The 72,089-nt window shown below is 34.1% G+C and overlaps 7 protein-coding genes across 7 annotated transcripts in view; 3 read left to right on the top strand and 4 right to left on the bottom strand.

The window, feature by feature from the left end:
• The first annotated feature begins 7,899 nt into the window (after positions 1 to 7,899).
• Positions 7,900 to 9,456, top strand: LOC133338564 (peritrophin-48-like). Its single transcript, XM_061546733.1, has 3 exons — positions 7,900 to 7,903; positions 8,055 to 8,761; positions 8,836 to 9,456. Exons 1-3 carry the CDS (start codon positions 7,900 to 7,902, stop codon positions 9,454 to 9,456), a joined length of 1,332 nt encoding a protein of 443 aa, XP_061402717.1.
• Positions 9,457 to 20,294: 10,838 nt separating this feature from the next.
• LOC133338565 (peritrophin-48-like) lies at positions 20,295 to 24,480 on the top strand. Its single transcript, XM_061546735.1, has 3 exons — positions 20,295 to 20,298; positions 23,003 to 23,577; positions 23,662 to 24,480. Exons 1-3 carry the CDS (start codon positions 20,295 to 20,297, stop codon positions 24,478 to 24,480), a joined length of 1,398 nt encoding a protein of 465 aa, XP_061402719.1.
• A 3,825-nt stretch (positions 24,481 to 28,305) lies between these two features.
• LOC133338566 (peritrophin-48-like) lies at positions 28,306 to 29,401 on the bottom strand. The gene is made up of 2 exons (XM_061546736.1): positions 29,392 to 29,401; positions 28,306 to 29,324 (listed from the first exon to the last, which is right to left on the bottom strand). Exons 1-2 carry the CDS (start codon positions 29,399 to 29,401, stop codon positions 28,306 to 28,308), a joined length of 1,029 nt encoding a protein of 342 aa, XP_061402720.1.
• Positions 29,402 to 34,015: 4,614 nt separating this feature from the next.
• Positions 34,016 to 35,087, bottom strand: LOC133338567 (peritrophin-44). The gene is made up of 2 exons (XM_061546737.1): positions 35,081 to 35,087; positions 34,016 to 35,010 (listed from the first exon to the last, which is right to left on the bottom strand). Exons 1-2 carry the CDS (start codon positions 35,085 to 35,087, stop codon positions 34,016 to 34,018), a joined length of 1,002 nt encoding a protein of 333 aa, XP_061402721.1.
• Positions 35,088 to 42,710: 7,623 nt separating this feature from the next.
• Positions 42,711 to 46,970, top strand: LOC133338568 (peritrophin-44-like). Its single transcript, XM_061546738.1, has 2 exons — positions 42,711 to 42,717; positions 45,961 to 46,970. The coding sequence occupies exons 1-2, from the start codon at positions 42,711 to 42,713 to the stop codon at positions 46,968 to 46,970; spliced, it is 1,017 nt and encodes a 338-aa protein (XP_061402722.1).
• A 1,652-nt stretch (positions 46,971 to 48,622) lies between these two features.
• Positions 48,623 to 51,086, bottom strand: LOC133338569 (transcription termination factor 3, mitochondrial-like). Its single transcript, XM_061546739.1, has 3 exons — positions 50,979 to 51,086; positions 48,964 to 49,741; positions 48,623 to 48,900 (listed from the first exon to the last, which is right to left on the bottom strand). The coding sequence occupies exons 1-3, from the start codon at positions 51,084 to 51,086 to the stop codon at positions 48,623 to 48,625; spliced, it is 1,164 nt and encodes a 387-aa protein (XP_061402723.1).
• Positions 51,087 to 55,304: 4,218 nt separating this feature from the next.
• LOC133338570 (BCL2/adenovirus E1B 19 kDa protein-interacting protein 3-like) overlaps positions 55,305 to 72,089 on the bottom strand; it is a 33,590-nt gene continuing 16,805 nt past the window's right edge. Inside the window, exons 2-6 of the mRNA XM_061546740.1 lie at positions 60,871 to 61,057; positions 55,861 to 55,945; positions 55,710 to 55,780; positions 55,463 to 55,624; positions 55,305 to 55,383 (exon numbers count right to left, since the gene is read on the bottom strand). Of these exons, the coding sequence (XP_061402724.1) occupies positions 55,332 to 55,383; positions 55,463 to 55,624; positions 55,710 to 55,780; positions 55,861 to 55,945; positions 60,871 to 61,057 (557 nt within the window). The 3' untranslated portion in view covers positions 55,305 to 55,331. The remainder of the gene's footprint in view (positions 55,384 to 55,462; positions 55,625 to 55,709; positions 55,781 to 55,860; positions 55,946 to 60,870; positions 61,058 to 72,089) is intronic.

Genomic DNA, 72,089 nt, shown 5'->3' on the forward strand with positions numbered 1-72,089 from the left:
ATATTCTCAAAAGGAACCATGGGTCTATGCACAAAGACATAATACCCTGTACCACATTGAGGTGAAGGGTATAATAATATCCACTTCCATTTACAATGATGTCTCAATGGCCCCATTGGTATTTTAAGATTACATAAATAATTACATATATTAATATTTGTATTATTTATTTTTCAAGTTCCCCATAATCTATACCCCTCCTCCAAAATGTACAACCTCTTTAAAAAAACATAACATATGTAATAAACAATGTTTTGAATTATTAATATATATTTTTCGATTAATTTGTCAACATTATTGATAAGATAGGGGGTCACACGGTACACTCTCTCTCTCTCCCACTCTCACTCTCTAATTGCACAATTATCACACACACACATAAGCAACAACAAAACAATAATAGATCTGCATAAATTCTATCACTTTTTTTTTTGATTTTAGCACTCACACATAACTCTCTTTGTTTTTCAATTTCTTTCGTTTTTTTCAAATTTCGTCAAATGTTCAAAAATCCACTCAAAACTTTATTTTATTTTTCTTTTCTTATTTTCGTTTTCGCTTAGATTCCCTTTGTCGTTCTAATTATGCGACGTATTTCGCCGTCGAGCACCGACATGAGTACACACCAATAACCACGAAAAAATACAACTAAATTTGAATTTCACATATTTTCAAGTTCCAGCCGATTCCTGGAGCTATGACCACCTGAGTACATTTTTTTGTTTTTCTTTTTCTGCTTCTAATAAAGGCTACCGAGTAGTAGTCGTAGTATTAATAAATTATTATTTGTGTGACACTGTTTGTTCGTTTCTTTTCTTGTTGTCATTTGGCTATGATCGAAAACCCTTATTGAAATCGGAAATCGAAAACGATGAAAAAAAAAACAAACAAATCAATAATGATTTTGAACATTGAAAATAGGGGCGTAGCTTTGTGGAGGAGGGGTCGGAACCTTTATATGGGGTTTGTGTCAAAATATGAATGCCAAATTACAGGTAATTCGGATGGCAAATACCTTAGAAAAGGCCTTAGAAAAATATTTTTAAAACAGTCCACGCCTTCTATTTTAACCAGTAAGGAAAGTAGTAAAGTCGGACCATTTACTTAAAATCGGACGAAAGTATATATAGGAACTATATGTAAATCTGAACCAATTTCAAGAAAACTTGACACCCATCATTCTGGAGCCAATTCAGCACCCTATGCCAAATTTCGTGCAGATCGAAAGATATAGAGGGACTTTGGTGCCCCATTTACCTTAAATCGGACGAAACTATATATGGGAGCTATATCTCAATCTGAACCGATTTTCTCGAAACTTGGCACATATCATTCTGCGCCTAATTCAGTACTCTATGCCAAATTTCGTTCAAATCGAATGATATATAGGGACTTTGGTGCACCATTTACCTTAAATCGGACAAAACTATATATGGGAGCTATATTTAAATCTGATCCGATTTTCACGAAACTTGGCACACATCATTCTGGACCCAATTCAATACCCTATGCCAAATTTCGTGCAAATCGAAAGATATATAGGGAATTTGGAGACCCATTTACCTTAAATCGGACGAAACTATATATGGGAGCTATATCTAAATCTAGACCGATTTCCACGAAACTCAGCACACATCATTCTGCGCCTAATTCAGTACTCTGTGCGAAATTTCATGCAAATCGAATGATATAGAGGGACTTTGGTGCCCCATTTACCTTAAATCGGACAAAACTATATATGGGAGCTATATGTAAATCTGATCCGATTTTCACGAAACTTGGCACACATCATTCTGGACCCAATTCAATACCCTATGCCAAATTTCGTGCAAATCGAAAGATATATAGGGACTTTGGTGCCCCATTTACCTTAAATCGGACGAATATATATATGGGAGCCATATCTAAATCTAGACCGATTTCCACGAAACTCAGCACACATCATTCTGCGCCTAATTCAGTACTCTGTGCGAAATTTCATGCAAATCGAATGATATATAGGAACTTTGGTGCCCCATTTACCTTAAATCGGACGAAAATATATATGCGAGCTATATCTATATCTGAACCGATTTTCACAAAACTTAGCACACATCATTTTAAACTTAATTTAGTACGCTGTGCCAAATTTCATGCAAATCGAATGGTATATAGGAACTTTGGTGCACCATTTACTTTAAATCGGACGAAAATATATATGCGAGCTATATCTAAATCTGAACCGATTTTCACGAAACTTGGCACACATCATTCTGAACCTAATTCAGTACTCTATGCCAAATTTCTTCTAAATCGAATGATATATAGGGACTTTGGTGCACCACTTACCTTAAATCGGATGAAAATATATATGGGAGCTATATCTCAATCTGAACCGATTTTCTCGAAACTTGGCACATATCATTCTGCGCCTAATTCAGTACTCTATGCCAAATTTCGTTCAAATCGAATGATATATAGGGACTTTGGTGCACCATTTACCTTAAATCGGACAAAACTATATATGGGAGCTATAACTAAATCTGATCCGATTTTCACGAAACTTGGCACACATCATTCTGGACCCAATTCAATACCCTATGCCAAATTTCGGGCAAATCGAAAGATATATAGGGAATTTGGAGACCCATTTACCTTAAATCGGACGAAACTATATATGGGAGCTATATCTAAATCTAGACCGATTTCCACGAAACTCAGCACACATCATTCTGCGCCTAATTCAGTACTCTATGCCGAATTTCATGCAAATCGAAAGGTATATAGGGACTTTGGTGCACCATTTACCTTAAATCGGACGAAACTATATATGGGAGCTCTATCTCAATCTGAACCGATTTTCTCGAAACTTGGCACATATCATTCTGCGCCAATTCAGTACTCTATGCCAAATTTCGTTCAAATCGAATGATATATAGGGACTTTGGTGCACCACTTACCTTAAATCGGACGAAAATATATATGCGAGCTATATCTAAATCTGAACCGATTTTCTCGAAACTTCGCATACATCTTTCTAGACCTAATTCCGTACTCTATCCCAAATTTCATGCAAATCGAATGATATATAGGAACATTGATGCACCATTTACCTTAAATCGGACGAAAATATATATGGGAGCTATATCTAAATCTGAACCGATTTTCTCGAAACTTAGCACACATCATTTTAAACTTAATTTAGTACGCTGTGCCAAATTTCATGCAAATCGAATGGTATATAGGAACTTTGGTGCACCATTTACTTTAAATCAGACGAAAATATATATGGCAGCTATATCTAAATCTGAACCAATTTTCACGAAACTTAGCACACATCATTCTGGACCTAATTCAGTACTCTATGCCAAATTTCGTGCAAATCGAATGATATATAGGGACTTTGGTGACCCATTTACCTTAAATCGGACGAAAATATATATGGGAGCTATATCTAAATCTGAACCGATTTTTTCTAATTTCAATAGGGTTTGTCCTTGGGCCAAATACCTGTACCACAGTGTTGTGAAGGGTATCAAAAATATTCAGAAGCCAATTACAAGGCGTGGATTTAAAAAAAAAATAATTCTCTTATACCTTTACCAGGCCAATTATCTCAAATAATTCCATCTGTACATTAGTGTGGATAATTGTTGTCAGCATTCATACGCCACATGGTCCAGAAAATATTTTTATTTATTTACTGGTCTAAATTTTTCGATTTATAAACTTTTTTTTTGAATTCCCTCAAAATTTAACAAAGCGGTCAATTTAACCACACCTCTGGCCAATTAAATATTTATCTGTGTGTGTGTGTTTTCAATTACTTTTGGCCCATTAACACAAGTAATAGTAGTTCATGTGAAATTTATTAATGATATCAGTAGCTGATTAATCAAATTTTGAAGACAAATTGTTTTTGTCTTTTTTTTTTTTTTTTTTTTTATTCCACTGACCACAGTTTTTTTTCGACGTTTATCGACAAAATATTTTTTCTTATCTCAAGTTACGAGAAATTTCAAATCGAAGTCAAAGAACAATGTGACAATTTTCGAATTTGTGTTCAACACCATTGTTTGTTTGTTTTCGCTAATAAATTTCAATTTGACAGTTTGGGATTTTTTTCGGCAAAGCTTTTTTTGCTGCTGCAAAAGGCGATTGTAACGAATCTGAATCATGTGTTTATTTTTAACAAAAATATTGAATGAATTCCAGAAATAGCTAAACCGTTATTTTTTCAATGAATTATTGGGTGTCTGATCACCATGTTCGTCATTCATTCAGTTATTACCTGCATTGAAAGAAAATCCCCCTTGTAATACTCCCGTAGATAATGGAAATCTTCAAAAAAAATTTCTTCGAGGTGTTACGTCTTTTATAATTTTATAATGTTAATAAAAATAATAAAAATAATAATTTTTATAACATTGTTGTTTATGTTTGCATTCCAATGTTGAGTCATCATTATAAAATCGGTCCCATAATAGGTGCGGGAGAATCGAAAACAATTCCATGGAAATAAATTTTCCACCCTTGGGGTTTATTGGATATATTTTTTTATTTATTTTGAGATAAATTTTTGAAAAAAAAAACAATTTGCTTTGATTTTTAGTGTAGATAATAAAAAATACTCATGTTAGATAATTTATCTATGCCGCTAGATAAACGATTTAACAGGTGTGAGATATTTGTTTGTCCATAATAAAGTATTAAGTCAGAAAATGACTTAATACTTTATTATAGGCAAACAAATATTCGATTGTTTGTGATTTTTTCTCAACGTAGATAATTTATCTAATTTTTAAGATAACATACAAAAATATTTGCATGTCTTTTATTTATTGCAGATAAACTGTCTACATTATTTATTGTTATTTCAGCGTGTGATTTTTATACTTTAAGATAATTTATCTACATTCTGTGTGATTTTTTCAAGTTAGATAATTTATCTAATTTTTTTGATAACAGAAAAATATTTACATGCCATTTATTTATTGCATATAATCTGTCTACATTTTTTTTTTTTTTTTTTGTTTTTTTTTAGCATGTGATTTTTACACCTTAGATAATTTATCTACATTCATACATGCAATTTAAGATTTTCAGATAACCTAAAAAATTGTATCTACGATATTTATATATTTATTATTTAATTTTTTTATGTTATTATGTTGTTTTAATACCTTAGATAATTTATCTATGTCATTTGGTTAACATAAATGAAATTTTAAATGATGTAGACAATTTATCTAGATTATTTGGTTGACATTTTTGATTTATCTACTTTATAAATTATGAAGATAATTTATTTATCTATGTCATTTGGTTAACATAAATGTAACTTTAGATGATGTAGATAATTTATCTAGATTATTTGGATCGAATTTGTAATTTATCTATATTATAAATGATGTAGGTAATATATTTTGCTGTGTTTTTAAACACAGACAAATTATCTACATTATAAATGATGCATAGATGAATTTGTCTACATTATTTTTATTACCCAAATAATTTATCTACATTCGGTAAGCATTGTGAATACATTATCTATAGATATTATATAATCTAGCTAATTTATCTATATTATTTAGAGGGTCTGAATATCTACTTTATTTATATAACATAGATAGATTATTTATGTCATTTAAATAACGTAGAAACTTTATCCGCGTAGGAACTATATCTACGTTATCTATTTTATGAATTCTGATCGTAAAAAACGTAGATAAAGTATCAAAGTTATTTGGACAACGCAGATAAATTATCTACGTTATTTAGATAACGCAGATAATTCATCTACGTTATTTAGATAACTTAGATACGTTATCTATATTATTTGGATTATATTTTGGATAGATAAATCATCTATGTTATTTAAATAACATAGATAAGATTATCTACATTATAAATGCTGCATAGATAAATTTATCTACTTTATTTTTATTACCCAAATAATTTATCTACATTCTGTAAGAATTGTGAATACAATATTTAGAGATATTATATATTATATTTCTATATGTTTTTGGGATGACGTAGATAATTTATCCACAATATTTAGATAACGTAGATATATTTATACTTTATCTACAATATTTACATAACATAGATACGTTATCTACGTTATTTAGACAACGTAGATAATTTATCTACGTAATTTAGACAACGTAGATAATTTATCTACGTTATTTAGACACCGTAGATAATTTATCTACGTTATCTAGACAACTTAGATAATTTATCTACGTTATTTAGACAACGTAGATAATTTATCTACGTTATGTAGATTAAGTAGATATTAGATAACGTAGATAATTTATCTAATGTTATTTAGATAACTTAGATACGTTATCTATATTATTTGGATTATATTTTGGATTATAAATACTTTCTATATGTTTTTGGGATGACGTAGATAATTTATCCACAATATTTAGATAACGTAGATAATTTATCCACAATATTTAGATAACGTAGATACATTTATACTTTATCTACAATATTTACATAACATAGATACGTTATCTACGTTATTTAGACAACGTAGATAATTTATCTACGTTATTTAGACAACGTAGATAATTTATCTACGTTATTTAGACAACGTAGATAATTTATCTACGTTATTTAGATACCGTAGATACTTCATCTACATTATTTAGATAACAACTTTACATACATACGTTATCTACGTTATTTAGATACGTTATCTACGTTATTTAGATAACATAGACACGTTATCTACATTATTTGGATATCGTAGATACTTTCTCTATGTTATTGGGATGACGTAGATAATTTATCTACAATATTTAGCTAGCGTAGATACATTATCTATGCTATCTACATTAATTTAATAACTTAGATACGTTATCTACATTATTTAGATAACATAGATACATTATCTATGCTATTTAGCTAACGTAGATACATTATCTACGCTATTTAGATAACATAAATTATTTATCTACATTTTTTATGGTGTAAATTATCTTTTTTTAATTATTTATCTAACTTAGATAATTTATCTACGTTGTTTTCATAACGTAGATACTTTGCCTACACTATTATGGCAACGTAGATACTTTTTTTACGGTATTTAGGTAACTTAGATAATATAGTTACATGGCGTGGAGAACATAGATAATTTAGAAAATGTAGATACATTATCTTTGTAATAAAATATCATAGATGATTTATTTACATTATTTAGATAACCTACATTCATAGCTACTTTATCGAGAGGCTTTAATAATTTATCTACACCAGTTAGGGGACATAGATAATTTATCTACGTTACTAAAAATAACAGATTCCCAACTACTGAACTTTCCCACCCATGCCCCAACCTTTCAATATATTTCCAATACGTAATTAACTTAAATTTCGGGTACAATGTCCACGCGCCACAACAAACTAGATAATTTATCTAATTAGCAAAACATCGATCATACTGCGGATTTTCGGGTCTAAGTGAGGCATTAAAATTCCAATATATTCCATTTTTAGAAGAAATTTCTTGGAAATTTAATTTTAGAATCAATTTATTACTAAAAAAATAGTCTATTTTTGAACTGGTATTAGTCAGGCCGCGCTCTGATCCCATCCACTGAATCCATTAGGCAATTTTCTAAAACTGTGCACCCTGCAATGGCACGAACAGATCAATCATTATGTTCAATTGATAAAATATCGGGGAAAAAATAGACAACTGTCTGATTTATCTATGTCCGAATTTTTCATTTGTTGTTTTGGACAAGTCACTTCAAGATATGATCCCGCACCATCTGAAGTACTATAAAATACCAAAATTTCGCAACAATTACAAACAGTTCACATTTTATTTCGATAGAAAGAACATAGTTAATTTGTCACACCGAAGAAGTCAAGTCCTAGAAAAAAAAGAGTTACGAAATTATGGGTAAGTTCCATATCTGGGCAATTTTATCTAAATTTGTTTCAAATAATGTTAGATGATTTATCTATTCTATAACAGCACCTCAAAGTTATCTACAAAATATCAGCTTCTATTTTCTTATTTTTCTTTTTCTTCTCCCGCCCCACCTCCTCAGGTACCCACATCCTTACCACCCTCGCCCTGGTGGCCTCTTTGGCCCTTGCCACCCATGGCTTCTCCAACAAATTCAATATGAATCACCTGTGTGCTCTGGTCAATGATGGCCTCATGATTTCCTCTCTGGATGCCTGTGATGCCTATTACGAATGTCAGGGCGGCAAAGCTGCCCGTCGTATCTGTCCAACGAATTCCATCTTTAGCAAGGAACATCAAAGCTGTATGCCCCAGGATCAGGTACAATGTGCCATCTCCAGCAGTGTACCCTGTTCGGGTTATACGGTGGGATCGTGGGCACCCGTTGCCGGTTCATGTACCGATTTCTATTATTGCAGTCAAACCGGGCCGATGCGTGCCTCCTGTCCCTATGGTGAATATTTTAATCCTGTGAAACAGGCTTGCGTCTATCCTGGGGAATATCCATGTTCGGGTTCATCGACGGGTATGGGAGTGGATACCGATATCAGTATTGAGGATGGTAGTGGTGAGGCTGCAGATGGTAGCTCAATTTCGATTACCATTACCCTGCCGCTGAATTTGTGTAACTTCATACCGAATGGTATTTTCTTTGGTAGCCCCTCGGCCTGTAGCGGATGGAATAAGTGTGTGGATAATGTCCTGCAAAGCGGTATCTGTGCCAATGGCATGGAATACAATGTCCTGACAATGATGTGTGAATATCCCCAAGTGGTGACATGTTCTCAGGTGGGTACAGGGTAAGGCCTATACAAAAAAATATAAATAATAAAAATTTCGATCTCCTTCCTCTCCCCTTTTAGGTTACCAATGATCCCTTCCTCGTGCCCAATACCTGCAGCACCAAAAACACCAAAAAGGCCGGTTTCAGCTGTGACACCTATATGGTCTGTGATGGCAGCTATTATCAAATAGCACAATGTCCCACTGGTGAATTCTATGATACCGTCAGCCAACAGTGTGTCGATCGCGCCGAGGCCCGCAATAATTGTGATCGTTGTGAGGGTAGCACCAGCAGCTTCGTGAATATGTATTCCGCCAACAACTGCACCGGTTATTTGTATTGTGTCAACGGTGTTGAGGTAGCTTCGGGTTATTGTGCCAATGGCAGCTATTTTGATGAGAGAGTTGGTGCCTGTGTTATGGGTGCAAGTGATCCAATGTTGGGCTGTTGCAATCCCCAATATTATTCAAGTGGATCGGATAGTACAACCACTGCCAATGATACTGATGGTAGTGACAACACGGACGCCACCACGGAGGCTGCTGAAAAGACCACCGTTGCTGAGGCGGCTGGTGCTACAACCGTTGCGGCCAGTAATGCAGATGGTAGTTCGGATGCCAGTTCGAGTGCAACTTCGGGTACAGGTACTGATGCCGGTACCGGTTCCAGCTCTGCTGCAGCTCCATCACCCGCAGCTTAAATGGAATTTTTAAAAACAGCTCAGTTGGAGCTTTGAACGAAATTTTTGAAAAATAAAAAATGAAGGCAATAATCGAGGTTTTTTCAATATTCCAAAAAAATATCGTAATTTCAAAAAAAAATCGGGACTTAAAAGAAATTTCGAATAGGTCGTTGAAAATTTTTGATAGGAGGATTTTCTATGCGAAGCGAACCCAAAATACAAAATTTCAGCCAAATCGGTTGAAAAACGTGTCCCAAATCTGCAAAAAATCGAATTTTGGAGGGTACCGTTATATGTGAGCTATACCAAAAGGTGTACCGATATTTATAATTTTTTGTAGGGAGGTATACAACACCAAGCGAACTCAAAATACAAAATTTCAGCCAATTCGGTGGAAAAGCGTATGCTAAATCCTTAAAATACCTAAAATCAAGGGGGTACCGCTATACCTAAAAGTGGACCAGTATAGATAATGTTTGATAGGTCGGTTTTCTACCCGAAGAGAACCCAAAATACAAAATTTCAGCCAAATCGGTAGAACTACGTGTCCCAATTTCCCAAAGTATCGAATTTTTGGAGAGTACCGTTATATGGGAGCTTTACCTAAAAATTGACCAATATTGATAATTTTTTTGGCAGGGAGGTTTTCTACACGACGATAAAACTAAATGCAGCCAATTCGGTGGAAAAACGTGTCCTAAATCCGTAAAGTACTGAAAATCGAGTGGTACCGCTATATGGGTGCTATACCAAAAAGTGGGCCGATATTAATAATTTTTGGTAGGGAGCTTTTCTATTTGAAGCGAATCCAAAATACAAAATTTTAGCTAATTTGGTTGAAAATCTGATCCTAAATCTTAAAATCGATGGGTACCGCTATATGGCAGCTAAGCCTAAAAGTCGACCAATATTAATAATTTTTGGTAGGGAGGTGTCCTATCCAAAGCGAACGCCAAATATCAAATTACAGCCAATTCGGTGGAAAAGCATGTCCCAAATCCTTAAAGTATCGAAAATTCGAGGGTACTGCTATATGGGGGCTATACTTGATAGTAGACTGATATTGATAATTTTTGGTAGGGAGGTTTTCTACCCAAAGAGAACCCAAAATACCAAATTACAACAAATTCGGTGGAAAATCGTGTCCTACATCCTTCAAATACTAAAAATCGAGGGGTACCGCTATATGGCAGCCAAGCCTAAAAGTCGACCAATATTAATAATTTTTGGTAGGGAGGTTTTCTATGCAAAGCGAACTCCAAATATCAAATCACAGCCAATTCGGGTAGAAAACATGCTGAAAATCCCCAAGATGCCGAAAATATGGCGGAACCCTTATATGGAAGCTATACCTAAAACAGGACCAATAATAATAATTTTTGGTAGGGAGGTTTTCTATCCGAAGCGAACGCCAAATACCAAATTACGGCCAATTCGGTGGAAAAACAAGTTCCAAATCCTTAAAATATCGAAAATTCGATGGTGCCGCTATATGGGGGCTATACTTAAAAGTGTACCGATATGAATAATTTTTGGTAGGGAGGTTTTCTATCCAAAGCGAACTCCAAATATCAAATCACAGGCAATTCAACTAGAAAACGTGTTGAAAATCTCCAATATACCGAAAATATGGCGGAACCTTTATATGGAGGATATTCCTAAAGGTGGACCGATATTGATAATTTTTGGTAGGGAGTTTTTCTATCCCAAGCGAATACCAAATATCAAATTACAGCCAATTCGGTGGAAAAGCATGTCCCAAATCCTTAAAGTATCGAAAATTCGAGGGTACTGCTATATGGAGGCTATACCTGAAAGTGGACTGATATTGATGATATTTATACAAAATTTCAGCCAATTCGGTGGAAAATCGTGTCCAAAATCCTTAAAATACTGAAAATCGAGGTGTACCGCTATATGGGTGTTATTCCTAAAAGTGGGCCGATATTAATAATTTTTGGTAGGGAGGTTTTCTATCCAAAGCGAACACCAAATATCAAATCACAGCCAATTCGTGTAGAAAACATGTTGAAAATCCCCAAGATGCCGATAATATGGCGGAACCTTTATATGGAAGCTGTACCTAAAGGTGGACCGATATTGATAATTTTTGGTAGGGAGGTTTCCTATCCGAAGCGAATACCAAATTTCATATTATAGCCAAATTGGTAGAAAACCATGTCCTAAATCCTTAAAATATCGAAAATTCGAGGGTACCGCTATATGGGGCCTATACCTAAAAGTAGACTGATATTGATAATTTTTGGTAGGGAGGTTTTCTACCCAAAGCGAACCCAAAATACAAAATTTCAACCAAGTCGGTGGAAAAACGTGTCCAAAATTCTCAAAATACTGAAAATCGAGGGGTATCGCTATATGGGAGCTATACCTAAAGGTGGGCCAATATTGATAATTTTTGGTAGGGAGATTTTATATCCAATGCGAACGCCAAATATCAAATGACAGCTAATTCGCCTGGAAAAACATGGTGATAATCCTCAAATGCCGAAAATATGGCGGAACCTTTATATGGAAGCTGTACCTAAAGGTGGACCGATATTGATCATTTCTGGTAGGGAGTTTTTCTATCCAAAGCGAACGCTAAATATCAAATTATAGGCAATTCGGCTGGAAAAACATGTCATAAATTCTTAAAATATCGAAAATTCGAGGGTGCCGCTATATGGGGGCTATACTTGAAAGTAGACTGATATTGATAATTTTTGGTAGGGAGGTTTTCTACCCAAAGAGAACCCAAAATACCAAATTACAACCAAATCGGTGGAAAATCGTGTCCTACATCCTTCAAATACTAAAAATCGAGAGGTATCGCTATATTGGAGCTATACCTAAAGGTGGCCCGATAGTAATAACTTTTGGTAGGCAGGTTTTCTACACGAAGAGAACCCCAAATACAAAATTTCAGCCTATTTCGGCAGAAAAGTGTGTTCAAAATTCTTAAAATGCCGAAAATATTGCAGGACCTTTATATGGAGGTTATTCCTAAAGGAGAACCGATATTGATAATTTTTGGTAGGGAGGTTTTCTACACGAAGAGAACCCCAAATACAAAATTTCAGCCAACATTTAATAATTGTGGAGGCTCTAAGACATTGGTTTCATTCAAAACTGATAATCCAAATTGAAAATAAAAGTGAACTGACTAATATGGAGTTCAACAGTTAGTTCTTTTTTTGCTAATCTAATTTATGAATTATCTATAAAAAATATAGAGATAATAAATATTTCTGAGAATATCACGTTTTTATTCAAAAACAACTAAAAATAAAATTTTTTTCTCAATACTCATTTTTTTATTTCCGATTATTATTGCTCAACTGTCGCCTCCTAGTTTTTTTATTTAATTTTTATTGTAATTTTAATAAAACTAACTGGAGAAGTTCCATGGAACTCAATTATGCATGCAGATAATAAGACGGGGAAGTAAATATTTGAAAGAGTTAAATAGGGAAAATTTAATTAAAAAAAATAAAAAAAATATTTCTTGGTATTTATTTAAACGTGTTAATAAATAATCTTCATTTTTTTTTTTTTTGAATTAAAGGAAAGGAAATTGGATAAAAAATATTCAAGGTTATATAAAAATTAATAGCATTACACCACAATATTGCTTTCGGGGTATGATAATCAATCGAATCGTGGCGCCGAAGTGTTGTGAAATATCTCCTATCAATCTTTAATATGTGCTAAAGTTTCGGTAGATTTTCATTGTAGTTCGATATTGTTTGAGTTGATGAGTTACTACCTTGTTGGTTAGTGTTAGTGCGAGTAGGTGCACTGTCCCATGCGGATATTCCATGTCGTAGATAGGATTCGACTGACGAAAAATATGCTTACCTCAACACTTTATATGGTGCACAAACACTTAGGTGCTACAAGGCGTAGGACGATTTGCGTAGTTTTTTTTTCTTATATTACCAATCAGTGGTCTCCATTTCATATGACAGTCTAATAACATTCGTTTTGCATGCGAAAAGGTAATGCTGTCATTAAGAGTTTTAATCATATCATTAACATATATTATGAACAGAATCGATCGAAGCTTGGAGCCCTGAGGTACTCCGTATTCAAATTGGTGCTCCTTGCTAGTGCAATTATCAATTTTGACTTCTGCAGTTTAAATACTGTTTAAATAGAGTTGGGCAATATAGTTCACTTAGCGGATCGATCTTTCTCGTTCCTTTTTTAAAAAGGAACTAGCTCCTTAATGTAGTTCCTTTGCTCCATATAGTTCCGACTCCTACATAGTTCCTTTGAATCTCTCTCTTTCATCGTTCTTTTTGTTTTTTTTTTTCGTTTTTTCCATATAGTACATTTGCTCCATATAATTCCCTTGCTCCATACAGTTCCTTTGCTCCAAAAAGTTCCTTTGCTCCATATAGTTCCGACTCCTACATAGTTCTTTTGAATCTCTACCTTTCATTGTTCTTTTTTCCATATATAGTTCTTTTGCTCCATATAGTTCATATATTAAATACAGTTCCTTTGAGATCAGAAAAAAAGAGATCAAAAACAAAAAGAACGAGAAAAAAAGGAAAAAAAAATAACGAGATAAAAAAGGAACGAGGTCAGAAAAAGGAACTATATTAATTACAGAGCTGGAACTAGTTCCGATCGTTCCTTTCTCGGAATAGTTCGAATGAAATAGTTCGTTCCGGAACTAGATTTTAAACATTGACCTCTTATCCCATTTCATTCTAGTATGCATAGCAGTTTCGAATGTGATAATGTGTCAAAAGCTTTGCTGAAATCGATGAACATTACTAAGCATTTTTTCGGATAGGCTTTGGTTTATAACATTTGTGATGTCGATCTTGTGCGCTGGTCTTTTAATTTGAAAGACCCTGTTCCGAACTGTTGTCGTCTACTTGATCTTTCCATCGAATTCGTGGCCTTCCCTTTCTGCGACAACCATCAGCTGGTTCGTTTTTATATGACTTCTGGGCTGGGTCATCTTCATCCATTCTCACAACATGACCTAGCCAACGTAGTCGCTGCAACTCGATACGTCTGATTATGTCGATGTCATGGTTCATTCGATGGCGATATTCACAGTCGACGCAAATCGGCCCATAGATCTTTCGGAGAATTTTTCCCTCAAACACTTCAAGATCTGTCTCATCTGCTTGCGCAAGTAGCCATGCTTCAGATCCATACAAAAGCACGGGTATGCAGCAGAGTCTTGTAGATTTTTGCTTTGCTAGGCCATTTTATTCAATCAAATCTTAAATTACACATCAGGGTAAATATTTTAAACCTAATATCAATCTATAAATAAACATGCTTATGTCTGTACTAGACTACTTTGAATCTTAACATAATAGTGCAACAGCATGCTGTGTAGCCTCGTGTAGAGTATGAGTTTGGTCAGGCGAGGGGGGGCCTGGGTGCTTTTGAGTTGCTTACTCAAACCATAGTAGCATCTGTTGGCCACCACTATTCTTCTCCGGATTTCAAAACTGATGTCATTAGTTTTATTTATGGCGGAATCATGGTATATCAAATCTTTGATTAGTTAGTCCGAGCCTACTGTACGTCTTTTGCGTTAATACCATGGGCTTGCTCTTCTCGGCTTCTCAATTTGTTCATCTTTTCTTTTTTTTGGCTTCGCCATTTTATTTAATCAAAACTTAAATTACATATCAGGGTAAATAGCTTAAACCCGACATCATTCTATAAAAAACATGCTTATGTCTTTACTAGCCTACTTTGAATCTTAACATAATAGTGCAACAACATGCTGTGTACACGGCATCTATTCTTAAATATAAGTGTCTTAGACAATCAATTTGCTCAAAGGTGATTGTTACCGCTCGCAATATTCGACCCATTATATCGATGTCATCGGTGGCGTAGGTGAGTAACATATGATATTTGGTGTACAGAGTGCCATTTCTGTTCACATTTGCATCTCGTATGACCTTTTTCAGCAGGATGTTAAACAGGTCACACGACAAACTGTCACCTTCTCCGAATCCTCGTTCGGTATTGAAGGGCTTCAAGAGGTCTCTTCCGACATTAATTGCTGACCTTGTGCCAGTTAAAGTTATCCTGCATAGCCGTATTAATTTTGCAGGAATCCTGAAGGCAGACATTTAAATACTTCTAAGCTAATTGGGCTGCCGAATGCGACTTTATAGTCGACGAATAGATGGTATGTGTCGATGTGTTTTTCGTTGGCCTTTTCCAGGATTTGGCGCAGTGTGAAAATCTGGTCAATGGTGGATATGCCAGGTCTGAAGCCGTATTGGTATCATCCAATGATGTCATTGACCCTTGACTTCAGTCATTCACACAGCACGCTGGATAGCACTTTATAGGTGATAGGAGAACTTAATGTCACAGGCCTTGTGTGAGCTTCATACCAAGCAATCCCTGCGTAATTTTTCTAATTTTTTTCTAGTTTGGCCGGACCCATTTTGTCTATTTTGGACCCACATGTTGCAATCAATCAAGTGTCAGTTTTCCATTTTGAAGGTAGACACGCCTGCCTTCTTCTGCCAAGCTCTTGTGAGATTACAGAAGCTAAGCTATGACCATCTTGTCCTGTTGTTTTGTTGTTACTTTTGCCATGCGCTATATTTTCGACTGACTTATTTAGGCATTATTCAAAAATTTACTTATCATATTTCTATTTTTTAATTTTGTTTTTCTAAATTTATCTCCCCATGTCCAATACTTTGTTGCGACTATCAGCATTAAGACCATGTGAATTTTAATTAACCCCCAGACTTTAGAAATTTGACACATGTCGGACAATAAGTTTATGAATTATGGCATTTCGTGTTGCCATAAAACGTGACAAGGCGTTGCAAAAAACGCCTATAATGCCCTTTTCCCGGTGCCAGAAAAAATTCTTTCGCAGGGTATCTATGTCGCTACAACACAAAGACGTTCAAGGACATATGAATATACACGAGTATATAAATTCGTTCTCTCTCTACACCATTCTAATGGGTCCTATTTTCAATCGAGGTACTCCTCATTAATGTATTTGTCCAATTCTCTGATGCCTGCCACTATGTTGCTGTCAGAGTCCATAATCTGATCAGTTTCCGACTGACAATTTTTTTTTGGCAGTTGTCGGGCACTGTGGTCTTTACAGCTCGTGGTTCTCTTCATCTCTCGGCAAATTTATCGAAGATGTTCGAGTCCTTAAGTTCGTTAATACGTTATTATATATTATATCCGTTTTGAATCACCTTCATTTAAATCTCTGATCCAGAATTGTACTCTCTGCATAAAGAGGATTTCTTTCTAATTTTCCAAAACTGACTTGGAACTCTCTTCCCATTGCTGTCATCATTGCCGATACCTTTTCGTAGGTGGAGGAACTTCTTGGAATGAAGCTCGTTAAAATGTTGCACATAACCATCACATTTGAGAGAGTTACTTTTCATAAATGGTCTTCAAAATAGCAGATGTTTTTTTAAGAATGTCCCACTCATCGATAAGTAATAATAAAACTGGTCGGATCAGAGATATAGTTGAAATTAATGCGGCTTTAAGTAATAACATGACCTCTACCATTTCATATGCGGAATTCCACCTCTTTCGGACCGATTGCTTCAACTTTTATTTGGGAAATTGCTTCAAATTTAATTCGGAAGCGTGAGCGGGAACAAATCGAGATGTATAGAATACAGAACGAAGTTGGGAAATTTTACTAACGAGTTAAATACCAAAGCGAAGGCTATGGTGCAGGCACACCCTCCTGTAGAGATGCAGAAGGAAACCTGGTGACAGCAGGTACCAGCCGAACTATTTAAGACCAGTGGTCAGATGAAGGTCAGGAGCATGCATCATCTGATTAGTAGAATTTGGCTAGAGGAATGCATGCCCAATGATCGGAACCTCAGCAACGCGTCTTGTGCACAAAAAAACTGGGACAAGACGACATATTTCATCCATTCGTCGACTACAGATCCGCATTCGACAGCCCAATCCACTCAGAGGTATTTAAAGCCATGTCTGCGTTCGGCATTCCTGTAAAATTAATACGACTATGCAGGATAACTCTATAGTCAGCAGTTAAAGTCGGAAAGGATTTATTGGAGCCCTTTAATACCGAACGACGATTCGGACAAGTTGATAGTTTGTCGTGTGACCTGTTTATCATCCCGCTGGAAAAGGTCATACGACAGGCAAAGGTGAACAGAAATGTCACGCTGTACACCAAATAGCACATGTTACTCGCCTACGCCATCGAGGACATCGGCATAATTGGTAGTAGATTGCGAGCGGTATTACCAACCTTTGATCGAATTGAGAAGGATTCCGCCCAAAGTGGGTCTGGCAGTTAATTGGCGAGAAGACCAAGCTGAGGTATCCATGCGCAGGACGTTCAGTAGGACCAGTGTGGAACTTGAAAACTACAGCTTCGATGTAATATCAGCTTTGAGATTCGGAGAAAGATTGTGTTGCCCAGCATATGCTACTATGATCTAAGTAAGCAATTCAAGAACAGGGCCACCTCTCGCCAGACCAAACTCACACTCTACAAGACGCTACACAGCATGCTGTTGCACTATTATGTTAAGATTCTAGGTAGGCTAGTACATACAGAACCATGTTTATTTTTGACCTAACCAAAAAAGCAATAAAAAAAAACTACAAGGCTCTGACACTGCCCGTGCTGTTGTATGGATCTGAAGCATAGGTACTTGCCAAAGCTGATGAGCCAGCTCTTGGAGTGTTTGAGAGAATTTTTTCTCCGAAAGATCTATGGACCGATCTGCGTTGACGGTGATTATCGGCGTCGAATAAACCATGAGTTGTACCAGTTATTCTCGGACATCAATATTGTTAGACGTATTGAGCTGCAGCGACTACGTTGGCTAGGTCATGTTGTGCGAATGGATTTGGATGCCCCGCGCTCAAAAGACATATAAAAACGAACCAACTGATGGTTCGTTCACGCAGATAGGGGAAGACCACGAATTCGATGGAAATATCAAGTGGAAGAAAACATTTCGAAACATGGTCTTTGCAATTTGGAAGAGCTGCGCGTGCAAGATTGACGTGAGCCCCCACTGCTGTTGTATGGATCAAAAGCATGGCTACTTGCGCAAGAAGATGAGGCGGTGATTATCGGCGTCGAATGAACCATGAGTTGTACCAGCTATACACGGACATCGACATAGTCGACTGCGGTGGTTAGGTCATGTTGTGCGAATGGATTAGGATGCCCGCGCTCAAAAGGCATATAAAAACGAACCAACTGATGGTTCAGGCAGAAGGGGAAGGCCACAAATTCGGTGGAAATATCAAGTGGAAGAAAACATTTCGAAACATGGTCTTTGCAATTTGGAAGAGCTGCGCGCGCAATATTGACGTGACTCCCCTTTGCTGTTGTATAGATCAGAAGCATGGCAACTTGCGCAAACAGATGAGGCAGCTCTTGGAGTGTTTGAGAGAAAAAAAAAATTCTCAGAAAAAATTACGGGCCGATCTGCGTCGTCGAAGGAACCATGAGTTTTATCATCTATTCTCGGAAATCGAAGTTTTCTCAGTTGTAATAATTAGTATTAAAATAGTCTGTAACATTGGAGTGAAGTTAGCTGCAGAAGAAATATGGAAATAGAATAGGAAAATGAACTAAAAAAATAGTCAGAGCCAAATTTATTTAAAAAAAAATCGGAAAAGTAAATTATTTTTTCAAATATTGTAAAGAAGTTAATCTCACGATTTGAATATTTTCAGATTTTTCTTAGTTGTAATAATTAGTATTTAAATAGTATGTAATATTGGAGTGAAGTTAGCTGCAGATAAACAACGAAAATCGAACTACAAAAAAGGTCCGAACAAAAAAATTGTAAAGATGATTTTAGAATTTAAATAGGAGTCCTCAAAATAATAGGAAAGGGACAGAATGTCATGGAGGTCCCTGAGCCCAGCTTAATGATTTAAGTTTTGCTATGAACAGGAAAGCCAGGAGAAGAACCTACGTACCCACCATTATGCGACACGTTTCGCCGTTGGTTAAGCGGCTCATCAGGCACATTGGGCTATGTGGCTTTACATACACATGTTTTTGCGCAACCGTTTTGGAAGTGTGTTGATGGCTCAGAACGTTAAGTGGTCTGGCAACATTTGTGTTGCTCCGAGGACCGAAGTTCGAGCCCTAGCCGTGCTCAGCTGAAATTAATTTTTGTTATTTGAATTTTGCCTTGTAAGGGCAGTGATCATTTGAAAGTAATCTTTCGATTCGAGCTTAATGATCTAAGTTTTGCAATGAAAAGGAAAGCGAGGAGAAGAACCTACGTACCCACCATTATGCGACGCGTTTCGCCGTTGGTTAAGCGGCTCATCAGGCACTATTGGGCTATGTGGCTTTACAAAGGTCGTATGTTGATCTATTTTATTTTTAATGTTTTCTTATTGAATCTCTAATCCTGTGAATGGAGTATCCCGTCAATAGAAAAAGAAATACACGTGAAAATTCCTCCCACAAATTATGCTTATTCACATATATATATATTTATATATATATATATATATTGCGAGGGACTAGCATTGATTGTTCATTCTAATATTTCTTCTTAATCTTATCGACGACCGAAAAAAAAACAAATTTTAAATAAAGACGATAAAAAAATGCCGATTTCATTAATTCCTATCACTTTTTTGACTGACAGTCTAACTGACAGACAGAGTGCGTAGTTAGATATTAGACTGACTTAGTTAATTTAATCAAAAACGATATCGATTGTCCCACAGCTATAGGTCATCGTATAAAAGGCAATTTCAATTCGAACACTTAGAACAGTATCAACGAAACTTATTAACGGTTAATACGACAAACAAATTAAAGCAGAAACGATCAATTCGTCATCATGGGTGAGTTTAAGTGGTGCTCTGGAGTTATAAATTAAATTAGAAATTGAAGAATAACGAAAGAAAAAAGTTCGAATAGAGTGGATACGCAAATAGACACTTGAAAGTTCGGAATGTGAATAAATTATATTGACACTTAAAAGTTCGGGATATGAATTAGTTCCAGTGTTTATATAAAAAATCAAGAAATGAGAAAAAATCTGAAAGTGCATTGAAATATTAAAATAAAAATGGATCTACTCTATCAAAACAAATATTCTGCGCCCAAAAAAAATCGCTACGGTTAAGATTATGGGAAAAGTAATTTCCACTCTCGAAGAACTTATAATTAAAAAAAAAACATCTGGACATTCTAAATGGCAAAATATGGCTAAGAGACCCAACAAAAAAATATTTCAAAGTGGCCACAAACATTGAGCGGAATTTTTATAGTCTATGTGAACTGCAAAAATTCAAATCAATAACACTGAACCTACCTTAGATATTGCCTGTAGTTAGAAGCCCACCCTCCAATAATCTACCAAAATCATTATAAGCTGAAATAGTTGCCACGCAGTCTACTTCGTTTATCATCTCTTTTTTTCTAACCTTCAATTATAGTATGCGGGATGTATTGAGTTGTTATCGATTCAAAGTACTCTTACGTCATACTTTATAGTTCTTGAATATAATTCTTATTTTTTTTAAATTTATCTAAAAAATCTATATCGCAACTATAAATAAATTCAGGACGTTTTACGTTCCTTCCGCTGGGCCAATTAGTGTCAAGATAATTCGGAACCGGCAATGACTTATTTGTAGTTAAATTTTCCAGTTCCAGTTCAACGTCGACATAAGAGCTCGATATGTTTGCTTTCTCGGAGAAAATATCACAAAACGACTCTGAAAGCATTTGGACATCGAACAATTAGACTACGTCAGCATAAGAGGCTGATATGGAGGCCCAAAGGCTTGTGTCGTGGGAGCCAGTGCTTCGGTCTGGAGGGATGTGCAACGTGGTTACCCACGCCCCTCGTATGACCTTTTCCAGCAGGATGTTAAAAAGATCACACGACAAACTGTCACCTTGTCTGAATCCTCGTTCGGTATTAAAGGGTCACGAGAGGCTTGTGTCGTGGGAGCCAGTGCTTCGGTCTGGAGGGATGTGCAACGTGGTTGCCCACAGAGTTCCATTTGTGGTCCATGTAGGTATTCGAGTACAGTTAAGTATCCCGGAATAACGGTGTTCGAGCGTTTGAATTTCCTTCCTTACTTTGATCGTTGGGACTATAAAGTGTGTCTTGCGGCCCGATTGCGGCTTGAGTAGGCGTGCTTTGCATGCCATATATGGCGGGTAATTTGTTGCATGTCCAACTTATGGTACACGGTTACCTCGACTGTCTTAGGGCAGAAGAAGCTCCTTTCGTGTTAGCGGGTCGCTATGTCGCACTGTTACCACAGAGGCGTTGCAATTGCTTCTTGGCGCCGTTCCGCTTGAGGTGGGATGTACAACTATCAAATATAAGCTTAAGCGTGGCCTACAGTTGGATGAGGATGATTGGTTAAGACCTTCTGATCTGGTGGAGGGGGGTAGTAGGCGGTACAGCACAATCTTTCGGGAGAATGTTGTTGATAGATGGATTAACAGTTATAAAGGAAGGGTGACGTACGAATTTATTTGTGGCGCTACGTACGTACTGTACCAACCAGACTTTCGCTTTGGTTTTAGTCCTGGTTTCTTAATGACAGAGCATGGTTTTCTTAATGAATTTTTGCATAAAAGAGGCATGTCCCACACGGATTTATGTGGGTGTGGGATGACGGAAGACCGGAAGCATATACTGACGGAATGCTGTTACTATGAATACATTAATAAAATAATTTCTGAGCCGGCTTCCTATTTCGCTTTTTTATGCAAAAATTTCCACGATTGTCATTTCTAAGACTACATCGGCTTAAGAGCTTGAAGAGATTTCTTTCTCTGATAAATTATACGAATGCGACTCTGAAGTCATTTGGAGGCCGAAAAAGCCACCCTCTGTTTCATCCAGATATTGGAAAAAAGATAAGCCTGTGAAAAAATATAATTAAGCACTGTAGGGAGAGGATCTTAACAAATCTATCGGGAACAATAGAAGCTGAAATGCAACTTCCGCCAGGGTAGGGTAGGAAGGTAGTTTAAGGTCCTATTGATTCGATGTACTTACGTCATTGATGTTATTAGTTTTATTTTTTGGGCGGCACCAAGGTATATAAAATTGTTCACCACCTCGAAGCTGTACACAGTTGGTCCGAGTCTACTGGACGTCTTGCCAGTTGATACCACATCATTGGTATGACCCAATAATGTCATAGACTGTTTGAGAAGTACACGGATTAGATGTTAAATCGCTTCTGATTTTGATTGAAAATATAAATTCACTTAAGTGCCGGACTGTCATAGAAATCTTAGGGTATCTTATTCTGTGCGCTTATCACTAGAACTACTTGTTTTGTACCTTGCTGTTGGGCATTGACTTTATTATTGATTGATGTTGGGACATATCGTCTTGTCTCGTTTTTTGGGGCACGGTACTGAGGATGCTGAGGTTGCAATCATTGGACATATATTATTATCTTTTTTTGTGCACGGGACTGAGGATGCTGAGGTTCCAATCATTGGGCATATATAATTATCGGGAGTGATTAAAAAAAAACTAAAGTACAATCTGTTTTCCTTTATTTTCAGATAAACAAATTTTCCTTGGCATTGCCATTGTCATGGCCATTTGCCTAAATGGAGCTACGGCTGAATACGATGTCGCCCGCTATTGTCAACTTGTCACAACCGGCACAAAATTGCCCAGCTTGAATGATTGTCAAACCTATTATACATGCCAGGCCGATGGCAGCTATCAAACGTCTACTTGCCTCAACTCCCAATCTTTTGATAAGAATTCGCAATCCTGCAAGCCCTCATCGACTGTGACGACCTGTATTGATGCCCTCAGCCCATGCGCCAATGTTGCTGGCGAAGGTTGGGTCCAAGATCCCGAGAATTGTGTCAAGTGGATCTACTGCAAAAATCAAAAGCAATCCGGCAGTGGTACCTGCCCTACCAAGCAGTACTTCAGCAACGAAGCTGGCGGCTGTATTTATGGCACGTGTACCAATGCCAATGATGAGGATGGTGGTTTCACCGAAATTTCCAACCTATGTGAATTGATGGCCAACGATGTGTTCTTTGGAGATTTTGAAAGTTGTGATGCCTGGCACAAGTGTACATCGGGTACCATGAAGAGCGGTACATGTAACACAGGTTTGGTAAGTTTTTGTGTGGTGGCAGTGAGACTTTCGAATATTTTTTTTATCCACCCTATTCATCCTCCGTTTACTTTCACTTCACAGGTCTACAATACGGCCAGAGGTATGTGCTTGAAAAACGATGGAACAATGTGTAAACGTATTAGTTCCGATAATCCCGTTACACCCTCTGAACCCTGTACCGAGGCTCAAGAAGGCGACTTCCAGGGTGACAAAAATATCTGTTCCGTTTACTATCAATGTGAGGCACAAGTATGGCAAAAATTGACCTGCAAGAGCGGCCAATATTACGATACAATTCAGAAAACATGTGTGGCCCGCCAAGCAGCCGTCGCCACAGAAGGCTGTAATCGTTGTCAATTTGCCACCGTAACATGGGTGAATCAAGTCGATCCAACCTGTCAAGGTTATTACACTTGCAATTCGAATGGAACTATCAGTGCTGAGGGCAAATGCCAAAAGGATTATTACTTTAATGAAAAGGTTCAGGCCTGCTATAGCGATAGTGATTTAAGCAGCTATCGTGACAAGAATGGAGCCTGTTATCAAAGTGAAGAGAATGGTGAACCCACACCCGGCCCCGAAGGTGGTGAGCCCGGTGAACCTGCACCTGCCCCCGAAGGTGGTGAACCCGGCGAACCTGCACCCGCCCCCGAAGGTGGTGAACCTGAAGCTGGTGAGCCTGAAACTGGTGAACCTGAAACTGGTGAACCTGAAGCTGGTGAACCTGAAACTGGTGAACCTGAAGCTGGTGAGCCTGAAACTGGTGAACCTGAAGCTGGTGAACCCGAAGCTGGTGAGCCTGAAGCTGGTGAACCTGAAGCTGGTGAGCCTGAAACTGGTGAACCTGAAGCTAGTGAACCCGAAGCTAGTGAGCCTGATGCTGGTGACACAACTGCTTAAACGGATTTTATTCCCGACTAATTATCCCATAGACCATTCAATTTATTTTTGTATTTATTTATTTTTTTCCTGTTCTGGTTTCACCAAAAAAAAAACGCCTAACTACCTGAAATAAATTTTGAATTATGCACATTTATGAATGTCTATATATAGTTTCTTAAATGACTTAATTATGGACCTATTTATTTAGCTGGCTCGAGAAAGTACGGTTGTTCCAAAAGCTGAACTTAAAAAAGACTTCCAAACGCTTTGGACTTGTGCGCAGTTTTTCCAATTTGAAATATGATGTTCCGATATATTGTCTTCCACTTGATCTTTCCATCGGATTCGTGGCCTTTCTCTTCTACGTTAACTATCACTTGGCTCGCTTTTTAAGTTTCAAAATTGGTCCGAGTCTACTTGGACGTCGAGCGCGTTGATACCAATCTCGCCAATCCAACTTAGGCAGACTTCTTTTCAATTCGTTCAAAGTTGGCTGTTACCGCTCTAATGTTCGACCCATTATGTCGATGTTATCGGCGTAGGCTAGTAACATATGCTTTTTGGTGTACCGAGTGCCATTTCTGTTCACATTTGCCTCTCGTATGACCTGCAGCAGCATCCATCAGGATGCTACCACCACTGGCAGTGGCATTGAAACAGATAAGTCGGCTAGCAGAAGCAGAAAAAGTGGCTAGAATATCTGAAGTGTTGTAACATCAGTACCTGAGTGAGTAAATTGTGGGCAACTAGTAAGTCACTCTCGAACCCAGGATGGTAGAATGATCGGACGTTTATCTAGTTTAAACCAAACCATCACATTATGGATAGGCACCCACCAACAAGGCATGTCAGAAGGGATATTCATGATCTGGAGAAAGAGAGAGAGGCCCAAATGTACAAAAGAGAGCCTCCAGATCAACAGTCCTATCAAGCAGGATTTAATTGATTTCACACTGATGCAGTTGCGGGAACAATTCAAGGAGAACACCCGACCACAAGAGCAATAACTATCACGACAAACCAGAGTTTCACTGAGCATCCATCTTTGCCGAACAGGACCAAGCGAAGAGTTATCCGAAGATCCAAGAATCTTAAACAAGACTTGCAGCCACTATCATTCACTAGCAGGTAGATAGAGGCAATTATCTCCAAATCCAAGCCATCTAAAGTCCTTGGTCCAGGCGCCATATCCATGTTCATGGATTATCTAATCAAAGTTCTCCAGTTATGGATGCCATAGTAGATATTTGAAAAGATGTCGGATTATTCAAATTCTAAAACCAGATAAATCCGCTACTAATGGAGAATGCTACCGCCCGATTTGTCTTCTTTCACCAGTAGCCAAGGTTTTAGAGTCTCTATTGCTCAATGCCCTCAAACAGCATTTCGTTCTTGCTACCTACCAACACGGTTTCAGGTAACGGCTTTGCAAGAAATTACTACCAATATTGCGAATGGCCTCAATCAGCGACGACCACCTGTACGGACCATTGTGACAGCCTTAGATCTGTCCAAAGCGTTTGATGCGGTCGATCATTCCGAGCTGATATCCGACATCACAAATTCCGCACTGGCCCTTTTGTTTTGTCTAACGTAAGGTTGACCTCTATAAACTTACCTGAACGATTGCAGGGTATTTTAGTTTCGAATTACAAGCACATAGTCTTCGTTATCGCAGTTCGTATCCATAGTCTTCACAGTAGTCTTCATTTGTAAAAGTATACTTTTAGGCGCTATATGACAAATGTTTCGATCATGTCGAAATTTGCCAGCTTGAGAGGACCGATAGACATACGAGACAAAGCAGAGGCATCAATTGCGAGGTCGCAGGCATATAGCGGACAACGGTCTAAGACAAAAGGGGCATAGTAAATAAATTTAAAGCAAGTGACTTTGTAGTGATACGGAATGTGAATACTACGATAGGGACCAATAAAAACTTAGTGCCGAAATATAAAGGTCCTTATGTAGTAAGTAAAGTACTTCCGAACGATAGATATGTGATAAAAGATATTGAAAACTGCCAGATCACACAAAAGACCTTACGATGGTGTAATTGAGGCCTGCAATATAAGGCTTTGGAAATCTGAAGACTAAGGTAGGGCACCTAAGGCTGCTCTTACCAATATTAAATTGTATTATATTGCATATATAGTAGAATGTATGTAGTATAATTTGTAGGTGACCGTGTCGGTCACAACCGTCAGGTTGGCCGAGCTGTAGTAGATTTGTTTAGATTGATATCATTGTCACAATACAACCATGTAATAGATTACCGACTATCAATTAGACCGTAAAGTAAAGTAGATCGTAAATGATGATGAAATAAAAAGAAGACGCCATTCTAGTGAATGCGTATAGATAACAAATTTACCCCTCTAGATTTCATTTAAGTGTTCTGATGTCAATGGAAAAAATATTCTATATCGAATTTTTTTATGGGTCACCAAGCAAAAGATATCGATAAATGTGATGTATATCACCGAAACTTTTCTTTGAAATTGTCCGACGGTATATTTATAACTTGTTTTGAGGTTATTTCGAATAGTTGATAATTACTCCCTCTATATATTATATTAGGTGGCTGATGTCAATAGAGAAAATATTCTCTACCGAATTTCACTATAGGACACCAAGCAAACGATATCGATAAATGTGATGTATATCACCGAAAATTATCTTTCAAATAATTACTCCCTCTATATATCATATTAGGTGGCTGATGTCAATAGAGAAAATATTCTCTACCGAATTTCACAATAGGCCACCAAGCAAACGATATCAATAAATGTGATGTATATCACCGAAAATTATCTTTCAAATTGTCCGACAGTATATTTAGAACTTTTTTTGAGGCTATTTCGAATAGTTGGTAATTACTCCCTCAATATGTCATTTTAGGTAATTGATGGCAATGGAGAAAATATTCTATATCGAATTTTATTTTGGGTCTCCAAGCAAAAGATATCGATGAATGTGATGTATATCACCGAAAATTGTCGTTGAAATTACACAAAAGTATTTTTAGAACTTTTTTGAGGTTATTTCGAACAGTTGGTAATTGCTCCCTCTATATGTCATTTTAGGTGATTGATGGCAATGGAAAAAATATTCTCTGCCGAATTTCACTATAGCTCACCAAGCAAAAGATATCGGTAAATATAGTATATATCCCCGAAAACTGTATTTGAAATTGCATAAAGTATTTTTAAAACTTTTTTTGCGGTTATATCGAATAGTTGATAATTACTCCCTCTATATGTCATTTTAGGTGATTGGTGACAATGGAGAAAATATTCTTTACCGTATTTCACTATAGGTCACCAAGCAAAAGATATCGGTAAATATAGTATATATCCCCGAAAATTGTCGTTGAAATTACACAAAAGTATTTTTAGAACTTTTTTGAGGTTATTTCGAAAAGTTGATAATTACTCCCTCTATATGCCGTTTTAGGTGGTAGATGTCAATGAAAAAAATATTCTCTATCGAATTTCATTAGGGGTCATAGAAAAAAGATATCGGTAAATGTGATATATGTATATTCTCGAAATTTCTCTTATCACATACTGAATTATTTTCACTTAATTTTGATACTGTTCAGGGTCTCTCAGGTAAGTAGATTTTTAAAGAAAAATTTCTCAATGAATCAAATTTTTTTAAGGTCTGTTAGAAGCGTAGATTTTATCAAGGAAAAATGTTTTTCTCATAGAAAAAATCGCTTATATTTTTTTCCATAGAAAAAAAAATTAATAAAATTTTGTCAGGAAAAAAAAAACATAGCTGAAATTTTTTTTGCATTTTTTATTTATTTATTTATGTTGTAGTTTACCAGCTTTTGTTCTAAGCACAAATTGGATATGACATTTTCTTGTCAACACACTGTTCCGTGCTAGCGTCAAAATATTTATCCTCCTCACACTTGATCGGATCACCATCGGTATAGCCATTTACACATTTCAAATAGTGCTGGCAACCGGCAATTGGAGCCAATTCGAAACCACTGGGACGTCCGACACAACGATCTTCGTCACATGCGACCTCGGTGCGGGGACGACAAGCCTGGACATGTTCATCGAAAAAGTACGACTTGGTACATTGGCCCCAAGTGGGTTTTGTATCCGGTACACCCGAACCATAATCGGTACAATAGAAATAGCCGCTACAGGTGGCCTGGTCGCGAACAAAACGATCACGAATTGCCAACTTTGCTGTGCCACAGACATTTTCCGGATAGGGATGTTTGTAACAATCCACCTGGGCCTTGGCATTACATAGACCGGAACGTTTGTCGTAATAGTGCCCGGTGGGACATTCCATTACCTCTTGGCTTTGTTTCGAGTTGCACACAAAGAATTTGTGGCAATTATCCGCATCCCAAAACGGCTGTTCCTTGGGAGCAATGTTGCAAATATCAAAGGCCATGCCGCATGTGTAATCAGCAGTGGGATAATGACACCTTTGTAGGGTTTGATCGAATACTTGTCCCGTTGGACAGGTGCCTGATGACACCACCTTGCCATCCTTACACTGGGTCCAATCTCTGCAATTGCGCACGCCCGACACCCATGTGGGAGAAGTCTTGGCACAGGTATCCTTACAATAGGCATCACTAACCGCACCACATTTCTTCGTATCCAACTTGATGCCTTGGGTGCCGACACAGATGAGGTCGCCGGGTGTGCTTTTACCGTCCTGGCAAATAATCGATTCACCGCAAGTGCCGGGTTTACGTAGCATAGCACCATTTGGAAACAGTGAGCAGACATCTTCATCAGATTCCAGTGGCCATTGTGTGTTGGCGCCCAATGTGGGGCTGCATAAAACGCTCATCCACACCAACAGAGCTGGCAGGGTATAAACTGAAATGGAAAAGCAATCATTATGCTGGTACTACCTTCCTAAACGGAAAGGAATCCATTCACTTACCGATTTTCATGTTGGCTCTTCGAAAAACAACTTTCGCTAAAAATTATTCAATGTGACCTTCCTCCACAGTCGCTTTTATCGTACTGAAATGAAAATCGAAGATTTTTCGCTTAGTTTCATTTTTGTATTAAATGAAATATTTATAACCCTGCTTAGCTAATTTAATATCATATCAATTATGTCCGTGTAGTTACTTTTTTTGTTATTTTTTGTCAACCTGGATGTTTTTTCATAATTAAATGATAAGAAGAAGTTAGTTAGTTAGTCAACAGTTGAGAGAAAAGTTTAAATGTGATAAAAACTAAATATTTCTTTATTTCGTTTTTGGCAAGGTTACATTTATTTCTAAAGATGAAAAAAATGTTTCGAAAAGTGAAAAAAAATATATTTCCGATTTTTGTTCTATAACAAAAAATCGAAGTTATTCTATGAACAACTATAATAGAGAAATTCTGAGGATATATATAATACATGGCCATATCTTTTTAACTGTTATCTATAGTAGAATTTCATAAGGAATATTTTTTCCATTGACATCGACCTCCTAAAATGACATATAGATGGAGTTATGGTCAATTAAATAGGAAAAAGTCGCTAATAAGTCTATATATAATTTTCAAAAATTGTAAAACTTTAATAGTGAAATTCCGAGGATATATATAATAGATGCCCATATCTTTTTAACTTTTACCTATTGTAGAATTTTCTAAGGAATATTTATTTCATTGACATCGACCTCCTAAAATGACATATAGATGGAGTTATGGTCAATTACATCGGAAAAGTCGTTAATAACTCTAGATATAATTTTTAAAAATATGTACAACTATAATAGTGAAATTCCGAGTATATATAAAATGTATACACATATATTTTATCTATTAATCTATGGTAGAATTTCATAAGGAATATTTTTTTCCATTGACATCAACCTCCTAAAATGGCATATAGATGGAGTTATGATCAATTAAATCGGAAAAAGTTGCTAATAACACTAGATATAATTTTCAAAAATTGTAAAACTTTTATAGTGAAATTCCAAGTATATATAACATGGATACATATATATTTTATCTATTAGTCTATGGTAGAATTTTCTAAGGAATATTTTTTCCATTGACATCGACCTCCAAAAATTGCATATAGATGGAGTTATGGTCAATTAAATCGGAAAAAGTTGCTAATAACACTAGATATAATTTTCAAAAATTGTAAAACTTTTATAGTGAAATTCCAAGTATATATAAGATGGATACATATATATTTTATCTATTATTCTATAGTAGAATTTTCCAAGGAATATTTTTTCCATTGACATCGACCTCCTAAAATGACATATAGATGGGCTTAGGGTCAATTAAATCGGAAAAAGTCGCTAATAACTCTAGATATAATTTTCGAAAATTGTAAAGTTTTTATAGTGAAATTTCAAGTATATATAACATGGATACATATATATTTTATCTATTGTTCTATTGTAGAATTTTTTGTAGAATATTTTTTCCATTGACATCAACCTCCAAAAATGACATGTAGATGGAGTTAGGGTCAATTAAATGGAAACAAGACATAAATAACTCTAAATATAACTTTTAAAAATATCTACAACTATAATAGTGAAATTCCGAGGATATATGTAATGTATACACATATATTTTATATATTAGTCTATAGTAGAATTTTCTAAGGAATATTTTTTCCATTGACATCAACCTCCTAAAATGACATATAGATGGAGTTATGGTCAATTAAATCGGAAAAAGTCGCTAATAACTCTAGATATAATTTTCAAAAATTGTAAAACTTTTATAGTGAAATTCCAAGTATATATAACATGGATACGTATATATTTTATCTATTCTTCTATAGTAGAATTTTCCAAGGAATATTTTTTCCATTGGCATCAACCTCCTCAAATGACATATAGATGGAGTTTTGGTCAATTAAATCGGAAAAAGTCGCTAATAACTCTAGATATGATTTCCAAAAAAAGTAAAACTTTTATAGTGAAATTCCGAGGATATATATAATGCATACCCATATCTTTTTAACTTTTATCTATTGTAGAATTTTCTAAGGAATATTTTTTCCATTAACATTGACCTCCTAAAATGGCATATAGATGGAGTTATGGTCAATTAAATCGGAAAAAGTTGCTAATAACTCTAGATATAATTTTCGAAAATTGTAAAACTTTTATAGTGAAATTTCAAGTATATATAACATGGATACATATATATTTTATCTATTGGTCTATAGTAGAATTTTCTAAGGAATATTTTTTCCATTGACATCAACCTCCAAAAATGACATGTAGATGGAGTTATGGTCAATTAAATGGAAACAAGTCGAAAATAGCTCTAAATATAAGTTCCAAAGAATGTACAAGTTTTATAGTGAAATTTCAAGTATATATAACATGGTTACATATATATTTTATCTATTATTCTATAGTAGAATTTTCTAAGGAATGTTTTTTCCATTGACATCGACCTCCTAAAATGACACATTGATGGAGTTAGGGTCAATTAAATCGGAAACATGTCGCAAATAACTCTAGATATAATTTTCCAAAATTGTAAAACTTTTATAGTGAAATTCAAACTATATATAACAAGGATACATATATATTTTATATATTATTCTATAGTAGAATTTTCTAAGGAATATTTTTTCCATTGACATCAACCTCCTAAAATTACATATAGATGGAGTTAGGATCAATTAAACGGAAACAATTAGCAAATGAATCTAAATATTATTCTACAAAATTATGTACAACTTTAAAAGTGAAATTCCGGGGATAAATATAATATATAACCATATATTTTGTTCCAGGATCTAAAGTAGAATTTTCAGGCGAATATTTTTTCCATTGACATCAACCTCCTACAATGGCATATAGATGGAGTTATGCTATTACAAAAAGTAATATAATTATATTTTTATTTTTTTTTCAAAATTACGCTCTCTATATGTCATTCTAGGTGTTTGATGACAATGAAGAAAGTATTCTCTGTCGAATTTCAATATAGGTCACGGAACAGAAGATATCGGTAAATGCGGTACATATACAGGAAAAAATTAATATACAGGAAAAATTGAATACCAATATGCTGAACTGCATTTGTAGAACTTTTGGAGGTTATTTCGAGTAGACAGTAATTGCTCCCTCTATATTTCATTTTAGGTGGTTGGTGTCAATGAAATAACTGTCGAATTTCACTATAAGTCACTGAACATAAGATATCGATAAATATGATTTACCACCGACAATTTTCTTTCAAATTATAAAAAAAGGATTTTAACGATTTTTTGGGGTTATTTGGAATAAATGGTAATTATGCCCTCTATGTGTCGTTTTACGTGGTTGGTGTCAATGAAAAAACTGTTCTCTATTGAATTTCACTAGAGGTCAATGAGGATAAGATAGTTGTAAATATGATATATGTCTCTAAAAATTACCTCTTAAATTGCACGGTAGTATTTTTAAAACTTTTTGAGGTTATTTCGATTAGATCGGAATTACTCCCTCTATATGTCATTTTTGGTGATTGGTGTCAATGAAAAAACTGTTCTCTGTCGAAATTCACTATAGGTTACTGAACAAAAGATGTCCGTATATATGACATATATTCCCGAAAATTGTATTTCAAATTGCAAACAACTATTTTTATAATTTCTTTGAGGTTATTTCGATTAATTCGGAATTACTCCCTCTATATGTCATTTTAGGTGGTTGGTGTCAATGAAATAACTGTTCTCTGTCGAATTTCACTATAAGTCACTTAACATAAGACGTCGGTAAATATGATACATGTATCTAAAAATTACCTCTTAAATTGCACAGTAGTATTTTTAAAACTTTTTGAGGTTATTCCGATTAGTTCGGAATTACACCCTCTATATGTCATTTTTGGTGATTGGTGTCAATGAAAAAACTGTTCTCTGTCGAATTTTAGTATATCTTACTGAACAAAAGATGTCGGTAGATATGAAATATGTCTCTAAAAATTACCTCTCAAATTGCTCAGTAGCATTTTTATAACTTTTTGAGGTTATTTCGATTAGATCGAAATTACTCCCTCTATATGTCATTTTTGGTGGTTGGTGTCGATGAAAAAACTGTTCTCTGTCGAATTTTAGTATATCTTACTGAACAAAAGATGTCGGTAGATATGAAATATGTCTCTAAATATTACCTCTCAAATTGCACAGTAGCATTTTTATAACTTTTTGAGGTTATTTCGATTAGATCGGAATTACTCCCTCTATATGTCATTTTAGGTGGTTGGTATCAATGGAAAAAATATTCTCTATCGAATTTCACTATAGGTTACTGTACAAAATGCATCGGTAAATATGGAATTTTTATTAGAAAATTAGCTATTAAAATAATTGTAAACTCCAGGTCTGCAATTGCGACCTCTATATTTGATTTTAGGTTGTTCATGTCAATGGAAACAAAAATAATCTGAAGTTGTATTTTTAAAATATTTTATTAGATTATATTATATTTATAAGTATTTATTTTAAATATAAAAAACGTTCCTAACATAATCGGAACACTTATGAGATTATATAGCATAAATTTATTTAATTTTTTTGTTATCAAAAAAAAATCTTAACTACACGCTGGATATTGTATAATACGATTGGTGCAAATCTGAGCTTCTTCATCGAAGAAATTATTACCACAGGTGAATTCACCCTGTGACACACCGTTGGCACAGAACAAATAATGGCGACAGCCCTTGGTCGAACTAGTAACGAATGTCAGATTACGTCCCACACAACGATCTTCGCTGCAATAGGCATCCAAGGGTTTAACACAGGCCTGATCTTTTTCGCTAAAGAATAAATGTTCGGGACACTGAGACCAAGTGGGATTGGTGTCGTAACCACTGTCCATCGCCCGACAATAGAAATAACCACGACAGGTGGCCTGATCCGATACGTAAACATTTGATTTTTTATCGCACACCTTAGACGGTATGGGATGCTGTGAACAGGCAACCTTAGATTTTTGTACACACTCTCCGGTGACGGGATCAAAATATTGCTTCGAACACGAGGCACTGCTCAGCTTGCCCTTTTTACAGGTGAAATATTTCTCACAGCTGCTGGGATCGTTGAAGTTGACGCTGTCGGCGACAATGGCACAGAAATCCAAAGTATTCACCGTACAATTGGAGACATGAGAGTAAATACAGGATTTGGTCGCACTATCAAAATGATAAGACTCCGGACAGGTTCCGTGGCGTGCCCAATTCTCATCTTGACAATAATAGTAGCCGTAACAGGATTTTGGATCTGGCACAAAGGTACCGGTGGCATTGACGCACGAAATGTCACACAACGAATGATCCGACAATTGCTTGACACACTCTTTCTTATCCTTGTCGAAGAAGGCCTTGGTTCCGCTGCATTGTGTGGTGACAACCGATTTGAAATTGATACAGGTAAGGCCACGACTGCAATCGTCCGGATCACGTATTTGTGTATTATTGGGGAATATGTGACAGGGATCATTTTCACGGCCCAGTATAGTGGTGGGCCAGCATAACAGCAGTAAGCTGGCAATGGCCAGTAGAGATGGACCAGATACACGTAAATATCCTGGTAATGAGAAGAGGGATCGGGATTAGGAATAAATTCGATTTCGATTTATTATTTTTTTACGGCCTACCGTTCATTTTGTCTTTTTCCTTTATTTTCTTCTTCTTCTTCTATCACTATGACTGCTTCAATGTCTCAGCCAATACTGATCAAGTGGGCCATATAGGTAAACTATTATATAGGTTTTTACCTATTTATATATCTGATATACATATTATGTACATTATTATTTACCCCAAGTGTTTTAATGATTTATTTTCGAATTAATTCGTGGTCTATGACGATAAGATTAGGATCACACCAGCGAAATAATTTGTTTTTATTGTGCGATTTAAAATTAACACTTGTAGATTTTGCCGAAAAATAGAGCCACATATTGTTTTTTCTATTGGTAGACAAGCAACAACGTTTTTCGAAGGGTCTTCTGTAGATAGAAGATCTCTAGAGGCTTATTTCATATAAAGAAAAATCGTAAAGGTCTTCTTCTAATTGAAAAAAAATCTCTCAAGGGTTTCTTACAATTGAAAAAATCTCTCATAGTTAGATACGTCCTTTACAGGTCAATTTGTGAGAAATATCGCCATAAAAAACAGATTTTAACTTCAGCGACCTCTAGTGATAAGCAACAGAGAACAATTTTTCCATTGACACCAACCATCTGAAAATGAAATATAGGGGGCATAAGTTACAATCTATGCGAAATAGACATACATAATTGAACATAAAATTTCATAAAAATGCGCAACTTATATAATAAAATTTTGCGGATATATCTCATAGTTACAAATATTTGTTTGTTCGGTGAACTACTATAAAATTTTGTCAGGAATATTTTTTCCATTGACATCAATCATCTAAAACGAAATATAGAGGGAGTAATTGGCTATTATTCCAAATAAGTTAAAACATTTACAGAAAATTACTGTCATCAACTTCCAGAGTGAATTTTAGTGAATCTATACAATGTTAGCATATATATTTTATTCATTGACCTATCATAGAATTTTCTAAGGAATATTTTTTCCATTGACATTCAATTCCTAAAATGATATATAGAGGGGGTAATTGGCAACTAATCGAAACAACTCAAAAAATTTTCTGGAAAATAATTTCAAAAATTTGTTTAACTATATTATGGATATTTAGCGAATATATATAATATGTTCATATATATTTCGTGCCTTGATCCACAGTAAAATTTTGTCAGGAATATTTTTTCCATTGACATCAATCATCTAAAATGAAATATAGGGGGAGTAATTGACAAATAATCGAAACAACTTAACATTTTTAAAGGAAATTAATTTCTTAAATATGTTCAGCTTTAATAGAGAATTTTTAACGATTTTTATAAGGACTTCTGCTGCAGATTTTTTCTTGATCTATAGTGAAATTTAATAAGGAATGTTTTTTCCATTGACATTAACAATCGAAAATGACATATAGAGGGAGTAAATGACAATTAATCGAAACAACTAAACATTTTTTAAGGAAATTGCTTTCATAAATATTTTCAGCTTTAATAGAGAAATTTTACGCATTTTTATAAGGTCTTCTGCTACAGATTTTTCCTTGATCTATAGTGAAATTTAATAAGGAAAATTTTTTTCATTGACATTAACAATGGAAAAAGAAATATAGAGGGAGTAATTGACAGCTAATCGAAACAACTAAAATTTTTTAAAGGAAATTGCTTTCATAAATATGTTCAGCTTTAATAGAGAATTTTTACCGATTTTTATAAGGTCTTCTGCTACAGATTTTTCCTTGATCTATAGTGAAATTTAATAAGGAATATTTTTTCAATTGACATCAACCTCTTAAAATTACATATAGAGGGAGTTACTGTTAATTATTCCAAAATATATCTAAATTACTGCAGATAAATACCTCCACGAATTTGTTTTATATTTATAGTGAAATTTGGCGGATATATACAAAATCTATAGATATATTTTGTTCAGTAACCTATAGTAAAATTTTGTAAGGAATATTTTTTCCATTGACAGGAACCTCATAAAATGACATATAGAGGGAGTATTTGTCAATTATTTGAAAATAGTCGTAAATTACAGCAAGTAAATGCCTCCACGATTTTTTTTAGTGTTAACAGTGAAATTTGGCGTTTATATATAACATCCACGGATATATTCTGTCCCGTGACCTATATTAGAATTTTGTAAGGAATATTTTTTCCATTGACATCATCCTCCTAAAAAAACATATAGAGGGAATTATTGTTAATTATTCGAAAATATATGTGAATTTCTGCCGATAAATTTGTTTAATACTTATAGTGAAATTTGGCGGATATATACAAAATCTATAGATATCTTTTGTTCAGTAACCTATAGTAGAATTTTGTAAGGAATATTTTTCCATTGACAGAAACCTTCTAAAATGACATATAGAGGGCGTAATTACCATTAATTCTAATGTAAACATTAAACAAGTTTAAAAATGTTTTTATATATAAATACGTATTTTATCGTGAATATTCAAGATTATTTCTAACATTTGCAGGATTTATTTGTTCGGCGACATATATTAGAATTTTGTGAGGAATATTTTCTCCATTGACATCAACCTCCTCTAATGGCATATAGAGGGCGTAATTGTCAACTATTCGAAAATTGCCATAAACTACTGCAAGTAAATACCTCCACGAATTTGTTTAATATTTATAGTGAAATTTGGCGGATATATGTAATATGGACACATATGTTCTGTTCCCCGACCTATGGTAGAAATTTGTAAGGAATCTTTTTTCCATTGACAGCAACCTTTAAAAATGACACATAGAGGGAGTTATTGCCAATAATTCGAATGTAAACATTAAACAAGCTCAAAAATGCTTTAATATGTAATCACGTATTTTATCGTGAATTTTCAAGATTATTTCTGAAATTTGCAGGATTAATTTGTTCGGCGACATATATTAAAATTTTGTGAGGAATATTTTCTCCATTGACATCAACCTCCTCTAATGGCATATAGAGGGCGTAATTGCCAACTATTCGAAAATTTGCCGTAAACTACTGCAAGTAAATGCCTTCACGAATTTGTTCAATATTTGTAGTGTAAATTGCCGGATATATACAAAATCTGTAAATATCTTTTGTTCAGTGATCTATGCTAGAATTTTGTAAGGAATCTTTTTTCCATTGGCATCAACCTGCTGAAGTTACATATAGAGGGAGTAATTGCCAAGAATTCAAAACTAATCTTAAAAATATTTTTTTTAATAAATTCATATTTTATCGTGAAATTTTAAGAATATTTACAACTTTTTCAGGATTTATTTATTCGGTGACCCATAGTAAAATTTTGTGGGGAATATATTTTCCATTGACAGCAGTCTCCTAAAATGAAATCTAGATGGAGTTATTGTCATACATTCAAAAACAATAATAAAACGATTTTTGAAAAAAATGGATTTTAAAATAATTTGTTTGGAGGACAACATGAATAATCATGCTCTTCTATCAATATTGTTTTATGACGTCGATTAAATTCGTAACCAATACAAGCTTCTAGAAACTTTATTATGGAAATCAATTTACTGCATAATAATAAACGATGTATGCTAATCGAAAATACGTGAACACACACACGCCCGCTTCTGGAATTATTGTTTTTCAAAATCACAGAATTTGATTAAATATTTCAGTTCATTCTTTTATTATTTGATAAGTTGGTCTACCAGTAGTAGCCATTGTTTTTGCCAATTTGATTACCTCTTTGGGATTCACCCCCTTGGACTAGTTTATTTTTATTATAAAAATTGGAAATTTATGATTGGGCAATTGAAAATTATGGGGGGTTTGTTCGGTGTTAACTGGAATATTTCTTATAACGTCAATGTCAGTTGACTTTGGATTTACGATGGACATTTGAATTAAGCAAAGACGGTTTTTATTTGTTTGTTTGTGATTTGCATGTGGCGATTTGATAACCAAAGTTAAAAGTGACGCAGAATAAATGGGTGGTATGTAAGCATAACCGCATTAGAAAATAATTATTATTGACGGGGCATGCTTCAAAAAAACTAATTAAGTTTTAAGTGTGCTACTTGAAGATATAAAAAAAATATTTTCTATTTTTAGAAGTTCTAAGTGGTATACTATTTTTAAAAAAGACCCTTGCGGATCTTTCGAAGAAAGTATAAATTAGAAAATGTTTTGTATATTTATATAGTATTTGAAATATTTGGCAATTTATTCCTCTACACTTCATTTTAGGGCTTTGATGTCAATGGAAAAAATATTGCTCACAAAATTCCTCCATAGGTCATCGAACAAAATAAACCCTGTAAATAAGAGATTTATCTTTCAAATTTCACTATAGAAATTGAAAATCAATTTCTAATGACTTTTTTATATTGTTTTGAATTATTGACCGGAACTCCATCTATATTTCATTTTAGGAAGTTGCTGTCAATGGAAAAAATATTGCTCACAAAATTCTACTGTTGGTCACCGAACCAATATATCCTGTAAAAATTATAAATATCCTTGAAATTTCAAGGATAAAATATGAATTTATTTATAGATGAGGTTTTTTAGTTTAGTTGTATACTGTTTCGAATAAATGACAATTACCTCCTCTAGATATGATTTTAGGAGTTGAATGTCAATGGAAAAAATATTCCTTATAAAATTCCACTATGGATTCGGGAACAAAATTTATCTGTATTTATTATGTATATCCTCGAAATTTTATCATAAAAGTTGAACACATCTATGAAAATTCAGATTTAATGTTATTTATGTCTTGTTTTGATTAGATAAGTATAGCTCCATCTATATTTCATTTTAGGAGTTCGATGCCAATGGAAAAATATTCCTTACAAAATTCCACTATGGGTCCTGAACAAAATCTATCTCTAGGTATTATGTATACCCTCTAAATTCCATCATAAATGTTGAACATATCTATGAAAATTATATATAAAGTTATTTATGACTTGTTTCGATTGGTTGAGCATAACGTCATCTATATTTCATTTTAGAAGGTTGATGTCAATGGAAAAAATATTCCTTACAAAATTCCACTATGGGTCCCGGAACAAAATATATCTACAGGTATTATGTATATCCTCTAAATTTCATCATAAATGTTGAACATATCTATGAAAATTATATTTAGAGTTTTATATGACTTGTTTCGATTAGTTTAACATAACGCCATCTATATTTCGTTTTAGGAGTTGAATGGCAAGGAAAAAATATTCCTTATAAAATTCCACTATGGGTCCTCAAACAGAATATATCTGTAGATATTATGTATATCCTCTAAATTTCATCATAAAAGTTAAACATATATATGGAAATTATATATAAAGATATTTATGACTTGTTTCGATTAGTTGAGCATAACTCCATCTATATTTCATTTTAGGAGTTCGATGCCAATGTCAAGGAAAAAATATGTATGTCCAAATTATATATCTTCGCTAAATTTCCCTAAGTTAGTTGAACACATTTCCATAACTAAATTTCCGAATATTTTGAGAGTTATTTCGAATAATCTACAATTACTCCCTCTATCAGCCAATTTAGGAGGTTGCTGTCAGTGGTAAAAATTTTCCTCATAAAATTTTACTACATACCTAGGAAAAAGATATTTTAATAGGTATTATATATATCCGTTAAATTTAACCATTAAAATCGAATAAATATGTATATAGAAAAAAATTCTTAATTTTTTTGTAGTGCTTTTGTATATCTCCCAATTACTCCCTCTATATGCCATTTTAGGAGTTCAATGTCAATGGAAAATATATTCCTTAGAAAATTCTACGATAGCTAGAGGCATAAAATATATATGTCAACATTATATATATTTACTTAAATGTACTGGGAAAATTGAAGATATTTATGGGAGTAATATTCTGAAATGTTTTTTAACTTATTTCGAATAATAACCAATAACACCCTCTATATTTGATTTTAGGTGGTTGATGTCAATGGAAAAAATATTCCTCACAAAATTTCACTATAGATAAAGGAACAAAATTCACCTGCCGATCCAATAAATTACACTGTAAAAGTTGAACATATTTGCCGAAGTAGTTTTCTGAATAATTTTTAATTTATTTCAATTAATTGACTATAACTCCCTCTATATTTCACTTTAGGAGGTTGATGTCAAGGTGGAAAATGTTCCCTATAAAATTTCACTATAGATCAAGGAACAAAAATTATATGTAGCTATTGAATATATCTACCGAATTTCACTATAAAAACATAACATTATTAAAAAACTATATTTCGATTTATTTATCACATGTATCGGGTAGATGTCTGTTACTCCCTCTAGATTTAATTTTAGGAGGTTAATGTCAATGGAAAAAATATTCCTTACAAAATTTCACTTGAGATCAAGGAACAAAAACTATATGTAGATATTTAATAAATCGGCTAAATTTCACAATAAATGATTAATAAATCTGTGGCTGGAAATTTTGAGTTATTTTGCATATGGCAAATACTCCATCTATATCTCATTTTAGAAGGCTGATGATCTGTAGATCCCTTAAAAAATATGCTTAATAAATTCACGTTATTTATTCGCCTGATTCTCCAAAAAAAAAATATTCTTAAAAAAATCTGTGTTTTTTTAATTGTTTTATTATCATAATTGATTATAATGTAAACACTGTCGAAAACAGCTGATTGTTAAATAGCAATTTAAAAAAACAGCTGATTAGACCATGAAAATTAAATATAAGCATATTTTCTGTGACAAAAGATCTATTAGACCTTTTAACAATATTTGTAGGTATCAGGAAACTTTCACTATGATGTGAGATCAATTGGATATTGAAATTTGTTTTAAAAACCAAATGATTTGTGGACAGTTTAAACCATGAAAATATAATAACACCCAGATATAAAGTTTTGTATGGAAAAAATTATGCAGCAGAATAAATTATCGGTCACTTATTGAAGTAATGGATAAGATATTCCCATGACGTATTAGTTTTTTTTTCAATATCCAATATTTTTTCTTCAACCTAGTAACAATATTGTAATCAGTAGTCCGCTGAAATCTAGGGCCTGAAATCCAATGAAGTCATATCATAGATAAATTTTCCAATAGAACGGATGACACAATTGCGGTATCAGCCAGTCAGAGAGTCGTGATTTTCTTTTACTAAATGGTATGATCGCCATAGAACATCTGATAAAGGATATTGCACATAAATAACAAAAATTGAGAATTCTGAAAGAAAAAAAAATAACTTTTTAATATTTCAAACATGGTTAAAACACTACAATAAATTATATTATTAGATGGCCCATAGTGGCCCAACACCACTTCAGAGGGTAAGAGATAATCTTTGCGATCAAGACAGCAGGTGTAAATTATCACCACACAACCCGCACCACCGGCAATCTGCGTAAAATGTTTCAAATTTTTTTTTTTTTTTGGAATATATGCATTGAATTTTTTAATCATCCGATAAGATTATATAAAGCCAGATATGTGTGTGCGTCGGTTTCGATTCGCTTCGTCTAATTTTTTTGGGGGAAAATTTATTATTTTTCAATCATTGCAAATGAAATCCGTTTAAAAAGCTCTATTAGGCTACCAAACGAATTTAGTCTTTCTCCAGAGAGTCTCACCAATAAGAAGTGTTGTTAGATATATTTAAAAGAAAAATCGAATATAAAGAAAAAATATTCAAAATAATAATGAAAGGTAATTTTATGGAAGTTTTTGTTTCTACAAAGTTTAAGTGAAAACCATTAATTTAAAAAAATAAAAAAAACTTTCCTAGTGCCTTAATTTCAAAGTTCGAAACACAATCAGCTGTTCCCCAGTTTGCTGTTTCACAGTCAGCTGTCTAAAGGCCGTGTTTACATTTTAACAAAATACCTAATAAATCATGTGAATGTGAATACGAATGATAATGAAATTAAACGAATATTTGTAGAGTGTACTGTTATATTTTATTCCTTGACCTATTGGGAAATTTGCTAAGGAGCATTTTTTCCATTGACTTCAAAGTCCTAAAATGTTATATAGAGGGAGTAATGGTCAACTTTCCAAAACAACTCAAAACCTGTAAGAGAAATTAATTTCAAAAATGTGTTCAATAATCTTATGGAAATTTAGCGAATATTTATAATACCTACATATAATTTTTATTTATTGAAATACACAAAAATTTTCCAAGGAATATTTTCTTCATAGACATCACCTTCCTAAAATGACATGTAGAGGGAGTAATTAACACATAATCAAAAAATTTCAGCATTTTTGCAAGAAAATGCCTTGATAAATATGTTTCACTTTAATGCTAATATTTAACGGATATTTATAAGGACTACTTATATATTTAAATCCTTGGTCTATAGTGAAATTTAATAAGGAATATTTTTTCCATTGACATTAAACTCCTGAAATGAAATATAGAGGGTGTTATTGGCAAACTAATCGAAAGAAGACTCACAGTATACATAAAATTGATATCATAAATACGTACCTTTTTCACAATAAAATTTAAGGGTTATATATAATATTTATATATATATTTTACGCACTGATCTAGTGTAAAATTTTGTCAGGAATATTTTTTCCATTGACAACAAACTCCTAAAATGACATATAGAGGGAGTAATTGTCCAATCATCTAAATAACACAGCACTTTTTGCAGGAAATTACTTTAATAAATATGTTCAACTTTAATAGAGAATTTTTACGGATATTTTTAACTTCTGCTAATATATTTCTGTCCTTGATCAACAGCGGAATTTTGTAAAGAATCTTTTTTCCTCTCACATCGAACTCCTAAAATGAAATGTAGATGGAGCAATTGGCAACTAATCGCAAAAACTTAGAAATAATTCACGAAAATAAATTTAGCAGTATGTCCAACTCTAATAATGAAATTAAACGAATATTTATAGAGTGTACTGTTATATTTTATTCCTTGATCTATAGTGAAATTTTACAAAGAATATTTTTCCCCTTGACATTAATCTCCTACAATTACATATAGAGGGAGTTATGGTCAACTAATTCAAATGAGGTATAAATTATTCAGAATATTACTTCTTTAAAATTATTCTCCGTTTATAGGGTAATTTAACGAAGCGACAGGTGAATTTTGTTTCTTGATCGCTAGTGAAATTTTATAAGGAATATTTTTTCCATTGACATCAATATTCCAAAATGAAATATAGAGGGAGTAATTGCAAAATATCCAAAACAACTAAAATGAAAATATTCAGGAAGTTACTTTCGTAAATGTTGTCTTAGGCAAATTTAGGGAATATCTATAATATTTACAATTTTGTACCTTTATCCGCAGTAAAATTTTACAAGGAATTTTTTTCCATTGACATTAAACTCCTAACATGACATATAGAGGGAGTTATTACCGATTATTCGAAATTAGTTGTAAATTACTGAATGTAAATACTATTACAAATTAATTTAAGTCTAATAGTGAAATATAGCGTATAATATCTACATATATCTATTGTTTCGTGACCTATAGTAAAATTTTGTAAGGAATACTTTTTCCATTGACATCAACCTGCAAAAATGAAATATAGAGGGCGTAATTGCCATCAATCCAAAAACAATCTTAAATGTGATTTTTATAAGTATATTCCTATTTTATTGTGAAATTTCGAGAATATTTATAACATTTAGAGGATTTCTTTGTTTTGTGACCTACGGTAAAATTTTGCGAGGAACATATTTTCCATTGATAACAACCTCCTAAAATGAAATATAGAGGGCGTTATTGCCATCAATTCAAAAACAATCTTAAATACAATTTTTATAAATATATTCCTATGTTATTGTGAAATTTCGACAATATTTATAACATTTAGAGGATTTCTTAGTTTGGTGACCTACGGTAAAATTTTGTAGAGAATATTTTTTCCATTAATAACAACCTCCTAAAATGAAATATAGAGGGCGTAATTGCCACTAATTGAAAACAAACCAAAAAAACCTTCAGTTTGACTATAAATATTACCTTTGAGTGTTTTTAAGGGATCTACAGTTTGATAATTTTGGTTTAAGGGATCTGGAGACCAATATTCGTAGACATTTTTAAAATTATTTTCAAGGATTTACAGATCTACAGATCAGAAGGCGATTATATTTTTCGTCTATTAGGATTCCCCTCAACTCATCTATAAAAACTACCTTCAGTTTGATTATAAAGACTCCCTTCAGCTCGTCTATAAGGACTCCCTTCAGCTCGTCTATAAGGACTCCATTCAGCTCGTCTATAAGGACTCCCATCAGCTGGACTATAAAGACTCCCTTCAGCTCGTCATTAAAGACATCATTTAGATCGTCTATAAAGATAGCCTCCAGCTCGTCTATAAATACTCCCATCAGCTGGTCTATAAAGACTTCCTTCAGCTCGCCTATAAAAACTCCCTCCAGCTCGTCTATAAAGACTCCCATCAGCTGGTCTATAAAGACTCCCTTCAGCTCGTCTATAAAGACTCCCTTCAGCTCGTCTATCAAGACTCCCTTTAGCTTGTCTACAAAGACTCCCTTCAGCTCGTCTACAAAAGCACCCTTCAGCTCGTCTGGTCTATAAAGACTCCCTTCAGCTCGTCTTTAAGAACTCCCTTCAGCACGTCTATAAAGATTCCCATCAGCTTGCCTATAAAGACTCCCATCAGCTGGTCTATAAAAACTCCCTTCAGCTCGTCTATAAAGACTCCCTCCAGCTCGCCTATAAAGACTTCCCTCAGCTCGTCTATAAAGACTGCCTTACGCTTTTCTATAAAGTTTCCCTTCACCACTACATCTCGCCTATAAAAACTTTTTCAGCTCTGTAAAGACTGCTTTCACCTTCCCTACAAAGATTCCCTCCCCTATAAAGATTCCCTCCGCATCACCTAACACATAATTTCCCAAAAATCCCTTTTATAACTTCATTTTTCTATTTCCCATCATTTCAGCCCTCTGTTATTTGCCTTTGGCATTGGCACTCATCCTAGCATCGTTTCCCAACGATTCTAAAGCAGCCGATGTTCGAGCCGAAGATTATATAGAATTGTGTCGCCTATTTAAGGATGGCACCCTTGTTGCGGTACCCGGTTCCTGCAACGAATATATCGAATGCCACAGCAGCAGCAATGCAACAATACACAATTGCGGCTCCAGTAAAGCTTTCGATGTGAAATCCCAAAAATGTGTAGATCTAAAATCGAGCACCAATAAACTCTGTCACAATCGTTGTGAGGGCAAAGACGGTGTCTGGGTATCGGATCCAACCAATTGTCATGGATTTTTCTATTGTGCCAAAGGCGAACCCAATTGGGGACCCTGCCCGACCGGTATGCATTTCGATGAGAAGCTGCAAATGTGCGTCTATACGAAAACATCATCGTGTGTCGATGTGTCCAGCATCTGTGAATTGGTACCGGACAAGACTAAGTTCCGCAACGAAAAAGATTGTGCCAAATATTATGAATGTTCCAAAAATCTACCATCCGCTAAATCGTGCACCAAACAATTCTATGATGTCCAAGCGGAAAAGTGTGTTGACAAATCGCTGGTCGTGTGCAACGCCCATCCAATACCGGATAAGATCTGCAACAAAGTTAAGAATGCCTATAAGGCAGATGAGGCGACATGTCGTGGTTATTTTTATTGTCGCGATTTGGGTATTGTCGAAGATTTGGAACCGATTTGGGGCCAATGTCCGGAGGGTACATTTTTCAGTGAAGCCAAACAGGCATGTGTAAATCCAATCGATGTCAAATGTGATTATAATCGTTGTGATGGACGCGGTAATCTGATGGTGACAAGTGGAAAAAATAACTGTCACAACTATGTTATCTGTAAGGATGGTGCACCGGTTGAGGACAAAGAATGTATACGTGATTATTTCTTTGATGAAAAATATCAGGCATGTGTTCCGGATATTATCTACTATGAATGTTGTGATATTAAGGAAAAAAAGTGAAAAAAATAAAAATTCGTTTTGAATCTTACTTCAGCAGGTTGTGTTTTGCATTACAAGAAAGTGGAATAAGAATTTCAGGTCGAGAGGTGTGCCAGCTTTGAAAAGACCGCCATTAGCAGCTTTATGTCTTTAAAGAGTCCGCCCATCTCATCTTTAAAAGCCTCCTCCAACTCGTCTATAAATACCTCCTCCATCTCATCAATAAATCCTTCACCTCGTCTATAAAAACTCCCTTCAGCTCGATTATAAAGACTGCCTTCAGCTGGTCTACACCCTCAGGTCATCTTTAAAAACTCGATTCAGCTGGTCTATAAAAGCTCCATTCAGCTAGTCTATAAAGATTGCCTCGTCCACTCATCTATAAAGACCTCCTCCAACTCTTCAATAAATCCTCCACCTCGTCTATAAAAACTCCCTTCACCACGACAATAAAACCACCTTCAGCTGGTCTATAAAAGACCACCTTCAGCTGGTCTATAAAAGACCACCTTCAGCTGGTCTATAAAAGACCACCTTCAGAGGGTCTACAAAAGACCACCTTCAGCTGGTCTATAAAGAAGACCACCTTCAGCTGGTCTATCAAGAAGACCACCTTCAGCTGGTCTATCAAGAAGACCACCTTCAGCTGGTCTATCAAGAAGACCACCTTCAGCTGGTCTATCAAGAAGACCACCTTCAGCTGGTCTATCAAGAAGACCACCTTCAGCTGGTCTATCAAGAAGACCACCTTCAGCTGGTCTATCAAGAAGACCACCTTCAGCTGGTCTATCATGAAGACCACCTTCAGCTGGTCTATCAAGAAGACCACCTTCAGCTGGTCTATCAAGAAGACCACCTTCAGCTGGTCTATCAAGAAGACCACCTTCAGCTGGTCTATCAAGAAGACCACCTTCAGCTGGTCTATCAAGAAGACCACCTTCAGCTGGTCTATCATGAAGACCACCATCAGCTGGTCTATCAAGAAGACCACCTTCAGCTGGTCTATAAAGAAGACCACCTTCAGCTGGTCTATAAAAGACCATCTATAAAGACCATCATCATCAGCTGGTCTATAAAGACCATTATCATCAGCTGGTCTATAAAGACCATCTTCAGCTGGTCTATAAAGAAGACCACCTTCAGCTGGTCTATAAAGAAAGAAGACCACCTTCAGCTGGTCTATAAAGAAAGAAGACCACCTTCAGCTGGTCTATAAAGAAAGAAGACCACCTTCAGCTGGTCTATAAAGAAAGAAGACCACCTTCAGCTGGTCTATAAAGAAAGAAGACCACCTTCAGCTGGTCTATAAAGAAAGAAGACCACCTTCAGCTGGTCTATAAAGAAAGGAGACCACCTTCAGCTGGTCTATAAAGACCATTATCAGCTGGTGTATAAAGAAGACCACCTTCAGCTGGTCTATAAAGAAGACCACCTTCAGCTGGTCTATAAAGACCGTCACCAGCTGGTCTAGAAATACCTTCTTCACCTCGACTATTCAAACCCACTTCAGCTCCTCTTTATAGACCAGCTTTATGTCCTCTATTGAAAAACCTCTTCATCATAAATATCTCTCAAAATTGTATATTTTTTTCAATACGATTTTTTCTTAATTTATAAAAATTAATTAGCTTATAAAAACTACAACTAATCAACAATTAATTTTTTCTTAACATTTAACGACTTTTCAGAAACAATTCAAACGTTTCCATATCACTCTTCGCCACCTTGCGAACAAAATGATGATTATTACCCTCGACCAAAGCCTTAGGAGATATGTACATATCCTTATCGGGATCATATTGGGCACGGCCCAACATTTTCAGAAACTCATGGCGTTCGCGTAGACGAAATTCGCGTGATGTTAAAATTTCCGGCTGCTGCAGCAACATTTGATGAGATAATTTCATTTCATTGTGGGCATAGGCGAAACGTTCTATTAAGTCATCCGGTTCTGCAAGAAAAAAATAACATTTACAATATATTTCATAATAAGAGGAATACCCGGAATACCCACTCAACATCCACAGCCGCGGTTTACTCAACAGCAATACCTTTATCTCCTCCTTGTTGAAACCCATTTCTTCGCGCACACAAAATGTCGCATCGGCCAGATGTTGCATGTTATAGGTAATCAAGCGGGGCTGTTTGCTGCACAAATAACGAACATCATCACCGCGCAGCGAAAATTCTTTTTGAAAATAACCCAAACGTTTGTCGATGCGTTTGGTGGAGAACATCAACCAAAAAGGGTTAAGGGTTAGGATACGTTGTATTTGTACTTTAGAGAAACGTTTCGCTTCCAAATAATTTACCCTAACCTGCATATCATCTAAATCGACTTTAAATATTAAAGGATTTTTTGTAATAAGTTCACCAAAATATTCCGCTGGGACACCGTGATCCTGGAGAAATAGCAAACGTGGATGGACATCTTTTTCCATATCTAAGGTTAGGACAAATTGTGCTAAGCCTTTACGTTTTTCGATGGCACTTAAGTCGACACCCATTTTTATGAAATTCTGCAATAATTCGGATTTATTTACATAGGCAGCCAAATTGTAAGTGGGTTGTAGCCCTGGTGGGGTTTCCTGCTCTGTTTGTAATTCTGTTGGGGTATCGCCTTCTTTTGTTGTTGCGGGAAGTTGTGTTTTATGTTTCTTTGTGGGTTCTAATATGGCCTTCAATTCATTCAGATCCATACCACCTGTCAATTCGGCTAACTCCTTTTTTGCCATTTCCACGGGATCTGGTTCTTTTTCCGTGAGTGGTGTTGGCAGGGCTTTGTATTCGATCTAGAAAGGGGGGAAAGCAGAAACATTAGTTGTACAGGGACGGAATTCGGAATTCAAAAATATTCGGCATAGATTTTCGGCCCCATCATTTCTTCAAAAAATACTGCCTTCAGTCCGTCTTTAAATACCTCATCCACACATAAAGGAAGACTTCAGCGTCTATAAAGATGCTCATAAGCTTTTCTAACAAAAGAACCTTCTTCTGCACGAAGTCTATAAGGAATTCTTTCAAATCGTCTAAAAATGGCCTCTTCAGGCCAGACTTCATAACGATTATCTTCCATTGCTCGTCTAAAAAATTTCCTTCGGATCATCTATAAAGAAAGCTATGTTATGGTCAATATATGCTCCTTGAGATGTTTTCTAAAAACCGCCTTAAAATGGTATATAAAGATCGTCTTCAGATTATCTATAACGTCAGCCCTCACCTGGTCTACAAAGTCCTCCTTCAGATGGTCTATAAAAATCACCTCCACCTAATCTGTAGAGACCACCTTCACGATTAAATCTCCCTACAGCTCGACTAGGAAGACCACCATCCGCTGGTCTATAAAATCATATAAAGACCCGTCTAAAAAGACCTCCTCCAACACATCTATAAAGGCCTTCAGCTGGTCTGTAAAGACCACCATCAACTGATCTATGAAGACCACCATCAGCTAGTCTATAAAGACCGCCATCAGCTGGTCTATAAAGACAACCTTCAACTGGCTTATAAAGTCCACCATCATAAAGACCCTCTTCAACTGGTCTATTAAAACCTCCTCCAACACATCTATAAAGGCCTAATCCAACTCGTCTATAATGTCCTTCAGCTGGTCTGTAAAGACCACCTTCAGATGATCCAGAATGTCTGTCTTATGCTCGTTTAAAAATGTCCCCATCAGCTTAAGATGGTCTATAAATTCCACATTCTGAAGGTCTATAAAATTCGCCTTCAGCTTATCTATAAAGTCCACCTTCAGAGGGTCTATAAATTCCGCCTTCTGCTCGTTTAAAAATTTTCCTTCAGCACTGTCTATAAAGACTCCCTTCATTCGATCAATAAAGACCTTCTCGGTCTATAAAGACTATCTGAAGCTCTTCCATAATGTAGAGATATCCGGCCTTCCAAACACTTCTATCGAAAACTATCACCTCTCCTATGGCAGAATCCGCATGCCGACAAATTACTCTACGTAAAACAAAAGCTATTTCTTTATAAAAATATCTCTAGATCCCAGATCAGATTCCTTACCTTAGGCCTGGCACCCCTCAGGAAACGTTGTCCCGTGACATTTTGTGTCAATTTTAATTGATTTATTGTGAGTTTGGTTAAAATCCGAATATTTCGTGAAAACATCATGTTGATGTTGTAATTCGGGATAAAAAAAAAATGAAAAACGTTCCACTTGCTAACGAATGGGAGGAGAAGACAATATGGCAGATAAAGACGAGAACTCAAAGAAGTATAACGAAATATTTACGAATGAGGTGGGATGGAGGAGACTGCATGAGAACCGGCATTGTTGACACACACACACACGGCCACAGTTCAAATAGGAAAATTATTCACTTAGCGGAACTAGAAGTTGAACCATGCAGGTCGATAATGCCGTGCATTATTTACGAATATGTGGTTAAAGGGTAGAATAGTGAATCAAAACAAAACCAGATGATAAATAGGGTTACCCAAGTGGGAGGGTACGGTTGATCAAGTGTTCGAAAAAATAGACTAGAGTTGCCAAACTAAAAATCTATAAAGATCGCCTCCATATCGTCTATAGATACCACCTTCAGCTGGTTTATAGAGACCACCTTCAGGCTAGTCTATAGAGACCAACTTCAGGCTGGTCTATAGAGACCAACTTCAGGCTGTTCTATAGAGACCACCTTCAGGCTGGTCTATAGAGACCATCTTCAGGCTGGTCTATAGAGACCATCTTCAGGCTGGTCTATAGAGACCACCTTCAGGCTGGTCTATAGAGACCATCTTCAGGCTGGTCTATAGAGACCACCTTCAGGCTGGTCTATAGAGACCATCTTCAGGCTGGTCTACAGAGACCACCTTCTGGCTGGTCTATAGAGACCACCTTCAGGCTGGTCTATAGAGACCACCTTCAGCTGGTTTATAGAGACCACATTCAGGCTAGTCTATAGAGACCAACATCAGGCTGGTCTATAGAGACCAACTTCAGGCTGTTCTATAGAGACCACCTTCAGGCTGGTCTATAGAGACCATCTTCAGGCTGGTCTATAGAGACCACCTTCAGGCTGGTCTATAGAGATCACCTTCAGGCTGGTCTATAGAGACCACCTTCAGGCTGGTCTATAGAGATCACCTTCAGGCTGGTCTATAGAGATCACCTTCAGGCTGGTCTATAGAGACCACCTTCAGGCTGATCTATAGAGACCACCTTCACAACCGGATCAATGACCGATCGAAAGAAAGAAAGGTATGCTGAACAATTACCTTAAAGGTCAAGGAAATTCTGTCAGTTTGGTGAAAAATCTACAGAAGGAAAAAAATGGAAAAATAAAATGCTGAGACAAAAGGAGACTGCGGCAAGGAAGAAGGCGGCGAGACATTTAGCCAGTGAAGCTTCGATTCTGAGCATAACGGCTGCAGATGAAAGGAATGAGACGATGGAGTCCCTTACCCTGGAAGATAAGCTAGGCAAAGCCTCGGCATCGACCCAACTTCAGGTGGAAATAAACTAACTAATATTGACATGTGTGCAGGGGCTATCAATGAAATGGATACGACTATGAATATGGGGGAGATACAGTCTCCAGATGGGTCGGGATCGGTGGATGGAGATATTGGAGAAGAAATCCAGCCCAAGAACAAATGGGCAGCCTTCAAGAGCATTGTAAGAGAAAAGCCGTGACGTGGCTGAGTTACGGGCAAGGAATAAAGAGCTTGCTCTAAATAGATCGGAAGACGCCAATGGTGGGCTTAAAGAAAGGGCGCAGGTAAGGTATGAGGAGGCTAGAGATACATGCATCGAATTTCACTACCAAGATCGCAAGCTTGAAGGTGAAATTGGTGGCGGCTGCAGACAAAGCCCAGGCAGCAGAAAAATCATGTGAAGAAGAGAAAAGGAAGCTTTTGAAAGAACTGGATCTTTCGGAGAAGAACCGTCGATCAACAGAGGCCGAACGTGACCAGTTGGTCATACGAATGGTTGCCAATGACAATAAGGAGCGGCAAGTAAGTAATATTCCATTTGCACAAGAAATAGCTCCAATCGAATTTCACTATCAACTTCGCAAGCTTGAAGGTGATTTGGTGGCGGCTGCAGACAAAGCCCAGGCAGCAGAAAAATCATGGGAAGAGAAAAGGAAGCTTTTGAAAGAACTGGATCTTTCGGAGAAGAACCGTCGATCAACAGAGGCCGGACGTGACCAGCTGGTCATAAGAATGGTTGCCAATGACAATAAGGAGCTGCAAGTAAGTAATATTCCATTTGTACAGGAAATAGCTCCAGTCGAGTTGGCTATGGAAGTTGAATCCGATGAAGTCAAGTTGAGTCCGATGAAAAAGAAAGTCCATAAGGGACGGTAAGCGAAAGCCGGAAATGATTGGGACGGTAAGCGAAAGCCGGAAATTAAGGATCTTGCGGCCAGGAAAATTGCGGCTATAAATCGTGAAAAGGCGGCTTGGAAGTTGGATCCAGCAGCCGCTTGTAATATGCTGCCAACGATCGATGGTTGTGGCCAGTAATAGAAACAAAGTTGAGGGGTTCAGTCGAAGAGGGACGAGTTTGGTGCCAATAACGATGGCAAAGCACACCCAAATGGTGTCTGTGGTCAGAAGCGGGAACAAGATGAAGAAAGAAGTCGCTGACATGATCAGGCTTGCAAATGGAATAGATATGATGGTGAGGGGCAATGATGCGGACAAGCCACTTGGAAATCGTTTGACCAAGAAGCTGATGATGACTATGACCGATGGTTTAGGTTGGAAGAAGAAGCCGGCAGACAAAGGAGGAGGTGCCAATAGAAGAAGCTGATTGAAAAGATGGCGGTGGTACCTGGATGCGATCACCTAGCTGTTTTTAAATTTCTTTATAATTAAATTCTTACAATTCTTATAGTTTATAATTTTTTATATTTTGGCATAGTTTCTATTTTCTAGATTCATTTTCTTCAGCTGATTCACCTTCAGCTAGTCTATAAAGAAAGAAGACCTCCTTCAGCTGGTCTGTAAAGACTCCCTCCAGCTCGTCCATAAGTCTACCTCCAGCTCTATAAAGACTCCCTTCAGCCCGTCTATAAAGACTCCCTTCAACTCATCCTTAGAGACTCCTTTTAGCCCCTCTGTATGAGACCCTTTAGGCTCCTTTATAGTTGAAATAAAACTCATATTTGTTTTTGGAATTTTTATTTTTTTTATTGTGATTGTATCTAAAAATTTCGACGCATCGATTTTTTGTTTTTTATAATTATTTAAATAGATTTTTTTAATTATTATTTAATTTAATAAAAAATATGAATTCTAAATTTAAATAAAAAATATTTTTTTCATTTTGTTTTATTTTTTTGTTGTTGTTTTTTTTTTTTTAATTTTTTGTTTTTATATCAATGACTTTTAATGTATATATAAAAAAGAGGGGGGTATTTATTGTATATATATTATGTATATTTAATATTATTATTATTAATAATAAAAAAACTTGTTTTTGTTTTAAGAATAATAAAAAAATGTACGTTATATCTTGTTGTTGGTTTTTTTATTAATTCATTTTTGTTTCGTTTCGTTTTTAACAAAAACAAAATGCCTAGCCAACTTTTTTTTTTGAAATGTAAATGTGTAACTCTGCTGTTGTTTCAATTCTTGTTTTTTTTTTTATAAAAATAATGATTTAAAAAAATATTGAAAATAATTATACAAAAATTACTATAAACTACCCAGAAAAAAGTGTGGCGGGTTTTGGAAAAAATATTTTAAATTATTTTTTTGAATTCAATTTGGGCCATGGAAATTAAAAAAAAAAAACAAATTACAATGGAATACTTTTTTTATAAATTTTATTTTTTTTTTTTAATAAAAAAATTAATTAAAAAAAGATTTTTTGGAAAATTTTCTAATATTTTTCTTTTAAATTCATTTTGTAACCTGAGCCCTTGCAGATTTATTTTTTTTGTGAGGACACAAAACCAATAAAAAGAAAACAAAAAAAGGTAATTAAAATAAAATAAAAAGATACATAGTAGGTCCAGAAAGTCAGGGTGGATATATATATATATATATATATATATATTGCGGGATCATCAGTGACACCATTAAAATGATGACAATACTGTTTTCTTTTTTTTCAAACATTCCACTACATGTCCCTTCTCCTCCTCCTCCTCCTAACAACACCTGGACCTCCATTATCGATAAGTTATATATATAAAAAAATATTACACCTTACATAGCTAACGTTTATGTATTATATATATAATATATTATATATGTATGTATTTTTTATATATATGTATATAAAGATCGTTTTTGTTTTTTTAGAAATAAAAAAGAAATTCAAACGAGAATCGTTTTGGAGGTGAAGAAGAAGAATAGACGAAAAAAAAACGAAAAAGTAGTATAAAAAAATAAAACACTTCAGTCGATAACCACTCGGGTAAACAAAATGCCACGTTTGCTAAGCCATAACCTAAAAAACAGAGATAGAGAAAAGAAAAAAATAATTAGTAACAGTTCCCAAAATTCAAATTTCAATTTCAAAAACTTACCCCAAACCAGCTCCCAGTAACAATGACAATACATTTGACAATATTAAGGAATAGAGGATTTCACGCGAGAACAATGAATTCTTGCCCAGACGGGTCAAGCGTATAGAATAACCGGCGGTTTTCTTTTTCTGTTGATTCTGGGGATGTTCAAATTTCCAATCTCTGGAAAAAATAAGAAATAAAACAGAAAAAAAATCCAATTAGAAATTTTCAAAATTTGAGTAAGAAAAAAAAATAATTAACTTACTTTGGTGGCTGTTGATCTGGTCGGCTGTTCCATTCGTCCAACCAATCGCTATTGTCTTTTGCATCGCCAGTCTAAAAAAAACGAAAGGGGAAATTAAAAAAATTTACATTATTTTGAAATTTAATGGAATTTGAAGAAATATAATCCATACCTTATTCCAATAATTAATATAAACATTTTTCAGTTCCTCATCGGGGCACAGCTCTGTATTTGGACTATTTGGTGGTGATTTTGGGCTGGAAAGAAAGGAAAAAAACGAAAACAAAAATGAATCACTGAACAAATTTTATAATATTTTAAATATTAGTTTTGAGAGAAAATCTGCCTATCGATATTTAACAAAATTGGTCAACTTTTCAGGGTATCCCCCCATATAGAAATACCTCTCAAATTTTCGATTTTGCGAATTTCTGGGCACATTTCACAAGCGAATTGTTTGGAATTTGGTATTTTGGATTCTCATTGGGTAGCAAAACCTCCCTACTAAAAATTGTCAATATCGGTGAACTTTACGGGGTAGGCCCCATATGAAGGTACCTCCCAAATTTTCGATTTTGCGAATTTTGGTATTTTGGGTTCTCACTTGGGTAACAAACATTCTCCCTATTAAAAATTGTCAATATCGGTCAATTTTCGGAATAAGCTCCATATAAAGGTACCTCCCAAATTTTCGATTTTGGGAAGTTGGGCAAATTTTTTCAGTCGATTTGGCTGAAATTTGGTTATTTGGGTTCTCATTGTGTAACAAATCTCTCTACTAAAAACTTTTAAGGGCATCCCCCATAGAAGTACCTCCCAAATTTTCGATTTTGCGAATTTTGGGCATGTTACACGAGCGAATTGTTTGGAATTTGGTATTTTGGGTTCTCATTGGGTAACAAACCTCCCTATTAAAAATTGTCATTATCGATCTACTTTTCGGAGTAGTCCCCATATAGAGGTACCTCCCAAATTTCCCTTTTTTGAGATTTTAGGCATGTTTTTTCAACCAAATTGGCTGAAATTTCATATTTTGGGTTGTCATTGGTTAACGAACCTCCCTACTAAAAATTATCATTATTGGTCCCCTTTTCGGGGTAGCCCCCATTAAAAGGTACCTCCAAAATTTTTCTTTTTGGCGATTTTGGGCACGTTCTTTCAACCGAATCGGGTGGTATTTGTTATTTAAGGTCCTCATTGCTTAGAAAATCTTCTTACCAAAAATTATCAATATAGGACCAAATTTCGGAGTAGCCACCATATATAGGTACCTCAAAAATTTCCGTTTTTGGGGATTTTGGGCAGGGTTTTCAACCAAATTAGTTGGAATTTGGTATTTGGGGTAGTCGTTGGGTAGCAAATCTCTCCACCAAAAATTATTAATATTGGTCCAAGTTTCGGCATAGCTCCCATATAAGGGTACCTTCCAAATTCTTTTTTTTTGGCGATTTTGAGCACGTTATTTCAACCAAATTGGCTAGAATTGGATATTTTGGCTATTCGTTGGGTAGCAAACCTACCTACTACAAATAGTCAATATCGGTCCAATTTTCGGTGTAGGTCCCACATAAAGGTACCTTCCAAATTTCTCTTTTTGGCGATTTCGAGCACATTTTTCAAGCGATTAGGTTGTAATTTGGTATTAAGGGTACACGTTGGGAAGTAAACCTCCCAACCAAAAATAATCCATATTGGTCCACTTTTTAGGGTAGGCCCCATATAAAGGTACCTCCGAAATTTCTATATTTGGGATGTTTAGCTTCGTTTATCAACCGAATTGGCTGTAATTTGGTATTTTGGATTCTTATTCGGTCACAAATCGTCCAAGAAAAAATAATACATATTGGCCCACTTTTTAGAGTAGACCCCATATAGAAGTACCTTTAAAATTTCTCTTTTTTGGGAGTTTGGGTTCGTTTTTTTTTAAACAAATGGGATCGAAATTAATATTCTTGGTAGTCTTAGGCTGAAAAACCTTGAAACCAAAATATATCAACATTGGTCGAAGTTTCGGGGTAGTCCTAATGTAAGGGACCTTCCACATTTCTCTTTTTGGGGAGCTTGGGTTAGTTTTTTAACCGATTTGAATGTAATTTGATATTTTAGGATAGAAAATCTCCTTACCAAAATTTATCATCTTTGGTCGAGGTTTCCGGGTAGACCCCATACATCGATACCTCCCAAAATTTTGCTTTTTGAGGCTATTGGCCGCGTTTTCCAAACGAATTGGTTCAAATTTGATATTTTTGGTTCTCTTTGGCTGGAAAATCCTCTTACCAAAAATGATCAATATTGGCCATTTTCTTCGGGTAGTCCCCATAGACCGACCTTACCCTCAATTTTCGATATTTTGAGAATTTCGGGCAAGTTTTTTTTACCGATTTGGTTGAAATTTTATATTTGGGGTTCTCTATAGGTCTGAAATCTTCCTACCAAATTCTATCAATATTGGGCCACTTTTTAGGATAGCTCCCATATAAACGTACCCTTAATTTTCCGAATTTGGAGAATATTAAGAACCAATTTTTAACCGATTTTGCTCAAATTTGATATTTGGGGTTCTCATGGGGTTTGAAATCTTCCTGCCAAAATTTATAAATATCGGCCTTAGATTCGGGGTAGATTCCATATAACCGTACCCTTAATTTTCGGTATTTCAAGAATTTTGGACACATTTAATAACCGAAGTAGTTCAAATTTTATATTTGGGGTTCTCATGAGGTTTGACATCTTCCTACCAAATATTATTAATATCGGTCCACTTTTTAGGGTAGCCCCCATTATAACGGTAACTCGAATTTGTCGAATTATGAGGAGATTGGCTTCGTTTTTTAACCGAATTGCTTCAAAGTTTATATTTTGGGTTACCTTAGGATGGAAAATCTTCCTACCAAATATGATTAATATTGGTCCACTTTTTGGGATAGCTCCCACACAAAAGTGCCATAAATTTTTCATATTTTGAGGATTTCCGACACGGTTTTCAACCGAATTGATTAAAATTTGATATTTGGGATTCTCATTAGGTGACAAATCCTCCTACCAAAAATTATAAATTTCGGCCCAAGTTTCGGGGTCGATCCTATATAACCGTAACCTCCATTTTCGGTAGTTTGAGGATTTTGGCATCATATTTTAAACCGAAGTGGTTAAAATTTGATATTTGGGGTTCTCATGAGGTTTAACATCTCTTACCAAATATTATTAATATCGGTCCACTTTTTAGGGAAGCCCCTATTTAACGGTAACCCGTCGAATTTTGAGGAGATTGGCTTCACTTTTTAACCGAATAGCTACAAAGTTTATATTTTGGGTTTCTCATTAGGTCTGAAATCTTCCTACCAAAAAATGATCAATATCGGTCCACTTTTTTGGATAGCTATCGTACAAAAGTACCCTGGATTATTCGAATTTTAAGGATTACCGACACGGGTTTCCACCGATTTTGTTCAAATTCGATATTTGGGGTTCTCATGAGGTTTAAAATCTTCCTGCCAAAAATTATCAATATTGGAATAAGTTTCAGGGTAGCTCCCATGTAACGGTACCTCCAATATTCGGTATTTTAAGGATTTCAGACACGGTTTTTAACCGTATTGTCTTATATTTGATATATTGGGTCCTCTTAGACAGGAAAATTTTCCTACCAAAAATTGCCAATATTGGTCCACTTCTTATGGTAGACCCCATATAACCGTACCCTTAATATTCCATGTTTTAGGGATTTCTGACATGTATTTCATCCGAATTGTCTCATATTTGATATTTTGGGTTCTTTTTGGTTGCAAAATCTTCCAACAAAAAATAATTAATATCGGTCCATCTTTAAGGGTTAAGGGTAACCCGCATTTTTCGGAATTTGAGGAGATTGGTCTCGATTTCCAATCGATTTTTTTCATATTTGATATTTGGGGTTCTCATAAGGTTTCTAATCTTCTTAACAAAAATTATCCAAATTGGTCCACCTTTTAGGATAACTCCCGTACAAAAGTACCCTGAATTTTTCGAATTTTAAGGATTTCCGACTCTGTTTTCAACCGAATTTTCTCAAATTTTATAATTGGGGTTCTCATAGGCTAAAAAATCTTCCTGCCAAAAATTACCAATATTGGTCCACTTTTAAGGATAACTCCCGTACAAAAGTACCCCGGATTTTTCGATTTTTAAGGATTTGCGACAGGGTTTTCAACCGAATTTGCTGAAATTTTATATTTGGAGTTCTCTTAGGCTAACAAATCTTTCTGCCAAAAATTACCAATATTGGTCCACTTTTTAGGATAGCTCCCATATAAAGGTACCCTTTATTTTCCGAAGTTGGAGTATTTCAAGGACATTTTTTAACCGAATTTGCTCAAATTTTATAATTGGGGTTCTCTTACGCTAAAAAATCTTCCTGCCAAAAATTACCAATATTTGTCCACTTTTTGGGATAACTCCCGTACAAAAGTACCCCAGAATTTTTCGAATTTTAAGGATTACCGACACGGTTTTCAACCGAATTTGCTGAAATTTAATAATTGGGGTTCTCTTAGGCTGAAAAATATTCCTACCAAAATTATCAATATTGTTCCATTTTTAGGATAACTCCCGTAAAAGTACCCTGAATATCTCAAATTTGTAAGGGTTTCTGACACGGTTTTCAACCGAATTGGTTCAAATTTCATATTTTAAATTATCTTTAGGTATCATACCTCCCAACCAAAAACAATAAACATCAGCCCATGTTTGGATATAGCCCCAAAATTTTCTTTATTTTTGGAATTTCAGACTCGTTTTTCAATCGAATCGGGTCTATTTTGATATTTTGGGTTCTATGTGGCTGACAAATCTTTCTACTAAAAATCATCAATATCGGTTCATGTTTTAGTATAGGCCACATACAGCAGTACCTCCCAATTTTAGCTTTTTGGGGATTTTGGTCACGTTTTGCATCCGTATTGGGCTATAATTCGGTATTCTGGGTTCTTGCTGGGTGTCAAAAACTCCTACCAAAAATTATAAATATCGACCCAAGTTTCAGGGTAGCTACCATATAACCGCAACTTTTTTTTTGCGGATTTTGGATACATTTTACACCAGAAATGGCCAAAAACCATATATATATCGGTCCTCGTTTTGGTATAACCCCCCACATAAAGCTCCGCCCTACTTGTTCTAGGGTGTTTTGGAACCTGTCTCTTACCTGTCTCTGGGCGTATCACGCCGTGAGCTAGCCAATGAGACCACTCGACTGGATTGATTCGATTCACGTTGAGCCTCACGCAACAGACGTAAATATTCTTCACCGTTGGCAAAGGGCAAGGGTGTTATTCTGTCTGGACTTTTAACGCCGGCCATTGTGGCAGCTGTACTCAATTCGATCCAAGATTCTGGAAATAGAAAAAAATTGACAAAAATAAATAATTGAATAAATAAATAAATTTAGAAATTCTTAGAATCACTGCGTCATGGACAGGTGAATAATGGAACACGGATTAGAAAAGCAAAAACAACAACAATAAAATGTCACAATAATTTATAATTAGAAAACAAATGTATTAAATATTTCGGAATTAAGAGATATGTGGAGAGAGAGGGAGAGCGATAAGAGAGAAATGCGGTCGTCGACTTTTTTTATTTTTGGATTTTTTGATTTTCAAAAATAATCAATACAAAATTGGCTGATAAAAATATTGGCGTTTTTACATTTTTTTTTTTTTTTTTTTTTTGTTTTTGGTATTTATTTTTGTAATGGCCTTGAAGTGTATACACACACAGCCATACCTCCATATTTGTATACAAATAATAATAATTAAAGCGTAGCGCGATTTAGTTAAAGCGTAAAAAAGGGCGACCAGCAAGCAAGCCATTGTAATGGAAATTTAAAGCAAAACCAAACAAGACTGAAAAGACTTGAACCGAAACTAAAACGACTTCATATTGAAAAGCAGGAAAAATTCAATTCAAAAAATTTATTTAAAATATTTTTAACAAAAAAAAAAAAAAAAAGTAAAAGATTATACTACTTCCAGAAGAACCTGGCCAGACCCTGAGAAAAAATGCGATTTCGAATTTCACAAAGAAATTTGCCACAACCTCAACTGTTTGGTGGGTGTCAAAGACCTTAATTTTTTGTTGTTAAAATATTATTGCCACCATTAAAGGTGATAATAAAAATGCACGCGAAAAAAAATTGAGAACACAAAGAAAAAAATTTATTTTGATTATTAATGACAATAAAAGTAAATAAAAAAAATAACTAAAAAATAATAAATGATGTCCAGACGGTTTGCAGCAGCAATAATGCCGGGGCAAAACAACAAAATAAAAATTCAAAAAAAAAATAAAAATTAAAAAAAATTAGACCAATACCATGGAACAAAGAGACATTTTTCTGTACACCTAGACTAACATCGAAATATCAATTTCAAAATTCTCTCCTACCCCAACCACGGTGAGCTGAGCAGGTGACCACCACCAACCGTCATCAACAAAATAAAGATACCACAAGACATTATCAAAAAATAAATAAATAAAACGCAAGGTAAACAACTTTCTGCATCAACGGTAATACAAAAAAAAAAATAACAAAAAAATGCAATTATCTACGAAAACAACGAGCAAAACAAAAATACCATAAAATAAATAAATATTATAAAATTTTTATTTTTATATGGGATGAATAAATAAGTGATCGGATTCTAGAGATTTTTTCTTCTATTAAAAAATTCAATTGAAATCTTAGGATTTTTTTAAGAATAAAACCTTTTGATAACGATTATTATAAAAAAATAGTTAAAAAAATTATTTATAAAAAATTAAAAAAAAATATTTTTAAAAAAAATATTTAAAAAAATTTTTATAAAAAAATCATTCCAAAAATATTTTTTTAAAAAATCATGTTTTCTTAAAAAAATATTAAAAATATCATGTTTTTTATAAACAATATTTTTTATAAAAATCATTTAAAAATATATAAAAAAAACTCATTTAAAAAATATTTTTATAACAAAAAAAAAATCATTGAAAACATATTTTTATAAAAAATTATTAAAAATTATATTTTTATAAAAATCATTGTTTTTAAAAAATATTTAAAAAATCATTTTTTTAAACATGATTTAAATTAAAATTGAGTACAATTTTAGTACCAAATTTCATAATTCGAGCTCTACAGGTTCTTCCAAATTCAAATTGTACCAAATTTAGTACACATTACTTCCAAGAGTACCCACCTCAAACATCCAACAACAAAACTTCCTGCATACCCCGATCCTATACCCTTACAATGATTCAAAATTCAAATTTTGAGGATTCCAAATCTATCGGTTCACCCACAATTCAAATTGTACTAAATTTAGTACACAGTAGTACCAATTTCCAAAAATTTTTACATACATCAATCCTACACCCCCGCAGAGATCCTAAATCCAAGTTTCAGGATTCCAAATCTATCGGTTCACCCACAATTCACATTGTACCAAATTTAGTACACAGTAGTACCAATTTCCACAACTTCCTACTTAGCCCAAACCTACACCTCCACCTCCAAGTTTCAAGATTCCAACTCTATCGCTTCACCCACAATTCAAATTGTACCAAATTTAGTACACAATAGTACGAATTTCCAAAATTTTCTACATACCCTAAACCATCACTCCCACAGTGATCCTAAATCCAAGTTTCAGAATTCCAACTCTATCGGTTCACTTACAATTCAAATTGTACCAAATTTAGTACACAATAGTACGAATTTCCAAAACTTCCTATATACCCCAAACCACCACTCCCACAGTGATCCCAAATCCAAGTTTCCGGATTCCAATTCTATCGGTTCATCCACACAATTCAAATTGTACCAAATTAAGTACACAGTAGTACGAATTTCCAAAATTGTCTACATACACCAATCCTACACCCCCCACAGTGATCATAATTGCATGTTTCAGAATTCCAAATCTATCGGTTCACCCACACAATTCAAATTGTACTAAATTTAGTATACATTAGTACGAATTTCCAAAACTTCCTACTGATCCCAAACCCACATCCCCACAGTTATCCTAACACCATGTTTCAGAATTCCAATTCTATTGGTTCACCCACAATTCAAATTGTACCAAATTTGGTACACAGTAGTACCAATTTCCAAAACTTTCTTCTTAACCCAAAACCTACACCTCCACAGTGATCCTAAATCCAATTTTCAGAATTCCAAATCTATCGGTTCACCCACAATTTAAATTACACCAAATTTAGTACACATTAGTAAACATTTTTAAAACTTCCTACATACCCCAAACCATCACTCCCACAGTTATCCTAAATCCAAGTTCCAAGATTTCAATTCCATCGGTTCACCCACAATTCAAATTGTACCAAATTGAGTACACAATAGTACGAATTTCCAAAACTTCCTATTGAACCTAAACCCTCATCCGCACAGTTATCCTAAATAAAAATTTTAGGATTCCAATTCTATCGGTTCAATTGTACAAAATTTAGTACAAATTAGTAACAATTTTTAAAACCTCCTACATATTTCGATCTTACACCTCCACAGTGATCCTGACTCCAAATTTTATGACTCTAGCTCTACTGGTTCACCCACACAATTCAAATTGTACGAAACTTAGTACCATTTAGTACCTCTGAATATAAATTGCTTAAACTGAATCCTGACCCCCAATCCTACACCCCTAAAGTAATCCGGACTCAAAATGTCACTGTTTCCACTCTATCGGTTCATCCAAACCGAAATTGTACCAATTGTAGTACGATTTAGTACTTTTCGTATACATCAGTAAAAAATTTCCAAAACTACGTACATATCCCATTCCTCCCACTCCGACGGTAATGTTAATTTCAAATTTCAGGATTCCAGAGCTCGATTTGTACCACCAAAATACATTTGCACCAAATATAGTAACATATAGTACCTTTCGTACACAAAATCGCTTTCAAAATCATCTCCTTAAATAAACCCTATATCTCAACCCTAATTCGCATTCCAAATTTCATGTTTTCAGCTCAATCCCTTCACATGCTACGAAATTGCACCAAATTTAGTACATTTTAGTACTTTTCGCATACTTACAGTTCGAATGTCCAAAAAACTCTCTACAATTCTGCACTTCATCAGCGACCCTCATTAAAAATTTAAATTTCTAGCTCTACCGGTTCGCCAAATACAAATGGTATCACATTTAGTACTTTTCGTACCGTTCTAGTATTTTTAGAATTTCCAAAAACCCAGCCTTATCTGTCACATTTGGACCAAGAGTGACCCTCACCTAAAATTTCAAGATTCTAGCTTCAGCCGTTTCGTCTGGGCGTTGATGAATCGTTAAATCAGTCAGTCAGTCAATCACATACTCTTTTATTAGTATAAATTAAATTTGTACCAAATATAGTACCATATAGTACTTTTCGTACACATGAGCACACGCATTCAAACCGATCTCCTTTTAAATGGAACCTACATCTTAACTTTTCGTACTTTTCAGATAGTTATATTTCGAATTTCCAAAAACCCTTTGGTACATCTATCCTGCAATTCATCAACGACCACCAAAACCAAATTTCAGAGTTCTAGCTCTACCGATTCGCCAAATACATATGGTATCACATTTAGTACTTTTTAGTACTTTTCGGACCGTTCTAGTACGAATTTCCAAAAACCCAGCCTTATCTGTCAAATTTGGACCAAGAGTGGCCCTCACCCAAAATTTCAAGATTCTAGCTTTAGCCATTTCGTCTGGGCGATGATCTGTCAGTCAGTCACTCACTTAACACTAAGCTCTTATATATATTAAGATTATTATTTTTTATCTCTCCTATACATTCTAAATATATTAGCATTTCCTTTTTCCTGATTAAATCAAATTAATTTATCGAGCACACTCTCACGCCCACATACACACGCTTACTGCGTATATCAATCCATCTATATTTATAAAACTCAACACAAAAAATTTGAAATTACTACGTAAATATGAAATCGTAAAAAAATCGAAGTCGCCAACAAATACAAGTCTGCGTCATACTACAAGCACACATCGCCACAACTCATTCATTAAAATGGGTCACAGAAAAAAATAATAAAAGAAAAACAACAAATTTATAATAAATTATTTTTTTGTAATAATAAATGCTAATAAAAATTTTAATTATTATAATTTAAACATTTATACTAATTAGTTAATAACTTGACAATTAATGTAAATGGGAATGATAACCCAAAGACGCCATATAATCATATGGTGACACACGGCCACATTTAAGATGTAAGTCATAACATCAAATTAGACGTGGGTGATAAAAGCCGTTATCTCTCTAAACAATTCATGTTACTCTCTGAGGAGAGCCACTCATTTTTCTCCTCTTTAAAATAACGGATATAAAAAGAGAATTTGAATTTAATAACAAAGCCGATAATAATGGCAACACTTTCAACCTTGTGAACCCTATTAGATGTGATTTGTTTGTACAGTACATCACTTCCTTTTAAATTATTGTTTATCGATTCAAATAAATAAATTATTTTCTTTAGAAATCAATCAGACTATGATGAAATTCACTTTCGCTCATTCTCTCTTATCAATCCTCACTTCCTTCATTGGCAGTAAATCAACATTGAAATTAAACGAAAATTGTGAAATTATAAATATTCGAAATTTATAATTAATTTTCCTTTTTTCCCGCTCCCATCAATCCCTATGTCAGTTTCCCAATTTAATGTTTACAATTTTGTTTCAATTTTTTTCAAAGTTTTTGGGAAATTTGTTTCAGTCTTTTTTTTTCTAATCAATTTATTTGTAATCTAATTTTCCAGTGAATCATTCACATTTATTTTCAAATTGTATTTTTGCCGACGTCATTCAAACTTCTGCTGCGGCGCATTCTTGACGCAATGCACACAAAAACAAACACTTGAGAAAATTTCAAGTGTGATGCAGTTGCAGGTTTTTGTAAATAAAATGGGGAAAAGTAAGGAAGGCAAGGGGAGGGGGACATTTTCCCTTTGTTTACACGTTCATTAAACTTTTCCACAATAAAAAATACTACGATTACTACTGTTCCTGTTCGGCTTTTGTGTGATAGCAGAGAGTGGTTTGGCTGATGGTGGTGGGAGGGAGATACTTGACCGATTATTGGGATTAGGTATTACAATTTAATTGTTGATTTAGAATTACATAAGAATACATTTAAATATTTAAATTTCAAAAAAAACCGACCAAATATTTTTTTGGGTATTTTTCTATAATTTTTTATACGTTTGATCCCCAGGGATATTGCAAAATTTGTAGTCTATAGTTAGGGGGGTATTATAGACTATAAATTTATCAATATCCCTGGGAATAAAATTCGTAGAAAAAATTTTTTTTTTATTTATGTTTCATTGACATTGGACCATTAATTCTCTAAAATTATGGGGTCCAAATTTTTCTTACAAAAAATTCGACCATTTTTTTTTTTTTTTTTTTTTTTTTTTGAAAATGTAAATTTTTGTAAAGAACATTTTTTTAAGGAAATATACAATTAGTTCTTAAATTTATTTATAAAAAATGGACTTGCATTGTGAAAAAACCTTAAATTTAAAAAAAAAATCGTCCAGTTTAAAAAATAAGTCCAATATTCTGGAAAAACAATCGAAAATTTTTTTAAGAAAATTAAAATTTTTATTTGAGAAGTAATCGATTTTTTTTAAACTATTTTTTAATTGAAAAAAAAATTGGAAATTTTTTTCAAAATATTTCCATCCAATCCACAACAATTTTTTTCTAATCCCAAAAAATGAATTTTTTGCAGATAATTCCAATTTTTTTTTTTGGGAAATAATTTACTTTTTTGACAAAAGTCTGTAATTTTTTAAAACGAAAAAAATTCGACCAATTTTAATTTAAAAAAAAAAAATTGCCCATTTTCTTTTAAAAAAAATTGGAACTTTTTTTAATGTAAATTTGACCAATTTTTAGAATCTTAAAAAAATTAACCACTTATTTTGGAAAAAAAATCGATCCATTCTTTGAAAAAAATCTACATTTTGTTTGAAAAAAATTCGACCAATTTTCTTAAAAAAAAAACGCCAAATATTTTTTTAACGATAATTTTTTTTTAATTCAAACTTTAAAAAAAGTGACGATTTTTTTATTGAAAAATAAATGTGATTTTTTTGCAGATAATTCCAAATTTTTTGAGAAATAATTGTTTTTTTTTTAAAACATCTGTGTTTTTTTTAAACAAAAAAAAAAATCGACCAATTTTAATTGGAAAAAATTGTCCATTTTCTCTATGAGTTATTTTTTTGAAACATAAATTCGACCAATTTTTAGAAAAAAAAACATCGGTATTTTTCAATCTTAAAAAAATAACCACTTATTTTGGGAAAAATATCTACCATTCTTTGAAAAAAAATTAGAAAAAATTCGACCAATTTCTGAAAAATTTTTTAAATCAAACATTAAAAAAATTTACAATTTTTTTTATTCAAAAATAAATGTGATTTGTGACTTTTGAAGCGAAAAATATGCGAATATTTTTTTTTTTGAAAAAATCGACCAATTTTAAAAAATAATTCGACCAAAAAATTCGACCTTATTTATAAATTCGACCAATTTTTTTAAATCTAATTTTTTTTAAAGAATATCGAAGTTATTTTTTAGACATAAATTCGTCCAATTTTATGGAAAAAAATCGAAAAATGTTTTTAAACCAAAAAATCGACCATTTATAACTTTAAAATTAAAATTTTTTTGGAAATAATCCACTTTTCTAACGAAAAAAAAATCAAACAATTAAAAAAAAGATTTGACCAATTAAAAAAAATCCGACCAATTTAATATTCAAAATAATCCCAAACTTTTTTTCTTGAAAAAATTCGTCCTACATTTAAAAAAATCCGACCAATTTAATATTCAAAATAATCCCAAACTTTTTTTCTTGAAAAAATTCGTCCTACATTTAAATCGACAATTCTTTCGAAAAAAAAAATATTTTTCTTTAATTATCCTTTTTTTTCGGTGGAAAAAAATCAAATTTTTCGAAAAATAATCAACTTTTTTGGGAAAAGTCGTTTCTTGATAAAAGCGATCTTTTTTGAAAATCGACATCGAACAATTTTTTAACCTTCTTTAATTCGACTCTTATTTTTTTTATTTCAATAATTTTTAAATCGACCCTTTAAAAAAATCCCCCACAAAATTGGCAACCCTATTATTTAGCAATTACTTTCCTAACGAAAAAAAGATGTTTACTATATTTTTGACCGTTTAAAAAACGGTTAGACAGAAATACCTCACACACACAAACATCAAACACTTCAAATTTGGACTCATTGTTTATGTCTGCAATAGAGAAGCAAGCAAGCAGCAACAACAACGACACCAATAAAAAAAATAATAACAAAAATAATGTTGACCGGTTTCTTCAGCCTTTCTCACCACCAACCATTCCAAACATCAACAGCATGGCATGCCATGGTGTGATGTGGCAAAAGTGAATGAATGAAAAAAAAAAACTAAACTTAACTGCGTCGTAATTTTTTGTTTATATTTTTTTCTTTGTTTTGAAGAAAAAAAACAACAACAACAAATTTTAAACAATAATAATAAAAATGTGTGTGAACGTTTGTGTTTTCGTTTGTTTTGTTTTGGTTTTTTTTTGTACCGAAATGAGAGGTCGTCGACGTCGTCAAAAATGACACACATTATTGAAACGAATGTAGAGTAGTTGTTGTCGTGTGGTCGTAGAGAAGAGCGGGGAGAGGGAGAGAGTGAATAAGCGTTGGTGTCAATTTGTTGTTTTTTTCGGTTGTGGAGGAGTACCAATAGCAGCAGCATATGGTAGAGTAGTTGTTTATGAAAAGCAAAAGAAGAAGTCTATTGACACCATTTGGTAAAAAATAAACAAACAGTATTGTTCAAGTAGCTATTTTCCAATATGGGAGGGGGTGGGGGGAAAGGAGTGGGTGAGGAGTTCGAACAAAAAAAAAAACTGGAAACATATGGCGGGGCTCCATATTTGTAATTTATTATTGCATTACCCAACTTCCGAAAATTTGATGAGAAAAACAAATGGGAAAATATGAAGTGAAAGGAGAGGGGAGAAATACTCTGAAGTTAACTGTTGCTCTCCATTAGCACCATATTGGTGCTAATTACAGCATTGTGAGGGTAGCTTGGGTATATCGAAATGAGTTCTCACGATAATTTACAAAATTCTGAGATCGAGAGTATAGAATAGATAATTTATCTGAAATAATTTTTTAAATTATCTGAGATTATTTGGGTACTTTTTTTATTATCTAAATTCTTTTAATAATTTATCTAAGGCAATTATATAATTCTTTGAAGGTAAAAAATGTATTTATAAGTTCGAAAAAATATCTGGAGAATTATCTACGATATTTAGATAATTTTAATGTCGCTATAAAAAGTATATAAATAATATAGTGTATCTACAATATTTCGATGTTTTAAATAATATTTTTTAAGAGCTGTAATTTTATCTAAAAATTATCTATAAAAAATATTTCAACTATCTAAAATGTATGTATAAAAAAACTATCTAAAATTGCTAGATAAATTATCTAAGTTATCTAGATGATCCAGATGACGTATCTCTAAGGGTCTATATTTATTATATACGATTATCTAGAATATGTAAATGGCTTAGATAAATTATCTTTATAACGTAGACAAATTATCTAAGGTAATTGAATAACCACATAATTTGTTTAGCCTTCAAAATGATCTAGATAATTTATCTGAGTTATCGAAATGACGTAGGTACATTATTTATGTTACCTAAATGAACCAGATAAATTATCTAAACGACCTTGTTGACCTAGATAAATTATCTGAGTAAAATATGATGATCTAGATAAATTATCTATGGTATTTAAATGATGCAGATAAATTATCTAAGGTATTTACATGAAACAGGTAAATTATCTAGGGTATTTAAATGACGTAGATAAATTATCTAAGGCATTTAAATGACGTAGATAAATTGTCTGTGCTGGGAAATAAAGATTATACTTATCTAGATAATGTTATATTATCTAGATAATGTTAGATACATTATCTATGCTCTCTAAAACAAGTTAGATACATTATTTATGAGTTAAAAATAATTAAAATGCATTATCTATGCTATTTCAACGAATGTAGATGTTTTATCTATTATATTTAAATACATTTTAAAACTTAGATAAATTATCTATGGTATATAATAGTTAAAGTACCATTGATAAATCATGAATTTTGCTGTGGTAAACATCAGACAAAAAATGTATCTATATAAAAAGCAAAAAAAAATATCTAGGCAATCTAGATAAATTATCTATGATCTCTAAAACAAGTTAGATACATTATTTATGAGTTAAAAATAATGAAAATGCATTATCTATGCTATTCCAATGAATCTAGATGTATTATCTATCATATTTACATGCATTATAAAACTTAGATAAATTATCTATGTTCTATAATATTTGAAATAACATTGATTAATAATAAATTTGCTTGTGGTAAAATATATCTATACATGAGGAAAAAATATATCTATACATAAAGCAAAATAATTATCTAGATAATCTAGATAAATTATCTATGCTCTCTAAAATAGGCTAGATACATTATTTATGAGTTCAAAATAATGTAAATGCATTATCTATGCTCTCCTAAATAATTTAGATCTTTTATCTATGATATTTGAATACATTGTAAAACTTAGATAAATTATCTATGTTCTATAAAATTTAAAATAACATTGATACATCATGAATTTTGTTGTTGTCAAGGTCAGAAGAAAAAATATGTTATATAAAGTAAAAAAAATAAATATTTTTTATCTAGATAAATTATCTATGCTCTCTAAAATAGGTTGGCTACATTATTTATGATCGAAAAATGATGTAGATGCATTGTCTATGCTATTCCAATGAATGTAGATGTATAATCAATGATATATGATTACATTACAAAACTTAGATAAATTATCTATGTTCTATAATATTTTAAATAACATTGATAAATCATAAATTTACTTATTGTAAATTTCAGGAGAAAATATATGTTTATATAATGTAAAAAACAAAATATTTTTATCTAGATAAATTATCTATGCTCTCTAAAATAGGCTAGATACATTATTTATGACCGAAAAATTATGTAGCAGCAGTGTTTATGTTCTCCCAAGTATGGTAGATAAATTATCTATGCTATTTGTATATATCATAAAATGTAGATAAATTATCTATAATTAAATAAACTTTTATAAGTGATAAATTTGTTAGTTTTAATGGTCAGAAGAATACATGTATCAATATATAAAGCAAAACAATTATTTTTATCTAGATAAATTATCTATGCTCTCTAAAATAGGTTGGATACCTTATTTGTGATGGAAAAATTATGT

This window comes from Musca vetustissima, unplaced genomic scaffold (assembly GCF_032173495.1).
Source record: "Musca vetustissima isolate MV318-11 ecotype Yass unplaced genomic scaffold, APGP_CSIRO_Mvet_v1 utg42378, whole genome shotgun sequence".
NCBI classification, from domain to species: Eukaryota; Metazoa; Arthropoda; class Insecta; order Diptera; family Muscidae; genus Musca; species Musca vetustissima.

What these genes read in the sequence shown, in the direction of transcription:
- LOC133338564 (XM_061546733.1), top strand. An exon ending in AAGTGGTGACATGTTCTCAG is followed by an intron (nt 8,762 to 8,835) that starts GTGGGTACAGGG and finishes CTCCCCTTTTAG; the next exon opens with GTTACCAATGATCCCTTCCT.
- LOC133338565 (XM_061546735.1), top strand. An exon ending in GTACATGTAACACAGGTTTG is followed by an intron (nt 23,578 to 23,661) that starts GTAAGTTTTTGT and finishes TTCACTTCACAG; the next exon opens with GTCTACAATACGGCCAGAGG.
- LOC133338569 (XM_061546739.1), bottom strand. Translation starts at nt 51,086, where the DNA reads ATGATGTTTTCACGAAATATTCGGATTTTAACCAAACTCACAATAAAT. An exon ending in TGAGGGGTGCCAGGCCTAAG is followed by an intron (nt 49,742 to 50,978) that starts GTAAGGAATCTG and finishes CCCCCTTTCTAG; the next exon opens with ATCGAATACAAAGCCCTGCC. An exon ending in ACCGCGGCTGTGGATGTTGA is followed by an intron (nt 48,901 to 48,963) that starts GTGGGTATTCCG and finishes TTTTTCTTGCAG; the next exon opens with AACCGGATGACTTAATAGAA.